Source organism: Kogia breviceps, chromosome 4 (genome assembly GCF_026419965.1).
Source record: "Kogia breviceps isolate mKogBre1 chromosome 4, mKogBre1 haplotype 1, whole genome shotgun sequence".
Classification (NCBI taxonomy): Eukaryota; Metazoa; Chordata; class Mammalia; order Artiodactyla; family Physeteridae; genus Kogia; species Kogia breviceps.
The window spans coordinates 98,636,903-98,708,991 of record NC_081313.1 but is presented as its reverse complement, the minus strand read 5'-3'; the positions used below and the strand labels follow the sequence as shown (position 1 = coordinate 98,708,991).

Genomic DNA, 72,089 nt, shown 5'->3' with positions numbered 1-72,089 from the left:
GGAGAAAATAGATGTTAAGGCAAAAACAATAACTAGACACAAATGATGTCATTATATAATGATAAAGAGGTCAAATCAGTAAGAAGATATATCACAAATATATAAGTACCCAATATGAGAGAAAAAATATTTATTAAGCAAATACAGATCTGAAGATATAAAGAGATAGTACAATAAGAGTAGGAGACTTCAATAACCTACATTCAACTCTGCAAAAATCACACAGTCAACGAAACAACGAGGAAACATTAGATTTAACCTTACTTTAGACTGAATGGGCTTTATAGATATGTACACAATATTCCATCCAACAACAGCAGAATATAGTTCCCCACTGCCCAAAGTTTTGCTTTTCATGGTTTCAGTTACCCACAATTAATCACTGTCCAAAATTACTAAATGGAAAATTCCAGAAATGAACAATTTATAAGTTTTAAATTATGTGTTATTTTTAATACCATAATGAAATCTCCCACCTTCCTGCTCTGTCCCACCTAGGATGTGAATCATCCCTTTGTCCAGTGTATCCTACCCAATTAGTCTCTTAGTAGCCATCTTGGTTACCAGATTGACTGTTGCAGTATCATAGTGCTTGTGTTCAAGTAACTCTTTTTTTACTTAGTAATAACCCTAAAGTATAAGAATAGTACTGCTGGCAATTTGGATATGCTGAAAAGATGCTGTAAAATGCTTCCTTTATGTGAAAAGGTGAAAGTTCTCAAGTTAATAAGGAAGGAAAAAAATCATACACTGAAGTTGCTAAGATACACAGTAAGAACAAATCTATCAGTGAAATTGTGAAAAAGGAAAAATAAATTCATGATAATTTTGCTGCTGCACCTCAAACTGCAAAAGTTACAGCCACAGTATGTGATAAGGTCTTAGTTAAGATGGAAAAAGCATTAAATTTGTATAAGATATTTTGAGAAAGAGAGACTACATTCACATAATTTTTACTGCAGTTTATAATTGTTCTATTTTATTATTAGTTTTTGTTGTGAATCTCTTACAGCACCTAACTTATAAATTAAACTTTATCATGTTCATGTATGTATGTATGGAAAAAACATAGTATATATAGGATTCAGTACTATATACAGTCGCAGGCACCCACAGAGGGTCATGGAACATAGCCACCATGGATGGGGGAGACTATTATATACATTCTTCTGAAGGGCACATGAAACACTCTCCATCATATGGTAGGGCACAAAGCAATTCTGAGCAAATTAAAGAATATTGAAATCATACCAAGTATCTTTTCCAACCACACTGGTATAAAACTAGAAATCAGTAACAGGAGAAATGTTGGAAAATTAACAAATATGTGCAATTTTTAAAAAACTATCCTGTACAACCAATGGGTCAAAGAAAGAACTGCAAAAGAAAAAAAATATTTTGAAGCAAATGAAAATGGAAACACACACATCCATACCTATGGGATGCTGCAAAAGCAATTCTAAGATGAAAGTTTATACTAATAAACACCTACATTAAGAAAAAAGAAATATCTCAAACAACCTAACCAACCTAATTTTTCACCTCCAAGAACTAAAAAAAAAGAATTAAGTCAAAAGTTAGTAGAAGAAAGGATATAACAATGATCAGAGCAGAAACAAATGATATAGATCTGAAAACCAATAGAAAATATCACAGAAACTAAGAGATGATTCTTTGAAAAGATAAAGGCAATTGACAAGTCTTTAGCTAGACTGACTAACAGAAAGAGAAGAGTAAAATAAATAAAATCGGAAATAGAAGAGGAGACATTAGAACTGATACCAGAGAAATACAAAGAACCATGAGAGACTACTAAGGACAAGTGTAAGCCAAAATAAAATTATATAACCCAGAAGAAATGGATAAATTTCTATAACCATACAAACTACCAAGAAAGACTCACATAAAAATAGAAAATTTGAACACATAAATAACAGGAAGATTGAATCAGTAGTCAAAAATTTCCCAACAAAGAAAAATCAAGGACCAGATGGTTTCACTGGTGAATTATACAAAACATTTTAAAAAGAATTAATGCCAATCCTTCTTCAACTTTTCCAAAAAATGTAAGGGGAGGGAACCCTCCCAAACTCATTTTACAAAGCCAGCATTACCCTGATATCAAAGCAAAATAAAGGCATTACAAGAAAGGAAAACTAAAGACCAGTATTCCTGAAAAATATCGATGCACAACTTGTTAAGAAAATATTAGCAAACAGAATTAAACACACTAAAATGATCATTCACCATGATCAAGTGGGATTTATCCCTAGAATACAGGATGAGCCAACATACACAAGTTAAAAAATGTTATACACTACATTAATAGAATAAAGGGTAAAAATGATCTGATCATCTAAATTGGTACAGAAAAAGCATTTGACAAAATACAACATCCTTTCATAATAAAAATGCTCAACCATTTGGGAATAGAAGAAATATACCTCCAAATAATAAAGTCTACATATGACAGATCCACAGCTATCATCATACTCAATAATGAAAGGTTGAGAGCTTTTTCTCTAAGATCAGGAAAAACACAGGTTTCTCATTCTTACTCAACACAGTACTGTCCTAGCCAGAGCAATCAGACAAGAAAAAGAAAGAAAATGAATACAAATCAGAAGGAAAGAAAGAAGTAAAATTGTCATTGTTTCCAAATGATACGACCTTATGTAGAAAACCCTAAGAGTCCATGAAAAATGTTAGAACAATCAACAAATTCAGTAAATTTGTAGGATACAAAATCAACACAGAAATCAGTTATACTTCTATACACTAATAACAAAATATCTGAAACAGAAATTAAGCAAATAATCCCCTTATAATAGCATCAAAAACAGTAAAATAGATAGGAATAAATTTAACCAAGGAGGTGAAGGATTAGTACACTTGAAACTATAAGACCTTGATGAAACATATTGAAGAGGAGCACAAACAAAAGAAAAGATATCCAGTGTTCATGAATTAAAAGAATACTGGAAAAATTTCTACTCTAGCCAAATCAATCTACAGATTCAACACAACTCTTTTCAAAATTCTAATGGTATCTACCAAAGAAATAAAACAAATATTTCTGAAATTTGTATGGAACCACAAAAGAATCCAAATAGTCAAAACAATACTGAGAAAAAAAGAGCAAACCTGAAGGCATCACATTTTCTGACTTCAAACTATACTACAAAGCTATAGTAATCAAAAGAGTATGGCACTGGCATAAAAATAGCATAGAGATCAATGGAACAGAATCAAGAGCCCAGGAATAAATCTCCATGTGTGCAATCAACAAATATTTGACAAGGGAGCCAAGATTACTCAACAGAGAGAGCATAGTACCTTTATAAATGGTGCTGGGAAGACTGGGTAATCACGTGCAGAGGAATATAACTGGACCCCTATCTTACACCACTCACCAAAATTAACACAGAACATATTAAAGCTTTAAACATAAGGTATGAAGCAATAAAACTCCTAGACAATAAAACTCCAAAAACAAAAAACAAAAAACCCACCTATATATTGGGGACAATCTTGACATTGGTCTGGGCCACAATTTTTTGGATATGACACCAAAAGTGAAAGCAACTAAAGTAAAAATTAATACATTAAACTAAAAAACACAAAGAAAGAAATAATCAACAAAATGAAAAGGCACCCTAGGGATGGGAGCAAATATTTGCAAATCATATATCTAGTAAGGGGTTAATATCCAAAATATATAAGGAATTTATATAACTCAATATCAAAAAACAAGCAATCAATCAATCTGATTAAAAAACAGGCAGAGGACATTTTTCCAAAGAAGACAAACAAAGGGCCAACCGGTACATGAAAAGGTGCTTAACATCACTAATAATCAGGGTAATACAAATCAAAATCACAATGAGATATCACCTCACACCTGTTAGAATAATTATTATCAAAAAGTCATGATGTAACCAATGTTGGTGGAGAAAATAGATTTTTTTGCAATATTTTTGGGAAAGTAAATTGGTACAGCCACTATGGAAAACAGTATGGAGGTTCCTCAAAAAATTAAAAACACATCCAGCAATCTCACTTCTGGGTATATATCCAAAGGAAATGAAAACAGAATGTAGAAGAGATATCTGCACTCCTTTATTAGTTGCAGAAGTATTCACAATAGCCAAGACATGGAAACAACCCAAGTGTCCAAAACAGATAAATGGATAAAAATAGATGTGGGTTGTGTGTGTGTGCATATAGTATAAATAATATAAAAATACTACTCAGCCATGAGAAAGAAGAACATCCTGTCATTTGCAACAACATGGATGGACCTTAAGGAATTATGCTAAGTGAAATAAGCTAGGCAGAAAAATACAAATACTGTATAATATCACTTAAACATGAAATCTAAAAAATTTGCTCTCATAGAAAGAGTAAAATGGGGTTTTCCAGAGGCTGGTGGGTGGGGGAAATGGGGAGATGTTGATCAAAGGGTACAAACTTCCAGTTTTAAGACAAATTAGTTCTGGGGAGCTAATGTACAACATGGTGGGATTATAGTTAATAATACTGTAGTGCATAGTTGATAGTTGCTAAGTTGCTTAAATGTTCACCACAAAAAGAAGAGGTAATATGTGACATCATGGAGGTGTTAGCTAACCCTATGGCAGTACTTATTTTACAATATATAAGTGTATCAAATCAACATGTTGTATACCCTGAAATTATGCAATGTTATATGTCAATTATATCTCAAAGCAGAGGAAAAAGAAAACACAACTTATCAAGATTTATGAGATATAGAGAAAGCAGTGCTGAGAGGGAAATTTATGGCATTGAATGCATGTATTAGAAAAGAAGAAAGATCTAAAATCAGTGATCTAAGTTTCCAAAGTTTCCACCTTAAGAACTGAATAAAAGAAGAGCAAGGTAGACCCAAAGTTAGCTAAACAAAAGAAATAATAATTAGAAACAAATAAAACTGAAAGCAAGAAATCAATAAATAAAATCAATGAAACCCAATAGCTGGTTCTTTGTCAAGATCAATGAAATTGATAAACCTCCAGCCAGGCTAAGAAGAGAGGGGACACAAATTACTAATAAAGTAAAAGAAGGAGGATCATACTGATGACACGGACATTCAAAGAATAATAAAGATATACTATTAATAACTCTATGCCCACAAATTTAATAAACTAGAAAATGGACCAATTATTGATAGATATGATCTGTCAAAACTTAAAAAAGGAGAAATAGATGATCTGAATAGGACTATGTTTATTAAAGGAATTCAATCAATAATTAATGTTCTTCCAAAACAAAAAGCATCAGGCCTAGGTGGGTTCACTGGTCATTTCTACCAAACATTTAAGAAAGAAATTATACCAATTCTCTATCATCTCTCAGAGAATAGCAGAGAGAATACTTACTAATTTGTTCTATGAGGTCAGCTTTACCCTAATACCAAAACCAAAGACACACAAACAAGTAAGACTACAGACCGATATCTCTCATGATCATAGATATAAAAATCCTTGGGCTTCCCTGGTGGCGCAGTGGTTGAGAGTCCGCCTGCCAATGCAGGGGACACAGGCTCGTGCCCCAGTCCGGGAGGATCCCACATGCCGCAGAGTGGCTGGGCCCGTGGGCCATGGCCGCTGAGCCTGTGCGTCTGGAGCCTGTGCTCCGCAACGGGAGAGGCCACAACAGTGAGAGGCCCGCGTACCGCAAAAAAAAAAAAAAAAAAAAAAAAAAAAAAAAAAAAAAAAAAAAAGAAAATCCTCAATTAAATACTAATAAGTCAAATCAAAACAAGTATAAAAAAATTATACAGCACAACCAAGTGAGATTTATCCCAGTTATGCAAAGCAGGTTCAACATTCAAAAATCAATTAATGTAATCCATCACATAAACAGAAAAATTACATGATATCAATAGATGCAGAAAAAATATGGGACAAAAACTAGCACGCTTTCATGATAAAACCTCTCAGTAAACTAGGAATCAAGTCCTCAACTTGACAAAGACTGTCTACAAAAACCCTATAGCTAACACCATACTTACTGGTGAGAAACTCAATTTTCCTATGAAGATCAGGCACAAGGCACAGATGTTCCCTCTCATCACTCCTTTCCAGTATCATACTGGAAGTCGTTACTAATGCAACAAGCAAGAAAAGGAAATGAGATATACAGATTGGAGAGAAAGATATAAAAGTATCTTTATTTGCAGATGACAAGATTGTTTATGTAGAAAATATGAAAGAATCAACAAAACAACTCCTGAAACTAATAAGTGATTATAGCAGGTTGCAGGATACATGGTTAATATATAAAAGTTAGTTGATTTTCTATATAACAATGAACAAGTAGATTTTGAATTTAAAAACGCAATTCCACTTACATTAGCACCCCCAAAAGTGAAAGACTTAGGTATAAATCTAACAAAACATGTACAAGATCTAAATGAAGAAAACTAAAAAATTCTGATCAACAGCAACAAAGAATTAAATAAATGGAGATATATTCCATGTTAATGGATAGTAAAACTGTACTGTCAAGATGTCCGTTCTTCCCAACTTGACCTATAAATTCAATCTAATCTCAATAAAAGTCCCAATTATTTTATGGCTTTCAATAAAATGATTCTAAAGTTTATATGGAGAGGTGAATGACTCAGGATAGACAACACGATATTAAGAACAAAGTTGGAAGGCTGACACTATTCTACTTCAAGACTTACTATAAAGCTACAACAATTGAGACAATGTGTTTAATGAAAGAATAAGCAAATAGATCACTGAAATAGAACAAGGAGTCCATAAATAGGCCCCATGTATATAGTCAATTTATCTATGACAGGAGAAAGGCAATACAATGGAGCAAAGATAGTCTCTTCACCAAATACTGCTAAAAAAAACTGGGAATCCACATGCAAAAACTTGAATGTAGACACTACCTTACACCTTTCACAAAAATTAACTCAAAATGGATCACAGACTTAAATGTAAAATCCCAAACTATAAAACTCCTAGAAGATAACATAGGAGAAAACTTAGATGACCTTCGGCATGATGATGCCTCTTTAAATACAACACCAAAGATATTATCCTTGAAATAAATAATTGGTAAGCTGGACTTCATTAAGATTAAATGTTTCTGCTTTATGAAAGACAATTTTAAGAGACTGAGAAGGTACAGAAGAAGAAAAATATTTGCAGAAGGCACATGTGATAAAGAACTGTTATCAAAAAATACAAAGAATTCTTAAAACTCAACAATAGGAAAACAAACAACCCATTTAAAAACTGGGCAAAATACCTTAACAGAGACCTCATCAAAGAATATATACAGATGGCAAATAAGCATAGGGAAAGATGTTTCACATCATACATCATCAGGCAAATGCAAATTAAAAAAATAATAGGATACCTCCACACACCCATTAGAATAGTCAAATCTAGGACACTGACAACACCAGATGCTGATGAAGCTGTGGAACAATAGGATTTCTCATCCATTGCTGGTGGGAATGCAAAATGGGCCAGCCACTTTGGAAGGCAAGTTGACATTTCTTATAAAGCTAGACATACTCTTATTATATGATCCAGCAAACATACCCCTTGGCATTTATCCAAAGGAATTGAAATTTTCTATCCACACCAAAACCTGCATATAATGTTAACAGCAGCTTTATTCACAATAGACAGAACTTGGAAGCAACCAAGGTGTCCTTCACTAGGTGAATGGATAAATAAACCACAGTACATTCAGACAATGGAGTACCACTCAGTGCAAAAAGAAATGAGCAGTCAGGTCATGAAAGGATGTGGAGAAATCATAAATGCATATTACTAAGTGAAAGAAGCCAGTCTGAAAAGGCTATCTTCTGTAGGATTCAAAATATATGACATTCTGGAAAAGGCAAAACTATGGATACAATAAAAAAAAATGAGGGGTTACCGGGGAGCAGGGTGGTAGATAGATTAATTGGCAGAGCACAGTTTCACTGCCCTAAAGAGGATCTGAAATTGCTCTGTGTAATACCATAATAATGGATATATGTCATTAAACATTTGTCCCAAGCCCATAGAACATACAATACCAAGAGGAAACCCTAAAGTAAACTCTTAACTTTGGATGATTATAATGTGATAATGTAGATTCACCCTTAGTAAGATCAGGTAAATGATATTGATAATGGGGGTGACTACATATGTGTGGGGTAAGAGGGTATATGGGAAATCTGTACCTTCCTCTCAGTTTTGTTGCAAACTTAAAACTACTCTAAAAAATTGTCTGTAAAACAGTATGCACTTATTTGATTTAGATAAGCCTCAAGCTCTGTCCAACTTTTACTATAATTTGAGCACTTCCTTTGCCAATTAATTTTTTCAGTAATTTTATCTGTTCAAAGATTATTCTCTGGTATAAAACAAAAAGCAGATTTAACCAATGTCAAATTATTTAGTAAGCAGAGTATTTTGTATTCAGCTTTTAACTACCTTTATCTAACATATTTATTATCGAACAAATTCATCAAGTTCCTTTGACAAGTATGTATCAAATGCTTGAATTTATTAATGGATGGAGTTTAGAAAGTTGAAATGGGATTGAGGAGGTGATTTAATCACTTTGGGTCTGCATTTTCTCATTTATAAGGCAGTGGCTAGGACAAGGCATTGTCTAAGGTCATATTTACACCTAATATTCTGTTAGGAATCTGTCTAATTTTGACAATGCTCAGTTATTAAGATGAAATCAACCAAGATCTGACCATTCTAGTCTTCTAGTTCAGACCTTTGTCTGAAAGATAGAATATCATTTAAATGATTTAAAATATACCACACATGGAAAGAATATTACATTGCCTTGAAGGTAACCAGCCTAGGAATGATGGAACAAAATCTGCTGGAACCATATTTAATAAAAATCTAACTCTATAAATGCAATGGGATAACGTGAGAAAATGAAATGCTATCAGGTAAACAGTGCATAAAACTTTCAAGTAAACTGATGATTTTGAGAATAAGCAAAAGACAAAATGCTTTTACACTTCTGATTATTTCAAGTTAGAGGTAAATTTAGGTATGAAGTTACTCTAAACAAGTCCTGGTCCCTGAAAATTTAGCACTCCTATCTTCATGTAGTAAATTCCTGTGTGCTCACTATATTATAGTTGATTTATATTTCTTTTCTAAAAATCCTAACAGCAAAATTGTATACCTTCATTACAATGTAATATCATCCATTAAGTTGCATATCAAATGAATATTTTAACAATGATTTAAATTTTCCTATACCAAGAAATGTATATTAATCTGCTAACAGATTATAATCCATTTTAAGAAATTTTGATTCTACCTATATATCATAGTAGATATGCATGCAATTGTATTGCATATTGGGGTGTTTTTTATTACATGTGATAAACTTTACAGATTTACAGGAAAATTAAATATTTTCATATTTAACAGAATTTTCTTGGTTCAAACTACTTTGTTTATTGAATAAAATTATCTTGATCACAAACAGTGGGCTCAGACATTTCACATAATCTTGTAAAATTCATAAATAAAATATGAGAGGCCAAACGTAGTATCAAATGCTTTAGAAGCTTATGAAAATGAACAATACCTAATACATAATTTTACACTGCAGTTTCCAGCAGAATATATTTTATTACATTTTAGACCGTATGCCAATACAGATGCAGGAATCCGTTGTGAGAATTTTCTGGATAATGATTTATGTTTAGCCGTCAGAATTTTCTAATTATAACAGAAGTAAGATTCAGTGTAACAATTATTAAATTTAAATTGTTGATAAAGGCTCTAGAAAGCTTTGAAAAATGATCCCTGCCTGGTACTACTCATCATATTCTGATTTAATTGGTCTGAAATGCACCTTGTAATCAGTATATTTCAAAACCTCCTCTGTATAACTATGGCTATGTAACGGCTTGAGTGCTATGATGAATAAAAGAATAAGAGATACTGTGGTTTACAGAAAAATCCAGCAAACACTGGACCTCCTTATAGACATGTCTGAAACAAACAAATGCTCAACAGGAGTCACACATCCTTTAAATGCACTCTAATAACATAATTAAACACTGACTTTAATCTTTAGGTAAATTTTGTAAATTCTTTTAACTTTATTTTTTAAGATTTATCTAGTTGTTCATAAGAATTTAAGCCAAAGTTACTAAATTATTATTTCTTAACAAAGAAATTTGGAAGAATGAATAAAAACTAGCTTTGTTATTATCCTTCATTAAAAGGTTGCTTTGTATCAATTCTAAGCAAAGATAAGAAAACCTGGTTATTGCTACATTCAGCCTAATTCCTTTGACAAAATATCCAGAAAGAGAAGCTCACATTCCATTTGTCCCAGATGGTCTTCTGGGTTGCTTAAAAATACCCTTATTATTCTTGGGCCTGGTATAAGACCTGTTCATTTTTCTCAGATTACTCTGAGATTAATTTTGGCATTCTGAAGACCTACTCATTGAAATCTATAAATAAAATAGCATTACTAAGAAGTGTACAATCATCTTAATTTGAATAATATTAGTTCAAAATATATAACTTGAAGATGTAATTCAGTTCTATAGAATGTGAAATTTCACCAGCTTTCACAATTTTTTCCAACATCTTATGTCTGAAAAATTTCAAGACTACTGTTTTATTAACCTTAAATATTCTTAGAAAATTGAATATTCTGATATTTTTTGTGCTTTTGTCTTGATTAAAATATTCTCAGGCAAATTTGTACCCCTTAGGAAATCCCAGGCATATATAATCTTCTTCAGCGGAAAGACAGAAGCAGTGACAACACTCAGTTGTTTGTAAAAAAGAAGAAAAGGAATAAGGAAGGAAGGAAGGAAGGAAAGGGAAGGTGGAGAGAAAAGAATATCAATAACAATATAATAATTTAGTCCCCTCATGATATAGCCAAAAAGTATACAAATGGATGACAAGTGTCTGAATTGACTAGCAGAAAGGTGAATGCCCAAAGAACTTGGCAAACAGAATTTTTGGCCATAGACAGGCTGTATAACCCTGAGTGTCCTATAATCTTAAGAAGGCCTGGTACTCCATGACTTGGGTGGGACATCAGAACAGTGTGTCTGAATCCAATGCCGTGTAAACATATGCAGGAAACCCACAAAACTGCTTTTCCACGCCTTGTGGGGAAACTAACTTTCTTTGTAATCAAAAGGTTTGTAGGTTCTGTGATGCGTTAACAAGACAAAAGAATATATGTTTACTAAGATGTACATGAAAAATGGAACAATGCACCCCCTTATTTTCTATAAGTCATCCAATCTTCCTCAAGTGTGGGTAGAACTGAAGTTTGTTTGAACCAAAGTTATTGCAGTTCTCTCCAATTAAAACCATTTCTTTCGAGCTCTTTTGAATAAAGTCTAAATGGTTCAGACTGTCATTTCCTCCTTTGTCCTCTACAGAAAGGAGGCTATGGGGAACTTAGATAGCCTTGTGATGCCAGGAAAGGGAGCCCCATTTTCTGCTCCGAGCAATTGTCTAATAACGATTATAAATAATAAATGATCGCAAATCTTAAACATTTTTTATAGCACCAGCATAGAGAACATTCACTGTAGGTTAAAGGGATTATAACTCGGGGGCATTTCTATTACTTCCTACGTAAAGACACATAAAAATGTCACCTGTGCACTCAAACAAGGCACCACAGTTGTTGCATGCCATTGACCTAATGGCGCTTTGATTTGTTCTACCACAAATTTAGCAGTAGTAGCAGCAATCATCATCACCCTGAAAATGTTTTTATTTCTGCCACGTGGGGATGGGTGTCTAAAGTAAAATTTTCATTTGTATACCGAGAGTAAATCCCACAATCTCAGAGCTGTCATTGTGAAAAATAAGGTACAGTTCCTCAGAACTGACTTTTTAAGCTTCATGAAAAGAAGCGTTCCTGTATCAAGTCACATGGTTATGAGCAAAAGATGTGCAATGCTGGTTCTAATAAATCAGAAAGTCATCACAGCCAGAAAAAGCTTTATCTCAAACTGTTTCAAAAGCATATGAAAGATAAGATAAATTTTTGACAAGCTGACAACTTATTATGTTGTTACAGAGAATTTCTAAATTCTACAACCTCAAAATGACAATCTCGTTGGAAGTTTCTTAAAGAAATATCTTAGCAAAAATGAACTGGCACAGACGAAGAACAGAAATGACATTTAATCGGTCATGTCAACATGCCCCTTGGGTCAGACTAAAATGTAAAGCTAAAAATAATGCTTTTAAAACATGTTTTACTCACAGGTTTGTCGCCTCAAGGGATTGTCTTAAGGAAAGGAGGGCTGGTGATACACTTATATTTATTTGAGACTGTAAGGATTTTCAGTGACTGGTGGAACAATACCAGCCAAAAAACTGGTATTAGTCCAAGCTCTCCCACCTAGAGACCAAGATTTTTACATGGCAAATATAGCAACTTCTAAAAGGAAATGACAATTTTATTAATATTTTAGTGTCAATTTCAAAGACTTTTCAGAAATGACGTTGAAATCAGAGTGTCTCAAAATTCATTTCAACTTTTAAAAAGTATTGGGTTGGCCAAAAATTTCGTTCAGGTTTTTCTATAAACCCAAATGAACTTTTTGGCTAACCCAATATCATGTACATGAAATGTGTTTAATATTGAACTTCATATATAATCTTAACATGAAATTAAAAAATAAACAATCCATTTTTAGTTTCTGTATTTGTAAAAATAATATGAGTTCCATGTTTGCAGCAGCTATACTAAATAACAAAAATGTGTTCTTTCACAGTGAAGAATAGCAGTGTATTGTCAGTTGTGTCTCCGTGGCTTTTACTAAAGAAAGTTATAAATTTAGCTTTGTACTGGGTCTGCTTACTATACCATGCACATTGTTTAGGAAGATGATTTGTGTTTTATAACTCTAAATTGTATCTTTTTAAATGTTTTTCTCTCTAATTAGGTATTTTATGTTTTGGTTTTTTTGGTCTTTTTCTTTCTCAACCCCTCTGTTTATGTCTTTTTCTTTGCAGTAGAGATATACATTTGTATCTACATACACACACATACGCAAACACTTCTGATTTCTAAAACATGGTCTATCTAGGGAAGTCATAGATCATATATAGAATTTGAAATTAAGATCCCATCTCACTTTCTCTATCCTAGTTCTTTGTGTACATTCTTCTAAAATGCTTTGGAAAACTTCAACCTTTGTCATATCTGGAAATTCCTATCACGTTAACTCTTCCAAGGAAAGTGTGGAGACAACTATAAATAAAGAACTTGGCCATGTAAATAGACGTGCACTGACTATATTTTATCATTTTAAAGAATGTTTTCTTTTCTTCCTAAATTTTTTAGTTCTCAATTATATTTGATTTAAAAATGGAAACATTATTGATGAATCTCAAATCCCCTATCCAAGAAAGAAGAAAGCACAGCTATTAGCCTATTGTGTATTTTTATAAATCTTATTATAATTGTTTTCTACATGTACTTAAATATTTTTAGGAATATAGGGTATTATTTTACATTTCTAAATCATAATTACATTTTACACATTATTTTTCATATTGCTTTTCTCACTTCTCAATGTATTTTTAAAGATTATTACATGTTAGTACAAACAGATTTATCTCATCTTTTAACCTAATGCATTATCTTCCAGAATATGGAGCAACCATACTTTATTTAACCATCCCATCACTGAAGAACATCTTTGTAGATTTCAAATTTCTGTTTGGAAATATTTATTTCCAACTTTGAGTGGAATAGCTAGTGGCCATTTTCTGCTCCACACAGAACAACTACAAAAGTCTGATGAGATACAGAATTCATATTTTAAAGACAGCAGAGAGCTGAGGGAGCAATGAAAACCACAAAGCTAAGATTCTTTCTACACAGGGGAAAGAAAAATTTTAAAACTCAAACAAAGCTGATTTTTACTGTAATGATATTTACCATTTTGAGCATGAACAAGAAGCTAAGATTCCAGTACCAAAATCCCAGGAAAAGGCTGCTGCTAGGAGAGAGAGAAACTAGCAATCTTTCAGCATTCCAGATGGTTGGCAGAGACTTGGAGGATCTCTAAGACATGGCCAGCTTTCCCCTCAAGGCAATTACTGATTACAGAGATTCACAGGACACAAAGGCAGAAACGTAAGCATATAAAACCTCTGAAAGCAGAGTTTTTTTGAAGTCTCCTGAAACAAAATTTAGAATTAAGGACAATCCAGAGTGTAGCACCCCACAAAATACATTTGGCCCTGAGTAGAAACCAAGAAAGACCAAAGGTAAACCAGAAGTAGATGACTCTTTGCAGGCTGAAACTCAGCTTTGAGCCAGTACGGTTCCTTATTTGACTTGGAAAAAATTAATAAACAAAAATCCCACACAGAGTCGGGAGACCAGCAGGGGGAGCTCTCATGCCCTTCAAGGATAGCAGAGCCCAAGAAGAAAAAGAGACTCCTCGTCCTAACTGGTATGGACTCAGCCGATGAAAAACCATGGACGCATTCTTTACTATAGCCACCCAACTTCCTTTTCCTCTCCTTCCCTTGCCATTGGGGGACTCGTACATGGCTCGCCAGGGTTGCAGACCCAGAAATGCAATTCTCTGCTAATCCTGAATAAAGCCATCTTTGCTGAAGAAATATCTGGCAAATGTTTCGTTTCACGTCAACAAGCTAAAGTGATCGCTGCTACACTATCTTTCCTGCAGAGGGAAGAATAAACTTCCGCACAGGAAAATAATATTATCTGGAGCTTTTGTAACTTTTTGTTCAGATAAGCAATCCAAATTACCAGAATGATATAAAACACAATTGCATGACCAAAAATGAAAAGGAAAAAAAAAAAAAAATAGAGACTGAGTTGCAGATAAATGAGGTATTAGAATTAGCTGAATATGATTTTTAAATAACTATGATTAGTATATTCAAGGAAATTTAAAAATATAGAAAAACATGTTAAATGATTAAAATTTTCAGAGAATTTTTTTAGAGCCAGTGGAAACCTGGAAGTGAAAAATTAAGAATTCAAATGATAGATTTTAATGAGACTATCCAAAGAAGATAAGAAAGGAGATAAAAAGAGAAATGAAACATATAAAACAAATAGAATACAAGATTTACCCAAACATATACAGACTAAAATACATAAATTATAAAAGGACTAAATGTATCAAAGAACTAAGTTTTCCAGATGACATTAAACAAAACTCAACAATATAATGCTTACAAGAAACACACTTTAAGTATAAATACCCAGATTTGAAAGGAAAAGGAAAAGGAGAAAAATTACATTGTAGAACACTAACCAAAAAGAATGAAGGTATAGTTACCTTAATATATGACAGAAAAACTTAAGGGCAAAAAGCACTACACAAAATAAAAAGGACATTTCAATATATACAGGTTCCACCTACAAGGAATATATTACAATTCTAAATCTGTATGCACTCATTAACAGAGTTTTAAAATGGCTAAAGCAAACAACTAAAAGGAGAAATAAGTCTATAATCATAGGCATAAAAACATTTCTCTCAGTAGGTTACAGAACAAAGATACAAAAAAATATATATATATATACAGAAAGGAAATATCCAACACATCAGAATTCACATTCTTTAAAGCACACAAAATTGACTATATTGTATATAAACTTCAACATTTCTCAGAGGTTGACAATTTTTTTCCTTTTTTTCTTTTTTTGTAAAGTAAGATATTTATTTTGGTTACAGTTTTAGTGTTTTAACACTGATTTGTGACATAAGAGACATTAAACTTCCTTTTTTTAAACCAATTTAATACCTTCCCCTTTTCTGTCCAGAAAACTCACACTTTCCCAATCAAATTACCCTAAAAGCTGACCAGAGGTAAGTAAAGCTTCCAACCAATCTGCTCTCCCAACCGGAGATGGCCTTTCTTTCCAATCAGGATAAAATCTTGACTTGGAAGGACCATCATTGTTGGCTCTTCAGTGATTTTTGTGCAGTTTCTATGACAGAAAATTTCCTGCAAGAAAAGCTAATATCTTCACATTTTAAGATCAGTACTTATTTCGATTAAAAGATTAGCATCTTATCATTAACTTGTGACACAGAAAGCACCAACATTCCTTTTCCAAGCATCCATCACCACGGGTGGAACACATTGCCACCTGCTGGTCATCATATTGTTACACACCCTATAACTTCCAGGCAACGGTCAATGTCAATGGGGATTCTTAAAGAACCCTATGGTGTCAGAGCCAAAAGGGACCTTAGAGGTCTTCAGATTGCTTGAGAGATGCTGATTTCTCCTCTCCAGCTAACTCAGAGTGGCAGGGAAACAGACCAGCCTGCGGAAGGTGTACTGCTTTAGAATTTAGAAGAAAATCGTTTGGTGCTCTCATCTGGCCTAGATGGGGGTTTGCTAGTCAAAGAAAGAGATGGAGTCAGAGGAGTGGGTAGAGGCACCCTGAGTTCCTATTCCATCACTTCCCAGGGGTAGAAAGCTATCCAGAAACAGCTTTCCACTCACAGCTGGGCATGTGTTGGCTCTTAAACAATAGAATTTGATTTTGAGGAGCTACATCTCGTGAAGTTAATATGGAGTTTCTGGGACTAAAGACTACCAAGAAAACCCAAGTTATCAGCACAAAAGTAGCTCCAAAGTGAAGGCACTAATTCTCCCCCTGGCCTTTTCTCCAACATACCCCTAACAAAGAGCCCTTCAAGAGATCTTGGTCAGCCGGCCTAAGTAGCTGTGGCTGTCCTGTGCAGGAACCACTGCCTGGACATGGGAGGGGGACCCCCACCCCAGCTCCTGAGCCTCTTCCAGAAGTGGAGCAGAGAGCTCTGACTTAGGGATGCTACATGTTTACTAGAAGAAGAGCCACACATTCTAACCCAGTTGGGGACCCACGCTTTTTACTTCCTTGTCCTGAAGCAGAGCACCCCCTTGACACCACAGCTTGAACTCTGGCCACAAAGCTAACTGGCTCTCTTGTGCACACAGGCTGGGTCATGGACATGCCCTGGGGCTCATTTCTTGAGGAGGAGTGTCGTATGAGAGAAAGAATTCAGCTTCAGAGAGCAGCCAACCTGAAATCTCGCCTCAGTTCTGCCTTCGAGCTGGGAAGCTCTGAGCACCACACCCCTACTCACTCTGAACCCCCAGTTCCTTTTCTTAAAGGTAGCAATACATGAATAAGCCCTACCAAGTTAATAGGGTTATTGTGAGGATCAAGATAGATTAAGTGGGAGAGTTATCCAAGCACTGTGAGGGACACGGTGGAGAGGATGGCCATTTCACTTAGGTGGGTCTATTGGGGCAGCTTCGTGTCTGAAAAAGAAGACAGATTCTAGTTTGTTCGGGGCTGCTGAGGTGACAAAGCAAAGGGGACATCCAGGCTGCCGAGGTACTGCTTCAACTTCTGCCAAGATAGGGACCATTACACCTGGGTGTGAAGCCCAAGGCACTCCTGCTTCTCCTCAACCTAGCTGGAAGCTTCTGGTCAACTCTGGAAAAGGCACATTCCCAACCTCCAAACAGTAATAACACTGCTGGAATTGAAACTTAAAACTGAATTTTAAATATTCAACAAAAGTCCCTGATAGTTCCTTTCAGGTAAGACTCCTTTGCAAATCCTTGCAAGTGATGCTACCACCAAGTCAGGCTTCTGGGAGCTTGATACACCTTCCAGAACAACACCCTGCATATATTTGGTGCTCAAAAGAAAGAAAAGTTTAATTCCACAAACTTTTATCAGACATCTATGTGCTAAGCACTGGGGGCAGAGCTGAGGACCACCTCTCTTCCATTAGGGAAACTGAAGATGACAGCACTGCACCGCTTGCCCCTTTTTGTTTGCTCTACCACCAGGAAAGGCTCCATTTGGATGTTACGCCATGTTTCCTTTCTGCCTGGCTGAGTCATTTTTGCTGCCAAGGCTCCAGGACCTTTTCTGGCAGCAGAGGAGCTGTAAGAACTACCTGTGAGTGGGCAGGATGTGAGCTTGGGCCCATTCATCCCCCTGCTTGTCCAGCCACTGGCTGTGTTGCGCTCTCTCTCTCTCTCTCTCTCTCTCACACACACACACACACACTCACACATACACACACACGCGCGCGCACGCGCGCGCGCACACCCGCTCTATAATTGGCCAGCTTCCTCCTCCTGTTCTTGGAATAGCACCGAGACAAAAAGCAGTGAGCACAAGTGGCTTGGGCTCGCCAACACTATAATTCAGGACAAAACCCTTGTAATTCACCAAATGGTGGGGTTTTTAAATAGGCTGGATTTCAACACCCTGTTTTCTAAAAAAGAAAAATCAAACCCTGCCCAAGGCATTGCTCTTCTAACCGACCAAGTGACGTCTGAGAGCCGGGTACCCCAAAAGACACGGATTCTGAACTCAAGCCTTCCAAGGAGTCACATTTTTCAAACGACTGATTTAGGAGAGTCCTCCAGGGGCATGTATTTGCCCAATCAAGGGTCTCTTTGTTTCAGTATCTTTAATTCTAAGGCAATCGTTAAAATGCAGTCTCTTCATGGGGATTTCCACCCAAGGACAACTGACCCTGAGCCAACTTCAGATCTCATGACGTGCCTCTGTCTAGGAGCAGGGTGTGGACGGCTGTGAGGAGACAGGGGAGACAGGCACTGTTGGGGGGAGGGGGGCCCGCGTTTGCATAGTTCCTTTACAGGGTCGGGGTCCCCACTCAGGAGAGGGCCCGGGGTGGGCGGTGGGGAGGTCAGGAGGGGCCCCTGTGAGCATCTCAGGCCTTACACTTCCACAGACCTCTTGCCCTGGGCCATCCAGAAGAAGCACACCCATCACAGGCCTGCACCCCCTCTGTGCCCCCTCCTCAGGGTGAGGACATCATAAATTGTAGGCACCAGGGAGCAGGAATGCCCTCCTCAGCAAGCTTCTTTATATGCTCCCCAGGGGGAAGTGTCCCAGGGCTGTGTTGGGACAGACTTGTGGGTAAGTGCCTGGTGGTGCTGGGAGCAGGGTACACTGTGTTTCCTAAACATGGCAGCTTGGGACACCACAACCAGGCCCCCCCGCCCATCCGACCTCTAGAGGAGAGGCAGTGAGGGTGCCTTAGAGTTTCAATTTCCCCTCCTTGACTAGTCTGTCATCGAGCTGGCAGAGCTGGGCCAGGAAACCATCCTTGGGGCTGATCTCACAGTTCTTCCTAACAGTGCTCAGGGCAGACTTGACATCCACCTTCTGACTCATCACAAGATGTGCAATGACAAGAGTTGGGGAACAACTGTAACCCTCACGGCAGTGGACGAGCACTCAGCCGTTCTTCTCAGCCAGGGCCTGGTCGATGAAGTCCGCCGCCTTTTCAAAGTAGGTGCTGAGGAACTCCTGTGTGTCGTTGGCCTTGACGCCCAGGTATGTGATGCCAGAGTCCTTGTAGAAGTTGGCATTGGTATTGACGTGCATGAAGGACCTGCCCTCAGCCACATTCAGGACGTGGGTGATGCCCAGTTTCTATAGACTGGGGATGTCTTGAGCCACAGACGCACTGCCCACATAGATCCTGGGGGTAACCTCGTTGCAGGGCTGGCTTGGGAGGCTGTAGCAGCCTCTGCCGTCCGAGAGCAGGTCGTTGAGATCCTGCACTGAGAGCCCAAACAGGCCCGACAGGCAGAAGCCGGGCCCTGCCGGTTGACATTTTTCCAAAGCTAGAAAACTATGACCACAAGGTAACCATGCTAGAAATCAATAAGAAAAACTAACTTAAAATATACAAGTTTGGAAGTTAAATAATACGTTTCTATACTGGAGAAATTAGAAAAAATGTGAACTAAATGACAATGATAATGCAACATATCAACACTTGAGGTATTCAGTTAAAATTATGATTAGAGAAAAATGTATAGCCTTAAATGCATATCTTAGAAAATAACAAAGGAAAAAAAAAATCACAGTGATTTATGCTTTCATATAAAGAACTTTGTAAGGAAAGAGCAAATCAACCCCAAAAATGTAGTACAGAAACAACACAAGAAAAAAATACATAATTTTTAAATTAATTAATTAAAATTTTAATTTAATTAAATTAAAAAATTTGACAAAGCCAAAAATTGATTATTTGAAAACACTAATAAAGATGAAAAAAAAAACCCAACATATTACCAATTTAATGCACCAAAAGAAGATTTTGCTGTAGGCTTTACAGATATAAAAAGTTAATAAATTAAAATTATGGAAAGTTTCATACCAATAAATTTAATAATTTAGATTAAATGACAAACTACATAAAAACCACAAATTACCAAATTAAAGTAAAAGAAATTAAAGATATGAAGAGTTCCTTATCTATTAAAGAATTTGAATCCAGCATTAAAGTCATTCCCATGATGAAAACTCCAGGCTTAGATGAATATACTGGTGAATTCTTCAAAACATTTTAGGAATAAATTAAACCAATCTTATACTAACACTTCCAGAAAATACAAAGAGAGCACATTTACCAACTCTTTGATTAGATCAACAAAAATCTTGATACCAAAACTTAAAAGGGATGCTATAAAAAACAAAATTTGCAGGCTAAGTTTTCTCATAAATATAATAAATGCAAAAATCTTAAACAAAATATTAGCAAGACAAATCCAAGAATAAATAAGAAAGATAATATACCTCAAATGAGTAGGGTTTTTCCATGAAAGGAAGAGTGATTTAACATTCAAAAATATCAATGTAATTTACCCTATTAATAGAAAATAAGTGAGAAAAATAATACCATCATCACATTAGATGCATTTGATAGAATTCAATATCCATTCATGATAACAATTCTCAAAAAATTAGGAATAGAAAGGAACTTCAATAATTTAATGAAAACTATCTTGGAAAGATCCTACAATAAATATCTTAATGATGAATTATTGAAAACTTTCTATTGCAGTCAGGAATGAGCTAATGATGCCTGTTATCACCACTTGTATTTAACAGTTTTGGAGTTCCTAGGCAGTGAGATGAGACAGTTGAAAGAAATAAAAGGCACAAAGATTGAAAAAAAAGGAAAAAGGAAATAAAACTTCCATTATTGGCAGATGGCATGTTTTTTCATGTTGAAAATACAAAAGGACCAAGAGCCAAATTATTAGAATTACTAGGTGAATTTACTAAAGTCACTAAATTTAAGGTTAGTATACAAATATTAATTGCATTTCAACATATCTGTCTCAAATAGAAAATTAAATTTAAAAAATGACACGATTTACAAAAGCATCAAAAAACTTGAAACACTTAAGAAAAAAACAACTAACAGGTATGCAAGACTGCTACTCTGCAAACAAGAAATATATTGACAGAAATTTTTAAAAGACAACAGATAGAGGGAAATCTAAGTTCATGGACTGGAAGACTCAAGAAAATCATGTATAGATTTGTTGCAATACCAACTAAAATCCTAAAAGGTTTGTTCATGAATTCAACATTCTTGTTGTAAAATGTGTACAGAAATCCAAAGGGCCAAGAATATGCAATGAACTCTTGAGAACTATCAAAACTGACGGACTTATACTATGAGATATTAAGACCTATTATAAATCCATGTTAATTAATTCAATGTAGTTTTTGCACAATATATACCAATTAACCAATGGAATAGAATAGTCTAGAAATAGACTCACATAGATGTGGTCACCTAACTCATGTCAAAATAACATTTCAGTGCAGTGAGTTGTGGCCAACTGGATATCTTTATGGGAGAAAAAGAACCTTTGCCTTTACTGTATTCCACACATATATAAATCCTAGAAAGATTGTAGATTTAAAAGGGAAAGGTAAAACAATAAGACTTTTAGAAGAAAACAGGGCTTCCCTGGTGGCGCAGTGGTTGGGAGTCTGCCTGCCATTGCAGGGGACGCGGGTTCGTGCCCTGGTCCGGGAAGATCCCACATGCCGCAGAGCGGCTGGGCCCGTGAGCCATGGCCGCTGAGCCTGCGCGTCCGGAGCCTGTGCTCCGCGGCTGGAGAGGCCACAGCAGTGAGAGGCCCGCGTACCGAAGAAAACACAGGAGAATATCTTTATGACCTTGGATTAAAGAGCGCTTTATTTCGTAAACAGGACACAAACACTATTTTAAAATAAATAAAATGTAATAAATTAGATGACACTACAATTAAAGTATTCTGTTCATCAAATGTTATCAATAACTCCGAAGAATACATACACATGGTCAAGTGGCACGTGAAAAGATGCTCAACATCACTAATTATTAGAGAAATGCAAATCAAAACTACAATGAGGTATGACTTCACACCGGTCAGAATGGCCATCATCAAAAAATCTACAAACAATAAATGCTGTAGAGGGTGTGGAGAAAATGGAACCCTCCAACACTATTGGTGGGAATGTAAATTGGTACAGCCACTATGAAGAACAGTATAGAGGTTCCTTAAAAAACTAAAAATAGAGCTACCATATGATCCAGCAATCCCACTCCTGGGCATATATCTGGAGAAAACCATAACTTGAAAAGATACATGCACCCCAATGTTCATTGCAACACTGTTTACAATAGCCAGGACATGGAAGCCACCTAAATGTCCATCAGTGCAGGAATGGATAAAGAAGATGTGGTGTATATCTATCTATCTATCTATCTATCTATATACATACATACAATGAAATATTACTCAGCCATAAAAAAGAATGAAATAATGCCATTTTCAGTGACATGGATGGACCTAGAAATTGTCATACTTAGTGAAGTAAGTCAAAGACAAATATCATATATCACTTTCATGTGGAGTCTAAAAAAATGGTACAAATGAACCTACTTAACAAAACAGAAATACAGTCATAGATGTAGAAAACAAACTTATGGTTACCAAGGGGGAAAGGTGGGACAGGAGGGTAAATTGGGAGATTGGGATTGACATATATACACTACTATATATAAAATTGATAACTAATAACAACCTACTGTATAGCACAGGGAACTCTACTCAATACTCTGTGATGACCTATATAGGAATAGAATCTAAAAAATAATGGGTATATGTGTATGTATAACTGATTCACTTTGCTATACAGCAGAAACTAACACAGAACTGTAAATCAATTGCACTCCAATAAAAATTAATTTAAAAAAATAGGATGTTGCTAAGATGCTAAGTATGACATGTCATATAATACAATGTATTTGAATTTTTCTGAAAAAAGTTATAGAGTGAAAAGGCAACACAGAGTTAAGTATTTTTATTGTGTGTATGTATATATGGGTATGTACCTGACAAAAAAACTCATTCAAAATATGCAAAGTATTCCTATAATTTAATAAGGAAAATACTATCAAACTAGTATAAGATATATAAAAAACTTGAGTAGGCACTTCACAACAGAAAATATCCAAGTAACACATACACATATGAAACAGAACTCAGGTAAAGCACAAGGAAATACACACTAAAATCACAATGAGTTAACTTCACACCCACCAGAACATCTAAAACAAAGAGTGAGACAAAGCTAGGTATCGGCAAGATTATAAAGCAACTAGAATTCTGATACTTTGCTGGTTGGAGTATAAACTGGTATAACCCATTTGGAAAACTACTTGTCAGTGTCTAAAAGAGCTGGAGACATGCATGTTCTGTGATGCAGATATTACGCTCCTAAGTGCAATACGTAATGCAAATGGAAATGCATTTTTCATATAACAAAAGAAACGTACAGGATAGATAAATCCCACAAATACACAATTTTAATACTGAGAGAGAAAAAAAAGACAAAAGAGTACATCCTATATGATTCTATTTTTTTAATTTCAAAAACTTTAAAAACTAATATACTGTATTGGAATTTGGGATAATGATTAACTTGGGGGTTTCAGGAGTCCTGGTAATGCTCTATGTCTTGATCTCGGGGCTGTTTACATGGGTGTGTTTATTTTATAAAATTCATTAAATCCCACCCGAATTATTTATACATTTTATAAGTAATCCTTCAATATATTTTATAGGGAGGAACTTTTATTTATGGGGCAGGGGGAGAGATAGAGAGGGAGAGAGAGGACGTGGGAGGGGCAATGGGGGCAGGGGGAGGAGATTAATAATTTCTGGTATACTTGCCTTTAAAGTCATTACCCACTAGCTGAAATATTGGGAAAATTCTTATGCAGGTATTTGAAAGGCAGATGCAGTTTCTCCTTGCCAAGATTAGGCTGTCACATCTGAGGCAACTTTCAAAACTGTATTTTGTACTGAAAAGTGGACCAGTTTGCCAATTTTCTTAGTTTCTGGCAGCTAGAAAATTCTCAAAAGGTATTAATTATTTTAAATTTGGGATTTTGTTTCTGCTTTGGTTTTATTTTGTTTTGTTTTGTTTTAATATCCGGATACACTGGTATGCAAAATCCTCAAAAATGATCAACGTACAAAATACACATGATTAATGATAGGTACATATTCAATCAAATTGGTTTTGACTCCTGAGAACTTGACTTCGAAAGTCAAGGACCAGTGGGTTGCACAATTGTACTCTACAGACTTTGAACAATAATTATTTTTCTTTTACTTGAAATACTGTAATGAAATAGCCATTCCTCTGAAAGATACAACATAAACTTCTATACTGAGAAACTAAAACTCATCCAACTTCATTTTCTACTTCATGACAGATTTTCCGTTACAGGAAAAGCTGGAGCGAAACATCTAAACTTATTTATCTCCTCCCACTTTTTTCAGTGACAACATATATTATTTTCCCTTTGTCTCTCAACAAACACAAAGGACTGTTGAATTTACTGGTAAATAATTAAGATGAATAACATTAAAAAGATATAAGAACATCTCCAAGTTATTCCTTTTACTAATAAAAAATACGATTCACAGAGTCTCACTTCCCATAATTTTTACTGCTTACTATCACCTAGGAGGATCAAATCTAAAAGCTGATTATAGAAAATTATTTACAAGCTTTGAAACCCTAAAGGAATCTTTCATGCAATTCTACCACCTCAGTACCTGACAAACCTCTCTGAATGCAAAAAAAGAATTAAAAATTAACAACAAAAAAACTGTCTTTAAAGCTAATCTGTCACTTGGTTTGACATGAGATTATTCTCTCAAGTCCAGGAATCCTCAAGATGGAGGCTGCAGGGTCTGACACACATAATCTCCTAAGGGACATATTATCACTTTTGCAGAATGCTAACAGTCACGCAGCAGAATCCTCATGTGCAATGAAGGAGGAGACTACATGAGAAAGTGAATATCAGGAGGTGAGGACCAGTGGAGGCCATTTTAGAAGCTGACTCATACAAACAATAATTGTTTATATTATACCTCGTAGTTATTCATACTATTTATTGAACACCTCAGTGTTGTGTTTTTAAATGTATTAATTCATTTAATTCTCACTCTAACCCTATTAGACAGTATTGTAATTTCATTTTTCAAGTAAAATCAAAGAAAATTTTAAAGGCATATTATAGCTAATAAGTCGTAGAACATTATGAAATGTAACAATCATCTAGTTAGTGTTTCACAATGATATAAATTAAAAAAGCAAATTTTTCCAAAGTGATAAAGGATTTCAGAAATGGTAGGCCTGCCTTGTGTAATTAATTCTGATTAAAAGTATGATATTTTGCTAGTAAAATAAGATTCAGTCACCATCTCAGCTATTACTTCAGCCAAAGAAATTATACTATGCATGAACTATTTTTTAAATATCTATATATTGTGGAATACTTTTATGGATAGTATTTGTAAATATTATATTTAAACATATTTATCTCTCACAATTAGTATTTTATGTCTTTCCTCTGTCCCCTGAACTGAGAAATACTTGTATCCCTGTCCTCATTTTTATTCTTTTAAATTTTCATTTTTTAAAATATATAAACCTATCCAATTACATAACATTCTTCCATTTCCTAATTACATATTATCACTATTTTAATGGTGTATAAAGAGCAGTAGTATTCTTCAGGGAAAATATCCAAACTCAGTTTTTATCTGTGTACAGAAAGAAAATAATTACCAGATATTAGACATTGTAAAAACCTCTATAATTCAAAGTCCTGAGTTTTATCTTAAAATTCTGTTTTCTTTCATGTAGCTAAAAACAAATTATTCTTCCCTAATTCACCAAAGAACTTTTAATACCAAAATAATTTTGAAAACTAATTCCTATTAAAATTTCTTTCTGAGTTTATACCACTAAGATGAGACCCACAGGAATCCATACAGCCTGTGAAAGAGGTAGGAATAAAGAGGAAATTAAGAAATTGGGTATCACAAGCTAATCACCACAACCTACCATTGCTCATATTGCTTTGCTACTGCTTTTATTTCATGTCATTTTTTTTTCATTTTTTTCCCTTTCAGAACTGAAGAACTTCTCTTTAAAGAATACATAAAATTTAAGTAACAACACTTGTATTTAAGTAACATTATTCTTTCCACATCTTTCTTAGTCCAACTAAAACTATCAAAATTCATCCATATCTTTTAATATAAAGATTAGAAATTGCTCTGTCTCCTACTACTCTACATTAAAGTTAAATGTGAAGAAAACTAGGAGCATAGCCCAAAGAAAGCTGACCCAACTTATAAAGCAGAACATATTTATCCAACTATGCTGCAAATACACATGTCAATTATGAACATCAGTGTGAGTTTCCTAATTTTTTACATCATCTAAACTTCCCAGGACTAATTAAAACCACACTTGTGAAGGGTTCTAAACTTGAAGGGGTTTTGTTTTTTAAATGAGCTTGGAATAAATATCTTAAGTCTTGGAGTGCATCAATTGTAGACAGTAAAGCTACTACAATCTAGACTGAGATAGACTGCCTCTGATATGTTCCTTGTATACCAAAATTCCTCTGAGTGTCTCTTACTCTGCTATCTGTTACTTTGAAAGTAACATATCAGGATTATTCCCATCAGATTGTTCAAGATAGAGGCTATTATAGTTTAGTCACCCTATTTCACTCATCAACTTTAAAGTATAAGGCCTAAATAAAAGCCCAAAGTACGTTTGTGAACTCCCCCAAGATAACGGAACTTGAAACACACAGCATTTAAATTTCTATGAAAGAGTTTCTTGAGTATCAGTTGAATTAGCTGAGGAATAGTTCTTGGCCTTCTTTGGAAAACACCTAAGAGTAAATAATAAAATTCATTGACTAGATTTGAAGTATTTCTTAAAACGCTGAGTGGAAGTGTGAAATGGACAATTCTTCTGGAAGACAGTTTGTCAATATCAAGAACCTTAAAATTTTACATCTACACCTCACCTAGTTTTAGAAATTGGTATAAAAATGTGACTAACACTAATTCTACATAGTTTATTTTTACAATAATAAATAACTAAAATAATCCATAAATTATGTTTCCATATGTTAGAATATTTTTTGGTCATTAAAATTATGTTTCATCAATGTTTAATTACTTATTAAAATATTCATGAAAAGGGGATAAAAGTTCATAAACAGTATATTTTAAATTCTGTTTAAAAATATTAGTGGTATACACACACATATATATATTTATAAACATTAGTAAATGATAAAATATTTTGTCCAGATTTGAAATATTTTGTAAAACACTGAGTGGAAATGTGAAATGGACTAATCTTCTGGAAGACAATTTGTCAATAATATCAAGGACCTTAAAATTTTATATCCACATCTCACTTAGTTTTAGAAATGTATGTATATATATATATATATCATATACATATATATTAGGTATGAACATATGTATGTATGTATACGTTTCTTTCTCTGTCTCTCTCTCACACACATACACATATACACACACACTGCTCATTCCATCACCATAATGTTAGTAATTTGAGATTAGGGAATCATGTAACCCCAAATCTCAAATGGAAACAGCTGTATCCATTCTACTTAAAGGCCTTCACTACATTTTATAGTTAAATTGCAAGCAGCCAAACTGGGAAACAAATACAAATATTTTTAATTTCTAACATTTTTGTTTAATATATTTGGATATGAAAGTCAAATTAATTATGAGAAATAAATGCTCCCATTTTCTCAGCTTGAGGTCCATTTTCAATATAGATATCTAGCCACACATATTTGGGTAAGTCAAAGGTTGGCCTAGCTACTTTTGTTACAGTAATTCAACAAAGGAAAAATGTTGGAGTACCATGGAAACAAGGATATATTTAATTCTATATCCTGATCAAACCAATTTTGAATCACTTGTTATGCTGACAAATTTCCTTCAGACATGGAATTCATAGATTTTCAAATATCATTTGCCCTATAAATCCATTAGTCATTTCACAGAGGTTTAAACAGCAAAATTAGCAAGCATTCCTTGGCATCATTTATATAGAATGTGATTTGGAAAAACTGGTCCTACCTCGTTCATCTTGTAGTGATAAATTTCTAGTGAAGAAAACATCCAGTAAAATTCATTTATAACAATGGCTTATAATGAAAAATGGCAGCCCTAGGAAAAAAGTTCCTGAAGAATGTGATTTCTGTAACTACAGAGCTACTTCTATGATATTTAACAATGCAACCCTTCATTACTTTTCTCTACCCAACCATTCTAAACTGAGTTGAAAGTGAGAATATCCATCATTAAACTTTCTTGGAAATAGTGTCATTGACCTTGACCACACGCACAGTTGAAATCCTGAACTATATGGATAATAGGGACATTAAGGCGAAATAAATTCTTTCTTTCCAGTTTTTTGGTTAACCTCTAGATATCTAACAACATGGCAGCTGTTGATCCAAACAGAATTTCAGAACAAATCTTGCCCTTTAGCCACTTGACAGCAAAATGTAATTAGGCCCAAACTAGGTATAACTGTCCCTTACCTCAGTGAAAAAGAGAGAGGGGAAGATTAAGATGGAGGTAGAAGTGAGGTGGCTCTCTATCATCAATAACCACATTTATAAAGATAACATATCAGGTCACTATTAACTGCAGTGATTCAATGTCTTATATAACTCAATACTTTGTCAAAAACTTTAAATAGATTATGAAACATTCTCAATTTCCAAAAAAGACAATAAGCCACAAGTATGTTATTTACAAAGGTATTGCTCCATTAAATAAACACTATAAATGATGACTGAACCTCCAGTGCATTCAATACAAGCCTATTTGAACCTCAATGTATAGAAATCTATTAGGAAAAACACTCTGCAAGCTATTCATCATGTGTAAGCACATTTCTCTTTAGGAAGTACATGAAAAATTTAATCTTGGACAACCAGAAATGGTCTTTCTCCACCTCCCTAAGCCAGTCAACACCTGAGGCAAATCAGAATGGCTGCTAAGCAATGTGGCTCACATTTTTAGGGTAACTTAAAGAGGTCATTTACCTGGACACAGTCCAGAGGTGAAGAATAGAATGAATACTTTGGCTGGATAGATGAAGAGGAGAAAGAGCTGATAAGACAGTTTGAAAGAGATAGATTTTTCTGCTACAGCAGAAGTGTTTAAACGGCACAGAAGAGATGAACCATTCTTCTCCATTCCTTCTCTTGCTCCCTTTATCGTAAGTTGGACACACACGTACAGTAGATTCTGATGGACGATTTTAGATTCGTCTATGTTTGCCACATGATATCTACAGTATTATAATATTACAACACTTTTCTGCAGTTTACCCAGAGATAAAGTATATTAAATATTTGATATATGTCATTCAGTACTGTTTCTATTAATGTACAGAATGTGTATCTAATGGTTCACAGATTTGGAATCATGTCCTATATACAATTTTGTATTCACTGTGAGCAAATAATGAGCATTTTCCTATGGGATAGTCTCCTAATTTTAATTTGTGTACAGTATTCTACAGTATTTCTTTACTGGGCATTTAGGTCATTCCCCACTTGTACTATTAAAACATTACCGAACATTCTTTTGTGAACTAATTTTATTCTGTTTTTATTTTACTTATTCTAGCTTTATTCTTATAAGAAAGAAATAATGAGTCAATATATTTTAAACTTCTTTATATATTAGTGTTTTTCAATTGTGGCTGCACATTGAAATTATTTGGAGGAGCTTTCAAAAAATATTGGCAGAGTTTCTCTTGCTTTTTAAAGTTCCCCAGGTGATTCAGGTGTGCAGTCAAAGCAGAGGCTGATATGTATATTACCAAATTGACATCCTTAATCTTAATACTAATTCACATTCCTCCAGCATTATAAACAATTGTCCACTCTGTCCAACACTATATCGTTCTTATTTGAATCTTTGTCCAATGGGTGACAATGGTATCTCATTATCATCTTAATTTGCATTTTTGATTTCTAGTGAGAGTAAACATTTTTCAAATACACTACCCATTTATAATTTTCCTTTTATGAATTGGCTTTTAATATTTTCTGCCCATTTGTTCAATTGCAATATTCAAGTTTTATTATTGTAAATAATCATCCATGAGAATTAAATAATTATTTTGCCAAATAGAGCAAATTTGCCATTTAGCTTTTAATTTTGTTGATGTAGTAGATTATATAAAGATGTAAAATCACTAATCTATTTTTATAGTTTTCTATTATTCTTATCCTCATTTAAACTAAATGTCAACTGATGTCACTATACTTCTTAAAACTAAGATAAAACCACGCATTGAATTCATTTTCTTAGTCACCTCAGGCTCCAGTTTCCACTGAATTAGTTCAATTTAATGATCATCTTACCATCTCACTCAGGCTACTGTTGTTCTGAACTATATTTACCCAGACCAAGTACATGGCCTCTTTCTTCAATTTATCACGAATTATTCACACACGGTAATTTTGTGTACAAATTTGGGGAAAACCATGTGACTAAATTCAATGTTAGATGTTCCTCTTCTTAAAACTCTCTTGGCTTTTTGATGGATTACATCTCCTACGTGGGTCTAACTCTTCGCTCTCCTCTGATCCACAGATCTTTTTCTACAAACACCAAATTAATATTAATGCAGAATTGCTTAAATACTTCTTTTGTTGTCTTAGACCTGACTAAGCCCTACAACTTTGTTTTGGTCAGAGTGGACTACGTACTGTAACAAACACTTCCCAAATCTCAGCGGCTTGAGGCAACAGGTTTTTTTTAGCTATGATCAGTAAGTACTATGGTAGAGGTAAAAGGGAGGCTAAGTTCAATTGTTTGGGAACCCTGAATTCTTCCATCTTGTGTTTCTACTATCTTCTTTGCTTTCAAACCACAGAGTTCAAAAGAGAGAAAGAGAGTTATGAAAGGCATAAATGCTCTTAACTGCTTTGGTCTTAAAATAACATACATCACTGACACACATATTCAATTAACAGGAAATAGTGATATGGCCCCATCTAGATACAGTGGGGTCTGGATATGTGGTCTAAGTGTGCTCAAGTGAAGGAAGAGACATGAACATTGATGGACAGTAGCAAATCTCACAGGCATATTAAAGCATTTTCCTAAATAAGTAGGGTTTCCTCTAGAAATAAATTCTCATCTCAGATGTTAAGAAAACTAATTGTTTGTATGTTGCATTGAAATACATTCAACACTCTGAGATCAGAAAAATATTCAACAATATTTTATCTATTTACTTCATGATTTCATTATCTGTATTTAAATACTTACACTCCTGGAATATATTTTGGAGTGCAATATGGATCAAACTTTATTCCAAAATGCTCACCAATTAACCCATACTATTTAATGGTTAATATTAACACTTAACATGCTGTCTTCATCATACAGAGAGAGAGTTTCTTAGATACCACTTCTATTTCTATATGTATATCTATATTACCCCTGGACAAACTATAGTTGACTCTTGAACAGTGTGGGAGTTAATCCGAGTATAATTTATCAAAAGCCCTCCATAATTAGGGTTCCTCTGCATCTGTGGATTCAACCAACTACTGACAGTGTAGTATTGCAGTACTTCTTCTTGGAAAGTACATGTGTATAAAGTGGACCCATGCAGTTCAAACCCACATAATTCAAGGGTCTACTGTACAATTGTTATTACTGTAGCTTTATAATTTAATATATACCATTAAAACAACTCTTTGTCATACTCATAAAATTTTCCCTCCTCTGCTTATTTTTCATATATTATTTATATAGATCAAATTTTCTGTCTGGAGTCATATTCCTTCTTCCTGAAGAACTTCTTTTAATATTTCTTGTAGCATAGATCAGCTGGGTATAAATTCTCTCCACTTTTATATGTTTGGCCTTTATTCTCCTTCATTTTCTAATGCATGCTTCTGTTATTTTGGGGGGATTATTTTGTTGTTTTCTTATTTTAGTTGAAATTGTGATTGAAGATATTTATAGATTCATTTGCAGTTATAATAAGTAATAAAGAGAGAACCATTGTACACAATGCCCAGTTTCCCCCAATGGTAACATTTTGCAAACTATAGTATAGTATCACACCAGGATATTGACATGAATACAATGCACTGATCTTATTCAGATTGCCTCAGTTTTACTTGTATTCATTTGGGTGTGTGTGAGTGTATGTGTGTATTAAGGTCTCTACAATTTTATCAGTTGTGTAGGTTTGTGGATTTCTTTTCCATTTTTGAGAAGTATTTTTTCTGGATATAACTGACTTAAAAAAAAAATCTCTTTAAAGATGTCACTCCATTTTCTCCTGGCTTGTCTGGTTTCTGATTAGAAGTCAGCTAATACTCTTATATTTTTCCTCCATATATAGTGTGTCTTTATTTCTCTGTCTGCATTGCAGTTATCCTTAATGTTTGATTTTCAACACTTTAAACGTGACATGTGTAGAGGTGTGTGTATATGTGTATGTGTATATGAGTGTGTGTGTGTGTATGTGTGTGTTTATAGAGAAGGATCACATCCAACCCATGGACTTTGGAAAGGAATAGAAATTCCTAAGTAGATTTAAGTTGCTCAGAGGAATAGAAAACATCAAAACTTCCCCCTGTGAGAAGACTGTCATTCTTTGACCAAACTGCAAATGGGGGCTGTAATAGAGGAGGTCGTATATTTTGTGACTGGGGATTTATTGCACTTCATTCTGCTTTACTTCACCTTCATCACTATCACATACATATTCTTTGGGGGATTTCCTTTCACCTGATCATGACTACCTTCACCATAAGAGGTCCACCCTGGAGATATTATAAATTTCCTTCTTGTCTTGAGAGACTAAGCAACAGCCTATAAGTAATGAAATTTTTACATTCTTTCTCTTTGACATTCCACAATTGTACAGAGAGTACAATTATAGGCTGATGAGTGCATTATGTTGTGATTAATGTTTACCTGAACAAACTGATACTTGTCATTTTCATCAAATATCCACAGTTGCATTCTAAAGCAGTTCATAATGACTATGAACCAAAGAAATACAAAAACATTCTAGTATAAATATTGCTAGGTCTATAGTCAAAGAAGAATAAAACTTAGCAGTATCTGATACAAGCGACAATTTCAAGAGAATCATAATGAAGCCCTAAATCCTAATCCACCCACATTCTCATAGAGATTACAGGAGATACCATTACATATAACATTCCTTTTGAGGGAACAGTGATCCAATATCTGCACCTCCACTTACATGAAAGAGAACCACTGAGCCCTAACATTCATTCACTCATTCAGCAAATATTTATTGATGTGTTCATCAATGTATTTATGAGCTAGGTATTGAGTGAGATGATTCCTAATAGGCACTGGACTGCAGAGCCAAGTGCGTAGTCTCAATTGATTGTAGATCTACTATGAAGTTTTCATAAAATTATGAAGCAAATACATAAGTATGTACATTTTAATGACTCTGTTTCTCTGCTCTTCTAGTCTAGAGCAACAACACAACCCAGTTGTTCTAACTCCCAGTATTTCCCTTCTAAAAAAATAGACAATCTTTCTTCACTATTTCCTCCCATTTGATCAACACATATATAGCAATCCCTACACTGCAGTGGCCCAGTGGGCAGGATGGTGGAAGAGTGCCTATATCTTTCTTTTTGATGTCTGCTTCAGTGTGTGTTCTGTGGCTACGTATTTGCTGACAAGGGTGTAAGAGGTACACAGATGAGCCAAGATGAGAACCACAAAACTGCTGCCTCGGGAAGAGCCTGATGTTATAGAACAAATTCAAATGAAGCATTTTAGACCTACCACATTGCATACAATTTCAAATGTTCTTAAGAACTTGAGTTTACAAACCAGGAAAAAAAACTGTTCTCCAAGGACCCACACACATTGTAAATGGAAGGAGCTAACTAGAGAAGTGCTCTCAAATTTACCTTTTTTCCTCAGCAATGCTTAAGAAGTAGTTTCCATAGAAACGCCTACTGGGGACTCATCTAATTTTTAGGGCCCTTTCTTTGAATCCTCTTCCTCCTTAGGAAGTCTATGCAGAAAGGAATTAAAATAGCATGATGGAAAATGCCTTTAGTTGTAATTTTGCAACAAATAGTGCAAATCACATTTGATTAATATATTATTTTTAAAACTCTTTTACATGTATCATTGACAGTTAATTATTACAATAATCCTGTGAAGTATTATCAACTTTTTTTTTAGTTATGAGAAATGAGCTAAGATTAGTGTAGCAATTTGACCAAGTTTACATGGCTAATAAATAGATGAAAAAAGATTTAAACTCATGTTTAATTTACAACCAAAACTGAGTTATTTGCACCACATGAAACTGGATAGGCTTTATGCCATTATTTGTAAACATTAACAGAAAAAAAAAAATCTAACTCTAAATAATTATTTATATTGTTCATCCATATAAAGCATAGTTCAGCAAATTTTAAGAAATACTCAGGTTAGAAGCAAAGATTTAGTTGGTTCATCAAAATGTGAGATTAAGGAAACTGTGGTCTGGAGGAATGACCTGAGAAAAGGGACTGTCATAGGCTAAATAATGACTCCCAAACCTACCAAGATCCTAATTTCTGGAACCTGAGGTTGTTAATTTATTACAGCACCAGAGACTCTGCAGATATGACTAAGTTAAGGATCTTGATATATGGAGATTATTTTGCATTATCTGGATGAGCCATAAATGCAATTACAAGTGTTCTTATAAATGAGAGGCAGGGATATTTGAATACAGAGGAGAAGGCAATCTGACAAGAGCAGGGAAGGATTTGAAGATGCTATACTGCTGACCTTAAAGACTGAAGAAAGGGCCATGAGCCAAGGAATACAGCCTTAGAATCTAGAAAAGTTAAGGAAATTATACAGGAAGAGTTATTTAGGTGCAAAGCCAGGTGAAGAATCCATGCTATATTTTCAGTCATGTAACCTCCCTGAATACTATATTAATCTCATTAGTTTGTATTCAGTTGTGCCTCAGATAAGTTATATAAAGACAAAATAGTATTAATATAATCACATATATTCCCTGAGGTAGGAATGAGCTTGGTGTGCTTATACAACATCAATGAAACCAACATGGTGGAGCTCCAGGAGTAAGGGGGGAAATTAGATCACCAAAAGGAAGATCATGTAGGATCTAGTGGGATTCTCATCCCAAGTGTATTTGGAAGCAGGAAGTCAAGAGGGAAAGGAAGAAAGTGATATAAAATGCTATACTTTTTAAACACCTCACTCTGGCTACACTGTGGAGAATACCCTGTGGGATTAAGGGTTTAGGTAGGAAACAAATGAAATAGCACACACAAAAGTAACAATGGATTAATCTGTGGTAGCACATATTCAGATTGTGAGTGTAGAAAAAAATGAGAGATTGAAGAGGTGAGGTATAAAAGAAAGATATAAATAAAGGATGATTCCAAGGTTTTTGCCTACAGTAACTGGATATTATGGTGGTGCCATTTCAGAGATGGGGAAAACTATTGGAAGAGAATGTTTGGGGAAAGAAATCGATAGTTTGATTTTGGATTTGTTAATATTGTAATGCCAATTAAAGATCAGTCAGTTGGGGCTTCCCTCGTGGCGCAGTGGCTGACAGTCCGCCTGCCGATGCAGGGGACACGGGTTCGTGCCCCGGTCTGGGAAGATCCCATATGCCGCGGAGCGGCTGGGCCCGTGAGCCATGGCTGCTGAGCCTGTGCGTCCGGAGCCTGTGCTCCGCAACGGGAGAGGCCACAGCAGTGAGAGGCCCGCGTACCGCAAAAAAAAAAAAAAAAAATCAGTCAGTTGTAGATCTCCAGTGAACGGTTGGATAGATTAATCTGGCATTCAAGAGACAGATGAGAGCTGGAAACTAATTTTGGAGTCATCAGCATGAGAGCTATGGGTTTTAACTAAGGACATAGCATCCCTTGGGGAATTTGGAAAATCTGTGGAGGAGTTTTAGGCCCTCTCAGAATTTAGAAGGTGCTTCTAAAATTTAGCAGGTGGGGCCAAAATTGCCAGACTTTTAAATGTCATGTAAGTAGAAAACCTGTTTATAATTATTTGTTCCTAGATCCTAACTACTGATATAATTACATAAACACAAAAGTATATCATATGATTTGTATGATTTTACTACATAAACTCACACATATAGAGTCAACTAATATTTGATAATGGAGGCAAGGATATAGAATGGGGAAAAGAAAATCTCTTTAATAAATGGTGCTGGGAAAACTGGTTATTTACATTCAAAAGAATGAAACTGGAGGTCTATATTACACCACTCACAAAATTAATTCAAAATGGATTCGAGACTTAAATTTAAGACCTAGAGGATCTCCTAGAAGAAAACATAAGGAAAAAAACTCCTTGACACTTGGCTTGACAAGAATTTTATGGATATGACACCCAAACCACAAGCAACAAAAGCAAAAATAAACAAGTGGGAATACACCAGACTAAAAGTCTTCTTCACAGAAAAGCAAGCAATTAACAAAATGAAAAGGCAACATATGGAATGGGAGAAAATATTTGTAAACCACATGTCTAATAAGGTGTTAAAATCCAAAATATATAAAGAATTCATACAATTCAACAGCAACAAAAGCAAATAATTTGATTTTTAAAATGGGTGGAATACTGAAATACACATTTTTTTTTTTCAAAGAAGATACTCAAATAGCCAACAGGTACATGAAAAGGTATTCAGCATCACTAATCATCAGGGAAATGCAAATCAAAATCACAATAAGATATCACCACACACCTGTGAGAATAGCTATTATCAAAAGGGTAACAGATAAGGGCTGAAGAGAATATGGAGAAACAGAACCCTGTATACAATCGGTGGTGATATAAATTAGTGCAGCCACTATGGAAAACAGTATGGAGGTCCCTCAAAATATTAAAAACAAAACTATCATATGATCCTGCAATGCCACTTTTGGATATATATCTGAAGAAAATGAAATCCCACTATCTCAAAGAAACATCTGAACCCCTATGTTCATTTCAGCATTATTTACAAAAACAAAGAAATAGAAACAACCCAAGTGGCCATCAATGATGAACAGATCAAGAAAATGTGGTGTGTATACAATGGAATATTATTCAACCATAAAAAAGGAAATCCTGCCTTTTGTGACAACATGGATGAACCTGTCATGCTAAGTGAAATAAGCAAGACAAAGACAGTTACTGTATGAACTCACTTATATGTGAAAAACCAAAAAAAACCCACAACAACAACAACCTAATAGGACTAGAGAATAGATTGGTGGTTGCCTGGGGGTCAGAGGGAGGGGGAGAGTGAAGGTGGTCACAGTGTACAAACTTCCAGTTATGTCCAGGGGTTGTAATGTTCAGCATGGTGACTGTATTTAACAATACGATATTGTATCATATATTTGAGAGTTGCTAAAAGTAGATTTGAAAAGTTCTCACCACACACCAAAAAAATGTAATGATGTGAGGTGACGGATGTGTTAACTCACCCTATTGTGACAAGCATTTTGCAAGACAGATAAAGTCACTACATTGTACATCTTAAAAAGAACGTGTAATTTTATGACTAATTATTTGTATATTTGGTTACTTATACAGAGTTCATATTTGAAAGAGAAAACATGTAATTGGTTGGGACAACAGTTTAACTGTGGAAACCCACATATTTGGAGCCTACCCAGCAGGTAATTGGGACACTGGTGTGGACTCCACCCTGTGGTAGTCAACACAACAAGGCCCCATTAGTGCTGTGGTCACCTTCCAAGCCAGTGATAAGTACAGCCTCTTTAAACCTGTAAGTCACAGCCTGAACATCACCAACTTACCCAAATTTCAGGGTAGCCAATTACCCAAATTGTAGGTCATGATCCTCCAAATAAACAAACTGCCTCAGTAGCATAATTCAGTAAACACAAATGTAGAAAATGACAGGAAATTACACTAGAAATATTGGGTTGTTTTACATAATTTGCAAACTTACTGGGTGCCTCATGGGAGTAAACCCCAAAAAAGGAGAGCCCTGATCTTCTAATGGCCAGGCTGCAACCTCCTGGGGAGGAGTGCCAAACCCTCCTTTCTGCTCTGCAGCAGGATTTCAAGCATGTTTAGACTCCGATGAAGCATCAGTCATCCCGTTTAACAAAGAGGAAAGCCTGGTCACAAACCCAGAGCATATAATGACTTTAATTCAAAATTCATAATTGGCCCCCTGTAGCCTAGAGGATCAACTCCACACTTTTTTATTGTGTCTCAGTTTGAAACAAGTATCTGGGTACAATTTGGTTTTTTGGAGGTAAGCCCAAGATGCACAAATGATGAAATGAAAGAAGTGAGACAGGGAATGGAGAAAATTCTATAAAGGATGTGTTAACAAGTAGGTTAGCTCTGAAGGTACCTGGGGCTCAGTGCCACCGCAGACTCTCTGTGTGTGGACCACATCTTAAAACTGTATAGGGACTGGGGCATTTAGTCATTGTCTACCCACCCCATTTGCTGAGCGTGCTCCAAGACATAGTAACACCCTTCCCAATCTGTACTGCTTGAAAGGGAGCCATCTTCCCTGGTTGTATAGACAAAGATCTCAGGCACAAAAGAGAGAAGCAGATACTTCTGTGATGAAAAGGCATCAGTGTTCCAGACACTGTCTCATCCTTCAGCTGCAGGTGAACTCAGGAAGGCTGAGGGAAGATGCGTGGGACATTCATGAGTTTGCTTCACGTGGCATTGCAGACACTTGTGGTTTGGCATGGAACTCAGCAAACTTATCTCTGCCTATTTGATCCTTTAATTCACCCCCACCAAACTGTCTGCAGTTTCTTGAACGGACTACACCTTTCCAAAATTCCAAATCCCCAATTGTACAATCTGCTTCTCTTCTCTCTGGGCCCACTGCAGCTGGTTCATATTTTATGAGGGTGCTTATCTAGCATTATGCAACAATAACAATTTACATACTGAGCCTATCACAGAGAGTGGCATAGAAGGAGCACTCATATGTTTGTCGAATAAAGACAAAAAGGACAGAACAATCCCTTGGATGGTGGTGAGATTGCTGACAGAACAAATAAACACACTTGGCCTGCTGGGATCACGTAGAATAATCCTATCTGCAAGGGAGGCAGAGAAAGTACTTTGCCAGTATATTGAAACACAGTGTTCCAATACTTCTGGACAACACTGTGACAGGTAGACAAACTAAATCCTTAAACATGGCTAAGAAAAAAAAAAAAAAAAAAAAAACATGGCTAAGAGAAACATGGGTGAAGCTTTCTGAGCTCAAGTTTGGGGTCTGCCCTGAGTCTGAGGTTCTTAGAAGGACCTAAATGATATGTTGCTTTTATTTTATGTCTAAGAGATATTGCTAAATACCTACCAAACTGGATGTATTCTCCACCAGTAGATTTGGAGAGAGCTCCAGGGATCCCCATTGCTCCTACTACTTGGCAAAGTTATCACTTCTGCCTCCATAAACATGCAATGGATTTTTCCCTCCTAATTCAATTGAGAGACTCAAATGTTCAGATTCATGGAAATGCTACAGAGACAGGATGTTGTGTGAGATTTGTAGGGTGGCTCATGAACCTATTAACCTTGCTTCTAAATCTAGGAAGCAGAGTTTCTTTGAGCTCTTCTGAGTCTTATAAATGGCCTGATCTCTTTATGCTGGTGCTAGGTCTTGGCAGGATACTCATCTGGGCACCAACAGTTGTCACAGGACTCTTCTATTTCCCTGGGACCTATTCAGAAGGCATGCTGTAAATCTGTAGCAATAAGATATACCGATATTGGAGTTTTGTGAGGGTAAAGACAGACTTTAGAATTGATGTATCTTAAATACACCTTTAGCAGAAGTGAAAGCAAGCTGTCAAAGCCAGTCTTTTTAGCCAATAAACTGGAATTTCTTTTTTTAATTTTCTATTTGGAACTAAAACATCCTTTTGCCACATAGGCAGCAGTGTGTTCACAAGCTGGTGATTTGGGGTCAGGGTCCTGAGCTACGCATTGGAGGGTGTATCCAAGGTTTCTCTGAGCAAACAGAAGAACAGCATCTGTACTTTTTTTGCAATGGTACATATGAAACAAGAGCTGCCTAATGATTCTGTGAAACACTTTGCTGAAAATAAACTTCTTATACTAAGTGCTCAAAAGCAAAACATAGCCAATGAAAGTGACAAGGACATCTATAGATGACACTGAAGAACCAGGCCAAGATCTTCACACAAAATTAAATCTTTCATTCTGAGACAGCCTAGCTCAGAAGGTAAAAGAGGAACAAATGACCCAATGCTTGTGCTAAACAAATGATAGAACACAATAAAAAAATCAACACAAATGATTGCTTCTCCAGCTATGGAATGTTTGGGAGTTATAGTACAGAAGGCCAACACAGAAAATTGTTTTACCAATATGCCTCTTAACAGTCAAGTGAATGTTAATTCTCCTCATTTATAGAGTCTCATAAATACATATGACCGAAAAGAACAGAATGTGTTAATGACTAAACTCTGACTCATTTCTCTCACTCTGTACATGGAGTCTGTTGCCAAAATCTATCACTTCTTAAATGTCTCCTATAATTATAACTTTCCTATTTACTATCTATGTGGTTTACAACACATATACACGATGTCCGTGGAGTCACAACGGCACCGGGACACCATTTCACAGATTAATAAAACTGGCCGTCAGCAGCATTAGGAAACTAGTTCAATGTGACCAGATAGTAAAAGGTATCATCTCAATTTCTCATCTGGAAGGTTATCTTTAAGGAACCATCTAACTCTAAAATGCTATGGTTTGATAATTCCACACCTTCCTTTTCTTCATCAGTCTGCCACTGTCTCAGCATTAGACTTGACCATTTCTCACCTAGGCAACTACAATTTCCCCTTTATCTGCCAGCAGTAACTTCAGGGAGCAAATCCTTCTTCTTCATGTTGGCCTCCTACAGTGTCACACTCTACTCTAGACATGAAAATAACTCTCTTGGCTCTTGTGTTCATAGCCAAGATGCTCAGCCTATTTTCTCAAGTCTCCCAACCTAGACTGAATTGTATGTCTGCTGCCACGTCATTTGGGCCTGGCCACTTCTCCACAGCTTATCATGGGTTCATTCACAGCTTTCCCTCTTCCTGATCTCCCACCCTGAGGTTCCACAAAGCTGTCTTATGTGCAAACATACGCATTTTATTTCACTCCACCTAGCTGCCTACAGCTTCCTCTGCTTCTGTTTTCATTTAAACAACTTTTAAAGTTCCCCTCAAAAAAGCAGTTTTCCCAGCTCCCGACTTGGCGTGGCCTAGTCCTGTGTGAAAATGGAAATGGCACATTAGCACTATCTGCTGCAGACAGCGAACTCCTGCAGGGCAACGACAAAGCTTAATTATCCGTACTTTGTGGAAAACAGAAAATTAGCACTCAACATGTTTTAAACAAAGGAAAACAAACATTTTTTTTGTTGTTGCCATTTGATATTTTTATGGGCCATGTTTTGAAATCATTTTGCTCAAAATAAACTGGAACAAATTTCAGGAGGCTTTTACAACAGTTACCTTAAAAATCATCCCCACCCCCAGAAAATGAAGCCTCTGGATATTTGACTTTGATGACTTGACATTTAAGGGAAATTTATGGTAAGTCACGTTATTTTTAACATGTTCATATATGTTCTTTCCATTTTGCACAGTGGGTATGTGTGTCACAAAGTACAAAGAATCTTCCAAAGTAAAAGTAAAGGTACACAATTTTTTTTTTTTGGCCACCATTGTATCCTTGGCACCTCATTGACTCAGAATAAGCCCACAATGAATATTAAATTGAACTTTAATAAAAAAATGCATTTTTTATTTCTAAGTCATGAGCAGGATATGAGTTTTAATTGTATAATTTCAATTCTGTGCATGATACATTTCATGGTGAGGGAGGGCAGCTGCTAATTTGAAGGCGTTTGGTCCAGGCAACTAGGCTCAGCCCAGCTTAACAGTTCATGAACCTCCTGGAAACAGAATTGAAGGGCCTAGTGATTAAAAACTATATCCAGGTCACACAAAAGTTTCCACAGTTGCCTTAGGTACACGCTTCTGACTCATTTCTCATTTCCAATAAGCTTCAAAAGACAAAAATCTTCCATAACAATATCCTTCATGGCTATGTTTTCTTTTCTAATCCTATGGCCATTAGCCTAACCCAAGCCCCTAGCTTTTCACAGAGGATTCACTGTAGCAGACATCACACAGACTTTCTTGATTCTCAGATTTAGCAACTCTGGTACAGTATTCCCTGTAACATAACACTTCATTTTTCAACAAGCATATTCTATCACACTTCCCAAAATTATTGTGTTCCTTGATTTTCCTGTTTATCAACACAGACCCTCGCTATCTGACATTTAATACTTTCTGTAACCCAGTTTAAGAAATCTGGCACCATTCTTGACTTCTCCCTTTCTGTTGCCAACTCCCCTCCTAAATTAAGCTCTAACTTATCACCAAGTCCTATCTGTTTTACTCTCATGCTCAAGATACTAGCATCTCTCTCTCAGACTACAGCAAGCCTGTAGAGGCAGTAGCTTGATGATGATGGTGATGATGATGAGTGATCCACCCAATTTACTGTATACACAAGAAAAGCCTCCAAAGAAGTTCTATTCATTACCTAAAAACAAAATCCAAATTTTCTACTCTGCTCCTCAATGTCCAGCATGATCTGGGTCCTGTCTATCTGTCTAATTCATCCTGAGCCACTTGCCCCCTTCCTTACTTGGTTTCAGGCTTTAACTTTCTGTTAGCTTTTAGAACCCATCAATCTCTTTCTGTGTTATCTGTTCTCTCCTCACCCCCTCACTTACTTGGCTCCTTCTCAACTTTTAGATCTTGGCTTGAAGGTCAACTCCTTGGAGATGTTTTCCCTTACCCCCCAACCTAAAAAGTTCTCCCAGCTCCAATATTCACTGTCATAGCATCTAGCTCATATTGTCTTCATCACATTAGTAGCATTACTACTACCACTACTTACCACAAACTTGCTTCTTATATGTATTTGCTTACTTGTTTGGTTGCTGCACTCAACTAGAATGTAAGTCATACAAGGGCAGTATATCACATCTGTCTTGTCTACCACTGACTCACCAGAACTGGATAGAGCCTAGTGCATGGTGTGCATGCCATCATTATTTGTGGAACATCCTATTAGTGGTTTTAATTTTATTCAACTAATTATTTGTCTCTACTCCCAGATTCTTGCTCTCCACTGTATTCACGACAATTGCCTCATCTTTGCATCAAGGTACACTATTTCCATCTCTGAGATTTCACTCATCCCCTTTGATTGGAATATTCAACCCTTCCAGCTTGGTCTGCCAAAATTCTGATGAAGTCATCTTGCCCTCACTGATCTTTTGCTCCTTAGCATTTCTCTATCACTTAAAAATTCTCCACAAAATTCTAATTCTTATATATACATTATATACCATACAATACAATATTCTAATTCCTTAATATAAATTGTCATCATTTCCGCAACTAAACTCTGAATACATATGTTTGTATATATATTTACTTATTCCTAGAGTTACTATGTCAAAGAACACAACATTGGTTTAGAATCAATGGATTAGAATCAGAGAACTTCATATGTATTAGATATATTTATTAGATATCTTAGATAACTTCATAAGAAGGATCTTAAAGAAAGCTAAGACCCATGTGTATAAACTAAAATTCTAAATATCCACCCCAGCAAAGCTTTCATCTTTAACATCTTAACATCTATCTTTTAAAAAATAAATTCATTTCTCTAGTCCAAAAGACACTTTTTTAAGTTTTATAAGAATTGGGTTTTGCTTGGGTGGTGATGACACCTAAGCTTCCCAAAGTATTCCATACTCTAAAAATTGCAGGAACACAGCATACTGGAGACCATATGGAAACAAGTTCTGCAAGAATTCTGTATAGTTAGCATCTGCTTCTGTCATAACTGGTACAGAAACTGAAACTTGGCTTTTGGTTTCTTCTCTCAGGCTAATGCTTCAAGGACAGTTTAATCAAGGAATACTACTAGAAAGTGTTTTGCCAAGATCTTAATAGCTGAGTTACTTTTCAGTACAAACACCTGCAATTCTGAGTATCAGTGCTACTGACTCATGCATCTTTATATAACAAACTCAGAGATCAAGTGTAAGAGTAACTTTTATAAACATTCTTGACCCTCAAAGCCAAAGGAAGATTTAAATTTGGGACCAGGGCTGTTTCTGAAGCTCTGCATAGCCTCAACTCCCCATATACCAATTTTGCTCTAGGGGCCACTTATTCTCCCACTCAACAAAAAATTTGGGGCGGCCAGCTCTTTGCCAGGTTTTGTTCTGGGTGCTAGAGACATTGAGGTAAAAGACGGGAAAGGTCAGTGTTGTTTAAGGGGCTTTGTAGCATTCCACTGGTAATCTTAGTGCATTCTTTTCTGACTGACAAACGTACTTCAAGATCTCTATTTTTCTCATCCTTTCCCTCTCTCAATGCTGGAAGACAATATAAAATCTCTTTTTGAAATAATTTACCTCCTAATTCTCTTTTTAATTCTTAATATTTCATCTAAATTCTCAAAAATTTCTCATCATACTTAATACCATGTTTATAAATCTAAGATGCCATAAATTATAAGAACACACCACTATTTTATGTACCACTAAGAGCAAAAAAAATACCTTTGATAAATTATGTTACAATACTTTTTATCACATGCAATTTTAAAAAATTTTTTATTGAGGTATATTTGATTTATGATATTATTCACTTTATTCATTATTACTATGATTCATTTTATATTACAAAAAGAACCTATTTGAATTTATTTAGATGTAAATGTTTACTAAATCACTGGTGTTTATGTAAAAAGAAATATAAACATAATAAATTATTTCTAAAATTTCTTCACATTTAGAATCCAAATTACTGATCATTACAGAATCATTAAAGTCCATAATTTTCCATATAAAATATCCCTTTGTGCCATCAAGAGCCTTGGTGAAACATCATTTTTTAATTGTGCCTATTTCTGTCTGCAGGACTCTCTTGCAAGCTGCAGATTATATATCGATATTTATATATCTATTTATTGATATAAATTTGTACGCCCAAATATGAGCAGTAAGAAATACATCACAATTGCTGTCTACATGACAGCAATTGCATGACACCTTTTGATCTCACACATGTTAAAATGTACAAAGAAACATGGTTCTTAGAAATGATGAAATATATCACACCAAAAATGTAAGCCAATTTTTTAAAAATGTGCATTATAGCTACAAATTTTAAAAGAAAAATACTCCTGATTCTATCCACAAGTATCTTCAAGGGCAATGTTAGTCTCACGCAGATAAGCAATGAATGTATGGCAAGTTCCAAAACTGTGAAAAACTGCCCAAATGTGATCGTTCTCATCACCTCCTAAGGTAGAAACAAGAAATGTGTCCCCATTCAAAATTACCAGTGTCTGCTGTTTGCTCTGTCTGAGGAAATGTCTTGAAAGTGAAACGAAGATCCAAGACTGCCTACAGAATCAGCTTTGCCAAGAACCTTAATTTAGCTCTGTAAAATCCTAGAGCCAGTAGAGAATTTGTAGAATGCCTAGTCCCAATATCCTTCTCTGGCACTGAGGAAACCCAGGCCTGCAGTCATAGAGATAGACACTAGACCTCAAGCTTCCTGAGTCTTGTGCCATAACTCTTTCTTCCGCACACTTCAGCCCTTCTCTGCGAGTCATTCTAGCACTTCCAGAAGAGAAGTAGTACCCCATTCATGCTCCCAATGTGATACTGTTTGGCACTGAAAGGACACACTGCAATATGGTTCTTCTGGGTTTGATTGAAAAGGACTGAAAAATGTCTTTTCAAAACATTCTTAAAGCAGAATTTAAAATCATCTAAGGACCTCTAGGAAAGACAGAGCTGACTAATGGGTAGGAATCACCAATCTGTAACAAAGGTCGGTGAACTATACTTCTTGGGGAAAAACCCTACGTGCCACCTGTTTCTAAAAATAAAGTTTTGTTGGAACACATTCATGCCCATTTGTCTCTGTATTGTCTATGGCTGTTTTCAAGCTATAACAATGGCTGAGTAGTTACAATGGAAACCACGTGGCCCATAAAGCTGAAAATATTTACTATCTGGCTTTTTACAGAAAAAGTTGTCTATCTCCTTACCTAGAAGATAGGCTTTTAAGGACAGAGGTCAGGAATAATAACAAGCTGCAGCTTCAGGCTCCAGAATAGATTTTATGGGTTGATGGTACAGAAAAAACTATTCTTTTTAAACATCCGTTTAACCAGGGCACTCATTATCCCTACCTCATATTCATATTTCTTCATCCCATAGAATAGAACACGAACACACAAAACATACACACAAACACACATGCACACTTCCAGAAAAAAAGGGAGTGGATTTTGTCCAGTTATCTGCCAGGGTTAATCTTGTTGTCACAATCTAATTAAGTGATACATTTATATTTTCAGCTATGAAGAATTCTTCAATTATCCTCTTGACTCATCATGTTTCCCAAAACCCTTGTCCAGTGTATTTGAGACCTGACTCCAAACTTTCAACACTCCCACTCCTGAGTCATCCAAAACAGTAACCTATTCCTCTGCATTACTTCTACAATAAAATTCTTATCTAATAGACACTGATACTGTACTGAATACATCCTGCAAGTAGTATATCTCCATAAACATAATTGGGCTACAGAAGTTCTATTAATAAAAATATTATAAATGAAAATACTGCTTTTATTTTGATCCAAAAGTTAAAGAATATATATGACATTTTTAGAATATAATCTTATTGTTATCAGGAGCAGAGACTTTGGAAATAACTGTGCTCTTCACTTAGCACAAAATTATCCACTTATGCTAAACAAATCAAGGGACAGCCTTGATGGTGAAAACTCAACAGGACTCTTTTAGCATTACCCATATAAATAAATCAAGAATTTAGCTCACAAAAGAAGAATCACTGGATTTATTTGTAAATCAATTTATAGATAGTGATTCTAGATAAGAAGTAAAGATTCTTCTTTAGAAAATGTTGTAGAACTTATAAAGTTAGGATTTGGGAAATAGTACAACCCCTAAACTGATGTGGTAATCTACTAGATGGAAAATACACACCCAAATAAATGCCTATTTAAGTGCACAATCTCCTATGGCCTTAATGTGCCACCGGCTAATTTTTTACAGGCGGTCCCTACAAGAATAGAAACATCTTGAAATGCAATTCATTAAATGAGTCCCTCAACCATACTTAAAAATATATATATATTGTGAACTCTAATTGACTGTAAACTTTCCAACAGAGAGCTTTATGTATGCTAATAGTGTTGGCCAGAGAACATCCCCAACAATTTCCCTGGGTAAGTAAACCTAAGAGAGAGGTTGGCAGTCATCCGCACTGAGGTTCTCCTAAGCCTGCCAGAATACCTTAAAATGCTGGAGTTGGTGAAAATACTTCTTTAGATATTCACACTTTCCAATCCCTCCTTTTCCTCCCAGCTTGATTTGTAGTATTTGGTTCATTTGCTCTCAATCCAAAAGAAAATAAAATAAGCTTACTGAGGACTTAGGAGAAAGTATAAAAGATCTGAGGATGCTGAGAAGAAATACAAGAGAAACAAATATGGCACTGAGACATTAGACAAAACCTGGCATAGAGTTGCAGAAAGAAGGAAAACAGATTTACTTGAAGAAAGAAAAATAGTATCCAAAAAATGAGAAGCTGGATGGAGTGGGAGAGGAGAAGGCAGGGAACAGAGGACGGAGAACTCCTAGCTTTGAGAGCTTATAAACATTGGAATGATTTAACAATCTCCTTGAGAGAGTTGTGAAATGTTTTGTTCCTGGAAATGTTTAGACAAAATGTAGGTAAATTGATGCAGAGAAGTAATTTAGTTGACGTCTCTAGATGTCCTTCCAACTCTGATTCTATGATTTTGTAACTTAAGAATGACTGAGGTAATGCCAAAAACAATAGTAAGAACCCAAGCTTATGTTAAGCATACACACAAGATTTATGGTCTGCCTCAGAACTTTTTTCCAGAGTAACACGGAGTGAATTTCAAATGCATCATTCTCTGCCGGTAATCATTTGTTTAAGTGCTAAGAGTGACAGTACAACTGTGTAACAATATTCAGTCTATACATGTAATTGCCCTTCTGGCTTTCTTTGTATTTGGGTCCAATTTTCTTAAACTCCAAATCAGATAAATGTCTCATCAGCTTTCCAGTAGTCTTCCTAAAGATATCACAATTTCTTCAGATTCTACTAGATTATTTCTATATTCTTAATGACAGGCCCAGTCTCAGTTAAACAAGCTAAAGAACTTTTTTTTTTTCAAATTTCACAAAATGTTGACCCATTCTAATGCAATTTTATTCTACATTATGAGGTATGCCTTCCTGGGAAGCAGCAGCATACTTATATTTTCATTTAGATATGATATAATGGGTTTGATCTGGGGGATGTGAGTTAATTCTGCATTTTCTCTCATTTATCTGAGTTTTCAATGGTATTCTATATATTCTCCTTTTGGTCCATCACACAAAAAAATGTTCATGTTAATTTACCACCATGCATATCAAAGGGAGGCTCTAACAAAGGGAGGCTCTGCTTCTCGGTAGCAGCATTCTTCAGAATGTTATCCTTTATTACTCCCTAATGTACAGGCCCATTTTTTTAGGGGTAACATTGTATCTGAAGGCCGACTTTCAATTACATACCTATTCAAAAGCTGTGCAGTATTCAAACCTGGCTGATATTTCCACCAGGATTATATTTAGACTATTTCCCACTATCATTTTAAGTGAGCATTTTTTTTTTTACCCACTCTGAATAATACCGAACAACCCAGTCATTATTCCTTTGGCCAACCTCTGCTATTTTCTGTTCCCCTTTTCCTTTTACTCCAGTAATTGCTTGCTTTCAGTTCTTTTTATAGGCCAACCAATTCATCACATGTATTCAGTATTTTCTCATAATTTTCACTCTAAATACTGTTTCTGACATCTCGCCAATATCCTATTGGGTCTCCCTATTTCTGCTTTTATTTAAATGCTAATTATTTCAGTCTTGGGCATTTTGGAAGAATTAATGAGTACATGAGAAAACTGATGTTCCTAAAATATTAAGGTCATTAACCCAGCTAGTTATTAACCCTCAAAAAACATCCTTATAGGAAAGAAGGTGATTATTGTTCCTGTAGCATCTTTAATTAAAAAAAAAAAAAGGAACTATTTTCTTTGGTACAACTGGTTTTCAGACATAATAGGATTCATCAGTTTAAAACAAATTTAGGAAATGTCAAAGAATAATTTTAAGACATTATCTGTCAGTGAGCCATTTTATTTTTATACAAGGAAAACCAATAAATAGATTAATTTCTTTAATGACAGACAAAAGCAGAAGAGGAGAGAACAAAACTGTCTGAGAAGAGTAAACCATTTTTTTCCCCCCTTGGGTAAGTGACAGCTAACAAAGAGCCAATCAAGATATTCACAAGGAGACAATTTCACCCATTTACGGATTCTCTGAAAAGCACAGCGAGTTTTCCAGTGAGGCGCAAGCAAGCCCATCCCTGAGTAATGGCTCTGGGCCCTTTCTCCTATGAGAATTTCTCAACTCCCCACAGTTTGATCAAACTCAGCTCCCTAGTCTCTCTGGCTATCAGGGCATCAGTTCCCTCTGACACAGAACAATGACCTGAAAATTACTTGGGGGAAAGTGGCTTTGTATTAGCATGTAAGTATGTGAATATAAACAGCAAAGTTGGACAAAAAGCTTATGGATTATACTTCTTGTGTCATCTTGATATGGCCCCTTTAGTTTTGGAGCACTTTCTCGCATCTGGCACAAGATGTGACAGGATCTCCTTGTACTTTTCTTCCCCCGACCTGGGTCAGCCATTTCTCTAGAGACCCTCATTTCTTTCTCTTGGTGAGTGTATTTAGAAAACAAATTCTGAGCACTAGGTGTGCTCATTGCTATAAGGGTATTCTTATATCTGGACCTTTCCAGTTCATAGAGCAAGAAAATACACCTATGCTTTCAAGTCCAAGTCAACACGACCAGATCAGTTAAAGGTTCACTGCGAAGCTAATGAGCTCCTTCTAATGCTCTATACCTAATTTTGTTATTTCTAATTTTTCTTAAAGAGATTCTCCACAATTGTATAAGCTTCGAGGCTCAAAAAAACTGTATAATACCTATATCCTCATACCTTAACACAGGGTCGCCTTCATATTCTACAATACCATTCTTGTAATCTGCCTTCTTTAACAGTGAAAACGCTGATTCCTAAAAAGATCAATATATAAACTCACCTTCTTTATCTTCTAATATACATAAAATAGTTTTGGAATTACAATACCAATAGCAACACCTACAGCAAACCTGCTAAGTAAAGTTTAAGATTTGATTGCCATTCTGCCCTTTGAATGCATTCTACAAAGGGTTGTTTAAAGTTATTTGAATTTTTACTTTGTATAGTTATCAATTTCATAACACATTAGGTTCATTTATATGTTTCTATTTAATTTTAGGGATTTTTACTAATTATATAATAATTTAATCTTAGTTTCATTAAATATTTACATGACTCAAAACTTAAAATGATAAAACTAGAGATAGCATTCCTATCCTTAACCTCTCCAATCTGTTCCTACCCATCTTAAGGCCTGCTCTGAAATCTCATATTATCCCTGACTCTTACGGGGAAGAGTAGCCATACTCCCTTAACTTTATCCCACTTAACTTGCTTTATTGTCCTTAATGTTACCTATCACTACAGGACATAATTTTATTTATTCATTCATTCATTCATTTATTTATTATCTGCTTCTACTAGAATATAAATTCCCTGAGAATACTTTGTTTCATTCACTGCTATAACCCAAGAACCTACAATAATCCCATGCATAGTAGGTATTCAATACTTATTTGTTGCAGGAATTTCATGAATGAATAACATATTTATTTAAACAAATTGGAGCCACCCTATAAAGACTGTTCCAAAACTTGTCTTTTTTACACAATATTTCCTGGAGATCATTCCACATAAATTTTTCCCTTATTTGTGGAAGGCTACATAATATTCCATGGTAAGGCTATAGTGTATTTAATCTGTCCTCTGTTGAATGGCATTCAGATTGTTTCCAGTCTCTCACTGCTGCAGACCCTGCCATAATGAACACCCATTAACTTAGAGTTGAGTTCATTTTTATATTTAGTATATTTAAAATATTAATCTTCAACAAAAGTTGTATAATAGAGAAGAAAGAAAAATTTAGATCTATTTTAGAAGATAAATATGATTTCAAAGACATTTCCTACTTATAGTAGTTTCAGATGAAGCTGCAGACTTATAGATGATATATATTGGTTTTACGCATTCTAAATGGTATTTGGGTGCAAATGCTTGAGAAGAATAGAATAAAATGATTTCTAAGATCCTATGTAACCCCAGGATTACTCCAGGGTATCCTATGCTCTTTTGGCTCTATAGAATATACCAGATTTATTTTAACCCATTTTTCCCAGATCTTTTAAGATATTAATGTGTAAAATGATAGAAGTCTTTTGAAATAGAGTATCTACATCTACAGGTAGTATTAGGGTTATTTAATTCACTCAGATGTTTACAGCAAAAATAATGATAGTAATGGACAACATACTGAATTTTTTAAAAAACTGAGTTCATAATGATACTGTGAGAACACAAGAGAAAGAGAACAAGCTGTACATGTGTAAAGTGAAAGTCCAAAATGTGAACAATTTGGAAATCTAGGAGAAAGGTATTCAAGTGTACTTTAAAATGTTTCCAAAATTTAAAAAATTGGAGAAAAGGAAACAAATCATGAAGAGTCTGAAAGGCAAGGAGCAGGTACATGGCGAGATGCAGGGACATCTATGTCTCTCTCACCCTTCTGTTCCTCAACCTACCTTCCTTCTAAAAAAAAATAAGTTGCACTGAACTACCTGCTCTGACAAAAGCAAACATAATTCCATATACAGTTTGCTATGGATAATGCATTCTCAAGAACTACTTTATTTTAAAATACTAAATGTTACATTTGGGGATTTCCTGGAAAGTGGAAGTGACATTTGAAACTAATACAAAAACAAATGTAAATACTGTAATAGCAGGATATTTTATGTATCTATTTGATAGGCAAACTGCAACACAATCGTAATTAAATATACTCTCTTTAGAAATACATGATGACAAAGGAGGCAAGGATATACAGTGGAGAAAAGACAGTCTCTTCAATAAGTGGTTCTGGGAAAACTGGACAGCTACATGTAAAAGAAAGAAATTAGAACACTCCCTAACACCATACAAAAAATAAACTCAAAATGGATTAGAGACCTAAATGTAAGGCCAGACACTATAAAACTCTTAGAGGAAAACATAGGCAGAACACTCTATGACATAAATCACAGCAAGATCCTTTGACCCACCTCCTAGAGAAATGGAAATAACAACAAAAATAAATAAATGGGACCTAATTAAACTTAAAACCTTTTGCACAGCAAAGGATACCATAAACAAGACCAAAAGACAACCCTCAGAATGGGAGAAAATATTTGCAAATGAATCAACTGACAAAGGATTAATTTCCAGAATATATAAACAGCTCATGCAGCTCAATATTAAAAAAACAAACAACCCAATCCAAAAATGGGCAGAAGACTTAAACAGACATTTCTCCAAAGAAGACATACAGATGGCCAAGAAGCACATGAAAAGCTGCTCAACATCACTAATTTTTAGAAAAATGCAAATCAAAACTACAATGAGGTATCACCTCACACCAGTTAGAATGGGCATCATCAGAAAATCTACAAACAACAAATGTTGGACAGGGTGTGGAGGAAAGTGAACCCTCTTGCACTGCTGGTGGGAATGTAACTTGATACAGCCACTATGGAGAACAGTGTGGAGGTTCCTTAAAGAACTAAAAATAGAATTACCACATGACCCAGCAATCCCACTACTGGGCATATACCCAGAGAAAACCATAATTCAAAAAGACACATGCACCCCAATGTTCACTGCAGCACTATTTACAATAGCCAGGTCAAAGAAGCAACCTAAATGCCCATCGACAGACGAACGGATAAAGATGAGGTACATATATACAATGGAATATTACTCGGCCATAAAAAGGAATGAAATTGGGTCATTTGTAGAGACATGGATGGATCTAGAGACTGTCATACAGAGTGAAATAAGTCAGAAAGAGAAAAACAAATATCATATATTAACGCATGGATGTGGAACCTAGAAAATGGTGCAGATGAACCGGTTTGCAGAGCAGAAATTGAGACACAGATGTAGAGAACAAACATAAGGACACCAAGGGGGGAAAGCAGCTGGGGGTGGGGGTGTGATGAATTGGGAGATTAGGATTGACATGTATACACTGATGTGTATAAAATGGATGACTAATAAGAAAATAAATAAATAATCATTTAAAAAAAGAATGTGTCTTGGTTTAACAACAACAACAACAATAACAAAGACATACTGAACACACATTACTTTAACATTAGCATTTATTCTAAATCCAAAGGTGATTTAGGTAATGTAACATAACATACATTTCAGGAAAGTGTCATATCAAACTAAGCAGGGCTGGCCTGTTTATCCTTCATTCCCAGGCTTCTCTCCTCCCTTTTAGAAGATTCCCACATCTTCAGGGGTTCGCCATCCAAAGCACATGTTATTTATTCATTCACTTTGTTCCTCCTCATCACCAAAATCTTACCTCTGCCTTGTATCTGCTCTACTCAACCCTCTGCTCCCTGATTCTTAAGCACTGCATGGAAATTCACCTTCTGTATCCCTTTCCTTCGTGGTCCACAGTATTTGCTAGCTAGCATTATAAATTATTCCTGCTTAGCATGCTAATTAGGAGAACAAGTTGACCACTCCATAAGTATGTGAACCGTAGCCTTCTGACAATACCACGGCTTTCTAATGCCTCAATTACATCAAAGTTATTCCTCAACTTCCTCTGTAAACCTACAGCCCTGTGCACATCTTTGTAAAACATGTTACTTAATAGTGAAATTATTTCTCTAGGTCTTTATCATATCCCAATCAGACCAAGTTCCTTAAGAGCACAGATCATATCTTGAACATTTTAGTATCCCTATACATAAATAACCCAACACTTAGCACATTATAAATGCTCAGTAAAAGACTATGTGACTTACTTATCAAATTGAAAACAATTTCTTTCTGGAAACACTTCAGCCTGGAAGTAGACAGTGCATTTCAGAGAGAATTCTTTAAGAAAAACCAAACTAATAAGAGGAGTAACAAGCAGGGAGATCAAAGACCAGAGCCTTTTCCAGTTGCCAGAAAAACTCTCTGCTGTTGAAAGCAGATAGATTCAAAATAGCTTTTGGGGGCTTCCCTGGTGGCGCAGTGCCTGAGAGTCCGCCTGCCGATGCAGGGGACATGGGGTCGTGTCCCGGTCCGGGAATTTCCCACATGCCGCGGAGCTGCTGGGCCCGTGAGCCATGGCCGCTGAGCCTGCGCGTCCGGAGCCTGTGCTCCGCAACGGGAGAGGCCATAACAGTGAGAGGCTCGCGTACCGCAAAAAAAAAAAAAAAAAAAAAAAATAGTAGCCTTTTGGTTGAAACAAGGGTAGCCTTATGGGAGAAGCATGCTTAGTGCCCAACCTTGAGATAATCCGACAAAGAACCCATTTCAAAAGAACAGAATTTGAGCCATTTCTGTTAAGCCTTCACTTTTACCCAGGTGATTCTTGTTACAGTCAGAAAGCGCGGGGGGGGGGGGGGGGGGGTCGACTTTACCCAAAACAATTTTCAAGAAAAAGAGTACAATAGATTATATATGACCACGAATCTCCTCCTGGAACTTAAAACCTTAGTCTATTTAATATCCTGGTCTTACAAAAAGCAACAGTGCCTTTCAAAAATAAGGGGGAAAGAAGAAATTGTCCTGGGAAGCAAACACAATCACGGAGTTGATATCTATTGTATACTGCAGTAAAGATTAAATTCTAAAACTTTCAACTATGGGAACCAACTTACAATATTATAGTTCTCTAGACCTGACAGATTATAAGAGTGAAAGAAAACTGGGGTGAAGGCAGAGAACCAGAACTCTAAACCCAGAATCTGTATCTTCTGTTCGCCCAAGCAAAGCATTTGACTTACCTGCACCTCCGATTCTTAATCTGAAAACTGAGTACGTTGAACTTGCTGTGATTTTAAGGTTCTTTCGGGGCATGTTATTAAATAATTCCATGTTTGATTTGTTTTTTTTCTGAGAATAAAATTAAAATGGGGGTGAAACTGCCCATAAACTGTATTAGTATATATGAGTTTTGAGTGATTCCTGGGCTGCACTGCCCAGAGCTTGCTCTCAAAACCAAAGCTGGGCTCTCACGGCGTTATTCTCAGGGGGTGGGAGTGCTGGCTGCAGATAGCTCACAGCTGAGTCTCCCTCAAGGAATTAACCTCAGGTGCAGGGGGTTGACTGACCACAGACACTTCTTCCCAAGGAAGAAGTAGCTACCAATCAATGCAGAGATACAAGGACTCAGCCCTGTTGCCTCAATTTGGGACAACTCTGAAAGACAATCCGAGGTCTAGAGCACCCCAAGGACTCATATAAAACCCATTACAAACACAGTGTAAATTCTCCCCCAACCCAATCTTGTTTCCCTCACCCCCTTTCAGGTATTGTGTCCAAGAGTATTCCCCAGTGTCCTCCTAACAGCACATCTCCATCTCAAGTCTGTGTCCTGGGGAATCCAACAAGTGGTCCTAGAAAGCAAATTATAAAACAGAATTTGGGGGAGCTGAAAGTGAGGATTCCTTCATTGGTGGAAGATAGAATACTTATTCCTGGCATGCTAAAGTGGTACAATTATTAAAATTTTTACCTGTGGTAAACTGAAATGAGACAGTGTGTCAGAAAGCACTGGCAGATACAGTGTCTTAGGTATTTGAGAGAATTAGGGAAAAAATAATTATAAGAACTATAGAATCTGACAACTTTTGCTGGCTACTACTGATGCACTGTAAAACTTCAAGGATACTCTGAGAGGGATTCATCTCAAATTTAAAACTACCAAAATCAAAGGGCCTCCTTGGAAGCATATAAAGTAGATGCTTATCTACTGCAGCCAGAGGGCAGAAAAAGCTTAAGATCAGGTTCAACAATGAATTATAAGGAAAGCAAAAGTCCAGAGAAGAGAAACTGAATTCTCAATCACAGCAGGTATGCCACTCAAGATAAAACCCTGAGACTTGGAATGGGGACATCTGGGTTGAGACATTTGAGAATCTTGACCCCTCAGATCTGTCTAGCCCTGCAGAAGTAGCTTACCCTTCTCAAAGCTTAGTATTCTGCCCTGGCTCTTAGATGATGCAGAGCCTTGAAAGAGAACACCCACCCTCCTCAGGTTCTACCCTACTGACACCTCCGGCTACAAGACTAATAACTAGGGTCAAATCACTACATAACCCAGCCAAGCACGTTCTCAGCCTGCTGAGGGAGAACAGGGATACAGAAGGAGCTAATAGGACCTGGCGAATGTGAGTCAGGAGGAGCCAGGAGAATATGTATGGAGCTGGAGACTGAGGGTGCTGGATCAATGAGTGTGGAGCATGAAGTTAGGTAAGGGAGAGTTTATCCATACAAGGACCCTCTCCAGTGACACAGGAGTTCGTAATCTGGCAGGACCCTGAGATATGGTGCTAAGACACTGTTATCCACATCTTGGATGCCTAGAAAAAGCAATGGCCCACACCAAAAGAACAAGAAATGGGAGAACAGCTGTGCTAGTGGAAAAGGGTGCAAAAAGATCAGGAGAGGTAATATGCCAGGGAGGACATTCTAATACAATGGGGAAAAAAAAAAAAAATAGTCGCTGACCAGCTGTGCTCCATGGATGCACTTGAAGGGCGACACTGTTTCCTAAAGCAATAAGCAATGCGTTGGTGAAAGAAGCACCAGAAATGGTGAGAAACTTACTGGTAGCTATTCTTTCTAATGCGGGGATAATTGTAGGAGATGCTGGATAGTAACCAGAATTTTATAATCCTAAAATAATACAGGACAGGATGCAATTGATGGAATTCAGAGTATGCCACCGCAGAATATGCCAATCTGGCTTGTGGATTATTTTGAGCAGAAAACAAACAAAGCCCAAAAGACTCAGGAAGAACCTTTGAACTCCACCATAACTGCCTAAAAGAATTTAAGATAGAAGGCCTCTTCCAGGAAGGAGCTATCACTATAGTAAAGTATGGACTAGGTAGGGTAGACAGGGAGGAACAAAGCAAGACCCATTTGATCAAAGTCCTCTCTGTGTTCCATTGTCTCTAGATGGCCCAGCAAACACTGGTTTACCAAACATTAACTCTTTTCTACTTCCTGTGAATTACCTCACCTCCCTTTGAAGTCCCAAACCCCTACCTTCTTCTCCTTAGTCAAAATGATATACATAATCCATCTTACCTTACTGTCTTTGGAATTCTTCATGCTTATGTGTATTCCCCTACAAACATAACAGAATTTGATTTTCTCTTGTTAATCTGCCTATGTCATTTTAATTATTTGACCAGCCATGAGGGGAAGGGGGAGAATATTCCCCCTTCAGAATACTTCAGAAACAAGGGGTATGCCCTTATCAAAATGAGGGGCAAAGTGGAGTTGCAAATTTTATTTTATCTTAAGATGCCAATGGCGTACTGGCATCTTAGGTGCCAGTACTTTTTAAAAGATTTCCAAATCTCTATTCTGGGATGCAATTAAATTGCTTTAAAATATTTGATCTTTGTAAGAATTTATTTTAAACTTTGTTAGAAGGGACCAAAGCAGTCTTTAGAGTTAATTTTGCCTCACTGATGAAGCAATAAATACTCTTCTGGGTACCCCACCCAACCCCCACCCCCATGTGGCTGATGGGTATTCCAACAATTTCTGGCCCTCTCTGTGCTCAGAGGATTGTTTTGATTGCTCCCTTTTGGTGGTTTTTTCCCCTGCTTTGAGAAGTCAGCTGAAGATCCCAGACTCTCAAAGATGTTTGGAGCGCCCTCTCTCTCTCTCTCTCTCTCTCTCTCTCTCCCTCAATCTCTCTCTGCAGCTCTCTCCTCTCCAGTATTTTTCCCTAAGAACTCTAACCACATCAGCCCTCCCAAAACTATCTCTTTAGCTCAAAATACTTACATGTGAGAACACAAGACTGTATTAAGGAAATGAAGCATCGTGATCAAATTGACCAAGTTTATGCATCAATCCATAATCTGTATGAATTTTCTCAAATAATTACAAGTTGGTATGATCCCCTTTCCTAGAAATCCTAGACATTTCTGAAATACAGAACAAGTACACTTCCCAGGAAGTTTTATTAAGATGTTTAATTAGCAGAATGTACTATAAAACACATATACCTATAACCATTGAGATTTCTGAGATAATTTCAATGTGCAAAACCCAATATTCTTACACCCCAGATAAATTGCCAATACCTGAGTTCCCAGCATTCTTCCTGTGGCTTCTATATCGCATGCTTTTGTAGTAAACAAAGATGGAATTCCTGGCCAACAAATGTCCCTATTTTCAGAGAACTTGTTGCTCTCCCACAGTTGTGGGTCCTGCAGTCATGCTGGAATCACATACCCTTGTACCCACAGGAGCAGAGTTATACAAGTCAAGATAAGCTCAGAGAATTCTCTACCTACCAAAATTTGGAATGAAACCTAGAGATACCAGTTAATCTCTTTGATGCCTGAACTGAAATGACCTTTACAATTACCTAAAGCCGTTACATGGAAAAGCCAAGAAAGTTGATCTAAAGAGAGAAGAGAGTAAAGATGAAATGCAAAGAGAAACAGATCATTTGGGAGAGAGTAAATGAGGTTATAATAGCCTTACAGTCCTCAGTAATCTCTATGTGTGAGACACATCTATGTTTCCTGACATTGAGTTCCAACAGAAATTATTTTAATAAATTCTCCTTTTTCATTTAAACTATTATAACAGAAAAATTGACCTAGCATGCCTTATGGAATGCAATCAAAGTGCAACTTTATTTATCTCCCCTTGTCCTTTAAACTTCATTCTGTGAAAGAAAATTTTTCACTTGCCTTGCATGAAAATTCTTTCTCTAGTAAACCCCATAAGTTTTTGTTCTCATTTGAAGTATAAAATGACCTCCAGTCACTTTAAAATCCAAAAACTGCCTCAGTTCTCTAATTATCAAGGCGTAGGTAATAATTCAAACTCAGTTTTCCTCTCAGGCTACTACTGATGGTTAGCAACTTACAAGTGGAGAGGGAGAGAAGCTGAGGGGGTGCATCATCTTTCTTTCTCTACTCACCATGTCTCCTCTGCTAACTGCAGTTTCTGACATCCCCAGGTTTGAATCCAGTTGGAAAAGAGGGCTTGGAGTCAAAAGCAGTCACACCGGAAGTGCAGGGATCATCTGGCAATAGGCGCCTCTCAATGACAGATGTACAGATGCTGACCTATTTCATCAGAACCTTTGTGAACTTTCTAGAAGAATATACTTCTCACCTCATGCTTAATCCCTTGGGCTGCAATAGCTGCAGTGTGACAAATACACATATTCTTTTGGTAGTCCTTTCCTCCTTGACCCCCAGATTCCCAGGAATCCTGGTAATTCATACCACACAAAACTCCCTCTTGGAATACTCAAGCTATCTGGGAAGTTCTCTTGGACAGAATTATAAATGGCTTCACCATTTCTGTCTTTCCTGTGAGGTTTACTCTTGGTGCATAGGAAGAACACATTCTTTGCACAGCTGCCACTAGGAGTGGGTTACATTTCAAACAGTCCTCTGTTCTCTTTCTTTGCCTTACTGCCACCAGCTGATAGCAACAGCTCCTCACCTAGACCAGCAGATACATCTTAGTTTCTGAGTTGTCCTATTGAGGTAGCACTACCCTCACTTCTTTCTCATGGAGGAGTGGAAATCAAGGCAAGAGTTCACAACTCCCTTCTTCCCTGGATCACTTTATGCAATTGGCCTGGATCATGGTCCCTGAGACAGGTCCAAGAGTTTAGAAACAAACTGTCCATTTTTTTAAAATTTCAATATAGGACCTTTTCTTTGTGTGTAGCTCCCATTGCATGCTGGTGCCACAGGTAAAAGTTAAATTTTATCATGTATGATTAATATTAGTTGGTTTCTATTACTATCCCTCTGACCCCTGATAAAGAACCATTAATGAAGCACTCACAGTATTCATGGAAAATATCTACATTATAGGCTTTATGAACCTGAAGGTAAATCTCACTGTTGAATGACTGTACATGTTCATGGAATGTAACTATTTGCTGAATCAAGAATTTGAATCACATTAGCTAACAAATGATCTAGCAAACTATTTTACATCCTTATCAATATGTTATCTTGATTTTTTTTTTAACCCTGAGTGAAATAGAAAGTAAATCTTGTGGAATAGTTTAAGGAAAAGATCATTCTTATTTAGAAAATAGAAGTTGTAAAAGTATCAAAGTATCAAAAAATCAAAGGCTGGGATTGTAGAATAGGACTGCGGCTTAAATCTATGATTATTAGAACCCACCAGACAATTCATTCATTGAACAAATATTAATTGGGCAGCTAGCATCTGTAATCCATTATGATGGGAGCTAAGTATAAATGCGGAATAAAATTAGCATGATTCCTGCTCCTTTGAAGCTTACTATCTATATTCACTCTAGTTAAAAACAAGAAAAAAAAAGATTCATGAAATTATTTCCTCCAGTACCCTACTTACTCATCAAGACAGAAAGAAAATTGTGATTAAAGGTAAAATCTGCTTAATTTATGGTGTGAAAATATGCACAGGAAACATGTGCCTTTAGTCAAAAATGTGAATCCTTAGAAAGCCATCTGCTGAACAAGTTCCTTTCGTGAGGCAAACATAAAAGAACTGACCTTTAACAGAGTAAAGGTATAGAAAGGCAAAGAAATATTTTGCTTCATATATTATGAAGTTAACAGGAAAAAGAATAAAAATAAGGTAATCACATTTCTGCAGAATTGCTCTCCTCCAATCTGAAGAAACTAATGAAGGATGAAGGTTGTAGCCTAGAACAAGTGCTCAGTGTCTGCTGAAGAAAATGCCTGCAAATACACCCCCCCACACACACACACACTTCATACGTAGTACACAGAACAGCTCTCCTCATTCATCAATGCTGCTTTCATTTTGTACACACAAGGAGGATGAAGGTTGATATTATAATAATGATGACATGTAAGATACTATAGGGTTTATTTTGTTAGCAGAAATCTGACTTTAAATTTTATAAACTACCTTATTCTTCTATTTATGGGTTACTTGGACATTTCATTTATATTTTGCTTTAGTAGAGAGATATATAGGATATGGATTCTGAAGAATTATCCCTAAGATTGTCAAGAGACCTACCAGTTGCACCTAAAGTCAGCTGATATACCTGGCTTCCACCAGTGCTGATACCTAGGAGCAGTCAGACAAACCCATAAATCATGAATATTTAGAAACCTGATTTAAAACGCTTTATCAAAAATGAGTGTCGGTAACCTGCATTGTTATTTCTGGATATTTTGCATGTACTTTGCCAGGGTCTACTATAATTTAATACTAATTGGTGATTCTTTTCTAGATTTTGGAAATCAGAACAGCCTCCTGAGGAACAATTCCCCATTAGGGCTAATTTATAATCCAGCTCAGGACACTCTTGAGATCAAAAGGAGGAGCTATTACAAGATATGGAAACAACCCAAATGCCCATCAACAGATGAATTGTTAAAGAAGATGTGGTACATGTATACAATGAAATGGTACTCAGCCATAAAAAAGAATAAAATCATGCCATTTTCAGCAACATGGATGGACCTAGAGATTGTCATATTAAGTGAAGTAAGTCAAAGAAAAACAAATACCATATGACATCATTTATATGTGGAATCTAAAATATGACACAAATGAACTTATCTTTGAAACAGAAACAGACTCACAGACATAGAGAATAGACTTGTGGTTGCCAAGGGGGATGGAGGATAGGGGAGGGATGGATTGGGAGTTTGGGATTAGCAGATGCAAACTATTACATATAGAATGGATAAGCAACAGAGTCCTACTGTGTAGCATAGGGAACTATATTCAGTATCCTCTGATAAACCATAATGGAAGCGAATATTTTAAAAGAACGTATATAGATGTGTACCTGAATCACTTTGCTGTATAGCAGAAACTAACACAACATTGTAAATCAACCATATTTCAATAAAATCAATTTTTTTAAAAAGGAGGAGCACTAATAAATATGCCAGAACAAGAGTTATAAACCAGCAAGCAGCAACTCATGGTCACTCTAGCTGAGTTTTCAATCTCCGAAGGCAGAGTCTAGGATATTTGCTTTTCTTGAACAGAATAATAGAAATGCAACTTCAAAGGAAGCAGAGATGTCACCATGTGAGGAGATACAAATGCGTGGAGGCTCATGGCTGAGCTGTGTGTATCTTCAACTGCTTAAACTGCTAAAGATAGTAGCAATGGAAGAGAGGAAAAAGACTTGATCTGACACCTCACTGCCCACACAGCGTCTACCTCCCCCAGATGGCAACTAACTCATAGGCTCTCTGAGTTAATAACTAGAGTGTTCAGTATGACAACAACTCGTGAACCATGCAATCCCATAATAGGAACAACCAGACCATGTGGGAGCAGGAGAACATCCAAAAGAGCAAATTTTGCCAACTTACTTATCTAGAAATTGTGATTTTATGGGATTGCTTTGGGGAAACTTAGACTTAGCATAATTTGCCAATTATTTGTCTTTAAATATGATTTATTTTCTGTATTTATATCTATACCACAGAACCAGGGCTCTGACATTAGGATTATTGATGTAACTAAAGGTTATCTCTCTGATCTACCCAGCAGGATCCTAGGTCACCTCTCCTAACCAGAAGGCTATAAATAAGTGCAATTTTCTCACTAATGATCTCTCAGAAATTGTTGTGTTATGCCAAGAGTATTTGTCTTTATTATTGGGACAGAAAGGCATAACTGTATTTGAATAAATTACTTTGGGGGAATTATCTTTGCTACTGATACATTATCAGAATGTAAAATCATGAGTTCATAACACATTCTTTCTACCCAGTCATTCGTTTGTTCATTCATTCATTTATTCAACCAATATTTGTGCCTGCTATGCACTAGGCATTGTGTTTTGTTGTAAGGACACAATGATGGATAAAGCACAGCATGGCTTCTGCCTTTGTAAAGCTATCCACTTAGTGAGGGAGAGAGACCACAAACAAGTAAACAAACCTACAAGTCAAGGCTATGGTCCAAGTCACTAGAAAATAAAAAGGGGATATGTTAAGATAGAATAGTCAAAGAAGGCCCTTGTAGAAAGAAAGTCTTCACTTGCTCCATTCTTTCTTACTATCTTTAGATTCTCTCTCTCTCTCTTTTTTTTTTTCCATTTCTTCAAATTTCTAATCTTAAGTGACATACCCTTATGAATTTGTTTTCTTTCTCATCCGTATTTATTTGGTTGCCTTAATTTATTCTACACTTTTACTCCCTCTTATCTTGTGTATGTGGCCTGTCAGCAAGGAAATCTTATGGAAATTCACCATTTTTCTCTGGTATAAGGAAATTTAAGCCAAAACTTTATTCATCATTAACCTCATGTTCACAACTTTGTCACATTATACTATTTAAGTATTTTAACAGTATTTAAACTACTGTGTAAGATGTGAAACACGGGTCAGAGCATATCCTATAACATTTTATTTGAAATTTCTTGTATGACCTACATTGTTTTTGCTAGAAAAAATAATTGACTCAGTTAGTGAGGCTACGAGTCCCATGAACATAACTTGGGTTTCTTTTCTTCTTCCCTCTCTCTCAAAAGTGTTCTGGGAGACTTCTGAAATTGACAAAGCATCTGCAACATCACATAGATGCATAAGAAGACATTTCTAATCGCTTTATGTAACCAATTCAACAAATTCATTAAACTGCATTCAGTGGGGAATACAAGCATAACCCTCTCCCTCCAAGCTCACGGGCCAGCAGAGCGGAAAAATTTGTTTTCATTACTATGTAACACAAATTTGTCCAAGCTTCATTAGTCTATTGGTAGTAAATGGAGTTCATATTAACAATAATAACTCTAATTTCACTAGTTCTTATCTGATTGCTGAAGCATGGCCTTCGACTCCATGCTGAGGCCCCGCTAATATTTTTGGTGTCTGCCAGGTTCTCTATTCTGTTCTTCCCAGATGGCACTTGTGTTCTGCAGTTTCTGACAGGCACTGCGATCTCACATCCAGAACATGGTACCTTCAATGTTTATTTATAACCTACTCTTTTCCTAGTACCCAGCTTTGTTATCGACCTGGTTTACTGTGCCTGTATCATTCTATCCTCAGCATACATCCTCTCCAAAGAGGCACCTCAGGCCCTGTGCAAGCAGATGTGAGCTCTCAGGTCATCCAATCAATTGGAAATAATTGGCTAAACCCAAGATAGATGGTCTCTGTTTACTTGGACCACAGCACCCCTAGGTCTTTTATAGCTGTGGTCTGGAGTTAAGAGAGAACAGCACAAGGGGGAAGGATTGGGAGTTTGGGATTAACAGATGCAAACTATTATATATAGAATGGATAAAGAGCAGAGGGAACTATATTCAATATCCTGTGATAAGCCATAATGGAAAAGAACATGAAAAATAATATATATGTATATAACTGAATCACTTTGCTGTACAGCAGAAATTAACACAACATTGTAAATCAACTAAACTTCAATAAAAGAGAGAGAGAGAGAGTGATGCTCAGCTTCCTCAGCTATCAGTCTCATTAAAGGGGTTAAGGTGGCGCCTCCAGGTTTGGTATAAGTTTGTTCCTCAACTAAATGATTGGAATTAATATCAAGCCTCCTTTAGATCTTCTGCCCCATTTATCAGAGGTCAAGAGGAAGTCTGTGTGATGAGGCTAAGACTACATCTCAAGATGGCTTTAACTATCATCTTGACCCTAGACCATTGGATTCAAGAAGGAACCCCCAAATCTAACCAACTTCCTATCCCCAACACCCACACCTTTGCCACAATCTCTGATGATTCCAACAGGACTGATCTCATTATTCCCTTTATTCTCTATAATGTTACCATAAGAATCCAGAAACCCAAGATATCATCCATCACCTGGACCCTAATCTCCACTAATAGATACAAATCACATCCTCTCTTTCCCTCACTTCCACCCAAACTTCAAAAACTCTTCCACCCTCTCCTCTGAAATTCACCATTCAGCATCATCAAAACCCTCCATCCTAATATTTCTGAATATTTTCTTCATTTTCCAGCTTTAACAAAAGGCTGGTTATTCCCTTAGAATACTCCTTCCCTTGCAAGCATTTCAAGTGTTGGATTTTTTTTTTCTTTTCTATTTTTGTTTCCCACAGTCTTTATAGTATTGAGCTTGGAGATTCTCTGGGTTCTAACTGCCACTTCTACACTCTTTTCCCTATGACCTCCATGTTAGTAAATCCAGCACTCACCCTTAGTCTTCATCTCAAGTCACGCCTATTGCAGTGAATAACTTGCATTCCCTCCATGTACTTATTTCACTTGTCATCCAAGACATCATCTTCTCTTGGTTTTCCTACAGCATCACTAATCACTTCTTCTCCATTTCCTTTGATAATTCTTTTTCTTCTCACTGATTTCTTAATGTAGAAGAGCCCCAAACGCTCTCCTTCTTGGTGACTTCATTAAGTTCCATGGCTATACATTTTATGTATGAGATATATATATATCCATCTCAGCTCAGATCTCTCTCTGAATCTAATCTCATACATTCAATAATCTTCTCAGTAGCCTCACTTGGTTGTCTAATAGATATCTCAAACTTACTATATCCAAAAAGTTACCATAACCAAACTTGAACTGTTAATCTTACCCTCCACACTTGCCCTTATCTACACCTTTCTCAAGTGAGGACAATTCCATACTTTCACTTGCTCAGGTCAAAATTCTTGGAATCATTGTCGATTCCTTCCTTTCCTTCACAACCCATATCCCAAATACCAGCAAGTCCTATTGGCTCTGCCCTCAGAATATAATTAGAATCTGATCACTTCTGAACTCCTTCATTGTTACCATCGTGGTTCCATTCTGTATCATGCTTAGCATGCATTTCTGTTTTTCCCTTTGCTCCCCTCCTGTCTGTTAACACAGCAACCAGAATGATCCCTGCAAAATGTAAATAATATAATATTTGTCACTCCTTGGTTCAGAATCCTCCAATGGTTACCTTTTGTTCTGAGTACAAGCCAGTGTCCCTGAGGGCCTATAGCGCCCGACATAATGTACCCTCTGCTATCTCTCTCACTTCATCTCCTAGTTTTCTTCCCCTTGTCACAAACTGGGCACACTCAAAATTAGGGTCTTGCACTATCTCTTTCCTTTTCTTAGAAGTTCATTCTCCAGATTGTCACATGGGTGACATCCCCTCACTATCTTCATGTTTTTGCTCAAATTATCTCCTCAACAAGGTCTATCTTACCCATTTCAAATTAAACTGTCCCCCAATACCAGCCAGACTCCTGATTCCCTTTATCCAGCTCTCATTTTTTCTGTTTTCCATAACCTTATCATTTTTTAACATACCATGTAGCTAACTTACTTATAATGTACGTTACTCATTACCTGTCTCCTTTCCCATAAGGGCTGGAATTTTTGTTTTGTTCACTGACATATTCCAAGTTCTCAACATAGTGCCTGGCATAAAATACATGCTCAACAAATATCTGCTCAATTGGATTAAATTTGGGACCCAACAAAAGTACTGTAAAATGTGGTCTGTATTTTCAAAAAAGGATAAATAGAATATCCTAGGGAAGAAGATAAAGGAGATTATATTTCTTCTAGAAACACTGAGTAAAGCATTATGAATAGGTAGAATTAACAAGTCTCAGTGACAGAAAAAATAATTACAAAATATGAGGGAAATGCAGATGACAAGGATTCTATTCTTAATCACTTAATAAAGTATAACAGAGAATGCAAGATGAAGATGTATGCAAGATCTCTGATCTGAAAGTATATTTGAGAAATTCAGGAAACGTTTTGGAAATTTGTGTTTGTAGCTCAGGAGAGAAGTTTAAACTGGAAATGTATATTTGTGATTTTATGGTTAATGGGTACATCTATGAAGTATGCGACAATTAAGTTCAGAATATACAGAGAGAAGCAAATAATAACAGAAGGAAATGTCTTGGAAATATTCAGAGAGGTGAGGGAAATGATGTCATAATACACTCGAAAAAAAGGAGGAAAAAATGGAAGTAGGAGAAAGAATGGTCAGAGACATAATGTCAGTGTTCCAGATCTTTGGTCAAATCTGAGCTATAGAAAAGTTCTATACACTTAATAAAGAATAGATCAAGATCATTAGAGTGGAAGACATGAAAGATTGATGAGATCAGAGTGATCAGAGTCATTAACATGAATGCTGAAGTCTGAAAGGACAATGACAGGTCTTGGCTGAAGAGAAACCTATATATTTGCAATGTATTATGGCTACAAGTGCAGAAGATACCAAGCAAAGTGATAGAAAAATGTGGTTCATTTCTGTGTAATTACTTAAGCAGATGACACAATAGTAACCAGTTTTTACATTTTTAGTTAATGATCTGACAAATAAGTGGTGGAGCTCTGAAAGGGTTGCAGGGCTCTATAATAAGCCAAGTACATGAGAAAATAATAAATTAGCTACCCATGGAATCATAAGGAGAAATTACCATCCACTGTCCTTAGGTGAAAATAGATTCAAAAGTCAGGTTTGTTTCATATGATTTAATATCTTATTATGTGGTGTTTCATTTATGTGAAATAGTTAGACTTCCTTACTGGGACAGCAATAACTGTTACGGCTGTTACTTGCTATGAAAATAAAACAATAAACTTGATAGTGATCGGTGACTTCCATTACATTCAGAACATGGGTTCAATTGCTGGCTGAGGAGACAGAAGTATAAAGGTCTACAAAAGATGAACAAACATTTTAATATGTTTTAGAAGTCCTAGATTTGTATATGAGCACTTCGCTTGCAATTCACTTCTCTATATCTATTTTAAATGAGTAGGTCCTTTTCCTGTAAAGATTAAAAGATTAAAGATTTCATCTTTGTTCTCTATAAAAGTCAATGGCTAAGTTTTTTTCTTTTTTGTGTCATAAATCTATTTTCTATTTGATGTCTTGGGGTTCAGCCACATGATTCCTTACACTATGAATGATGATTTTACAGCTGAACCTTGGAACTATCTCTCCAAAAGCACATCTCAACATTAAATATTAAGACATTACTTTAAAAAGGTAAGAGACACAGGCAGCAGCAAAGATAATTAAAGTTACAAAGAAAAAACTAGACAGGAAAATAAGTGATCTAAGGATGATTCTGGGTTGTCAAGAATTTTTTAAAATTTATAAGAACAGAAAAATCCAGGTCCCTTTGCACTCATTTCTCTCTTCCTTTACTCTGCTGATCTAATATCTGCTATCAGTCTCAGTCTCTAGCACTCAAGGCAATCCTTAAACCTCAAATGAAGGTATACGGATTTTCTTTAAAACTTTTGTTTCTGATTATTTTGCCTTCAGAATAGAGGAAATGGGAGTTGCTAGTTGTCATGTATATTTATATAGCAAGTGTTTTGTTTGTGAATATCTTGCCTTGAGAAGAGATGGGAGTTTTGAGTTATCATGTTGATTTTAGTGTTGAATAGATTGCTTTAAGAAGACAGGCATAAGCTTGCATTTGTCAGCAATTGCTAACAATAAAATATGTCCATTTCTAGCAGGGTGGTATTTTATTTCACTAAGAAGTCAAAAGTTAAAGACTTAATAAAAAATAAATCTCCCACTTGTGGTGACTGAAATAGAAAAAGGCACTCAAAGAAGATCAAAACCAGTGAGAGGAGCAGAACTTCACTAAAGGGCCAATCCTATTGTTGTGGAGCTTGTTAGAGAATCAACACAACTCCTTACCTTTGGATGAATTCCAAACTCCAAGAGGAGAGGGTCGTATTTAAATATTGAGAAAATAGGGTGATATTAAATTTGTATAAATCCCTTGGTTGAGGAAGGTTTAAAGAAAAGAGGCTTCTGTGATTGGAACATTCATTAGCGCACCCTCTAAACTCCTTATCAGGACTGTGACTTACTTTTAGTAGTACACCTCAGAGAGGTCAGCAGTATACTTAGTTCCCTGAGCATAGCTGATGGCAAGTGACTGCTAAAGAGCACTGTACTCCCCAAGGGGCATCTATTAGTGCACAAGGCTCTGTAAGCAACAGGGACCAACTTCAGAGGCTGCGAAAACTATTCTTATCTTTGGTAAGGCATGTCTGAAATACACTCTCTTGGATCAGCCCCTGACTCTTATTTATGGACTGGCTTCACGTTCTGATGATAAAGCCCTTCATTTTCCTAATTTATTCTTGAAATTTAACCAGGTGAAGAGGCAACTCCAACAACAAACTTCTGTCACTAACAAGAATTTTTATTATTCCCTTCTTTCTACTTTTACTAAAGTTAGAAATCATACTCAAATGAGAATTTAATACTTTTTTCTAATCACAGAATGAAAATGAAGTATTTGTAAATCCACAGGATTAAAGAACACTTTTGAAGGTAGAGGATACAGTGTTTCTTACCTGACATTATTCCATTACACAGCAGTGTTATTAATCTTTCTTGCTTCTTCACCGAACTTGAGTGATCAGGCATCCTGTCTGTTGCTTCATTATAATGTGTTCTTCAACAGTAAGCCAAAGATAGATGTCAAGCTTCAAGTAGAGGTTCATTTACCTTCATGTACTATGCAGGGAAAGCCTCTGATGATTATGTAAGATGCCATCAGAATTAATTATCAAATGGATGAACGAATTTTAAAATGAGGTTATAATTCATTGACCAGATTCTTGTTCACCATTCTTCAATTAGGGTGGGTGTATTCCATCTTGGATTAACATTCTTCTTTCTTTTTAATTGATTTCTTGCCATCCTTGAACAAAAAGTCATTGTTAGTGCAGGAAGCAAAGTTAAACAAGGAGCCTACTGATGTTGAAGGATTCTATCTCATAGAAAACATGGCATGCAGAGTGCTTGCACTAGATGGAAATGGACTGCTCATAGACATACACACACAAATACACCCTGTTGGAATTATGTTAATCAGGGTTGATATTCAAAATATGATACAACTAGTACAGTATAGACCCAACCACTAGAAAGAATGAAATGCCTAATCAGAATGAGCACAACATACCCATTGGTATAGCCAGATTTATACATTTTGATTGAATATTAGCTTTAGGAAATATGATTTATTCTCCTTATCTTTAATTCAATTTAAAATTAAAATGTCATTTATAACTCTCAAGCAGGAAATTCTATAATTCTATAACCTTCATTGATATTTGCAGTGTAAACTAGGAAATGCAACATCAAATGCCAAGGGGCAAGGCAGGAAGTCAAAACCAAGAAACAAAGCTGGGAGGGAGTGGCAAAGTGTAAACCAGGAGAATGCATTCCCCAACCAAAAATACTCAAATTCAAATATTTATAAAACTTCTGGCTAAAAAAAAACATGCTCAGATTCTGTCTCATGTTCAGACTTATAAGCATTCCTAAGTCCAATAAATATCTTCAAACATTGTCATATTTTCCAATCTAACAATCTATTTCTGAAATACACTGCATTCCTCATGATGGCCTATATCTTTATGTCAAGAAAGTAAAATCATTTATAATAAAAATAAATAAAAATCAAAGACAAACATTTCCCTCGTGTATCTCTTAGACTATAAACTGGGAGGTCAGGGACCATCACTTATATCATCCTTAAACCTAACATGGTGTTCCTCATGCTCCGCGGCATGTGGGATCTTCCCGGATCGAGACACGAACCCGCGTCCCCTTCATCAGCAGGCGGACTCTCAACCCCTGCGCCACCAGGGAAGCCCAATGCAGGTTTTTTATAAGCCCTCTCTGGGGTAGAGCCTTCACCGCCACAGGCCAGGAAAAGATGCTGACTAGGACTGGCTTAAGGGATAAGGAGTTCAAATAAATCTAAGCCAAAACATTAGCACTAAACAATTAAAAGAGAATCCAACCAACCTACATATAAGACTATTATGACTTTTTTTCTTAAAAGGGAAGCAGTGAGGGGAGCCAGAAGATGGCGGAAGAGTAAGACGCAGGGATCACCTTCCTCCTCACAGAGACATCAGAAATACATCTACACGTGGAACTTCTCCTATAGAACACCCACCGAACGCTGGCAGAAGACCTCAGACCTCCCAAAAGGCAAGAAACTCCCCATGTACCTGGGTAGGGCAAAAGAAAAAAGAATAAACAGAGACAAAAGAATAGGGACGGGACCTGCACCAGCGGGAGGGAGCCATGAAGGAGGAAAGGTTCCCACACACTAGAAGCCCCTTCGCGGGCAGAGACTGCGGGTGGCGGAGGGGGGAAGCTTCGGAGCCGCGGAGGAGAGCGCAGCAACAGGTTGTGGAGGGCAAAGCGGAGAGATTCCCACAGAGGATCGGTGCGGACTAGCACTTACCAGCCCGAGAGGCTTGTCTGCTCACCCGCCGGGGCGGGCGGGGCTGGGAGCTGAGCCTCCTGGGCTTCAG

At 36.2% G+C, this 72,089-nt stretch overlaps 1 pseudogene; it reads right to left on the bottom strand.

Annotated features, from left to right (window-relative positions):
- Positions 1 to 19,095: 19,095 nt before the first annotated feature.
- LOC131755715 (dual specificity protein phosphatase 3 pseudogene) lies at positions 19,096 to 55,645 on the bottom strand (annotated as a pseudogene).
- Positions 55,646 to 72,089: the final 16,444 nt, after the last annotated feature.